Source organism: Micromys minutus, assembly GCF_963924665.1.
Source record: "Micromys minutus genome assembly, chromosome: 32".
NCBI lineage: Eukaryota > Metazoa > Chordata > Mammalia > Rodentia > Muridae > Micromys > Micromys minutus.
In genome coordinates this window covers 22,994,655-23,066,743 of record NC_137967.1, presented here as the reverse complement: position 1 = coordinate 23,066,743, position 72,089 = coordinate 22,994,655, and the positions used below count along the sequence as shown (strand labels likewise).

The 72,089-nt window shown below is 38.9% G+C and overlaps 1 protein-coding gene and 2 pseudogenes across 4 annotated transcripts; 1 reads left to right on the top strand and 2 right to left on the bottom strand.

Moving 5' to 3' along the window:
* Window positions 1-146: 146 nt before the first annotated feature.
* BSPH1 (binder of sperm protein homolog 1) lies at window positions 147-20,173 on the top strand (the record flags this gene model as incomplete). Of its 2 annotated transcripts, XM_080908528.1 has the most annotated exons (5): window positions 147-219; window positions 6,294-6,314; window positions 16,893-16,922; window positions 19,180-19,311; window positions 20,031-20,173. In XM_080908528.1, the coding sequence occupies 5 exons, from the start codon at window positions 147-149 to the stop codon at window positions 20,171-20,173; spliced, it is 399 nt and encodes a 132-aa protein (XP_080764654.1). The 2 variants fall into 2 exon arrangements, with proteins under 2 accessions (XP_080764654.1, XP_080764655.1); XM_080908529.1 differs by lacking the exon at window positions 16,893-16,922.
* Window positions 20,174-46,848: 26,675 nt separating this feature from the next.
* LOC308413937 (protein-L-histidine N-pros-methyltransferase-like) lies at window positions 46,849-47,805 on the bottom strand (annotated as a pseudogene). Its single transcript has one exon. The product of its transcript is annotated as a protein-L-histidine N-pros-methyltransferase-like (transcript).
* Window positions 47,806-50,850: 3,045 nt separating this feature from the next.
* LOC308413668 (acidic leucine-rich nuclear phosphoprotein 32 family member E-like) lies at window positions 50,851-51,605 on the bottom strand (annotated as a pseudogene). The gene has a single exon. The product of its transcript is annotated as an acidic leucine-rich nuclear phosphoprotein 32 family member E-like (transcript).
* Between the last annotated feature and the right edge of the window lie 20,484 nt (window positions 51,606-72,089).

Sequence of the window (72,089 nt, the reverse complement as noted above, 5' to 3'; positions counted from 1 at the left end):
TTTGCTAGCTGTGGAGAAAAAATGAGTGGGAAGAGGAAGGAGGAGGAGAGATGTGACGTGACAAGGAGGAGACAGGGGCTGTGACTAGATCCCAGGCCTACAAGAGCTTCAGAGTGAGCTATGCTTACCAACCTGACAGGAGGAACATGGCCCAGCCTGTGGGCTTTCTAATGGTTTCTATCTGCCTGTTTCACAGCATTTTCAGTTTTCAGGAGGAAGGTAAGGAATGAAATGAATATGGCTGCGGTGAATTTTTGGAGAAACAGCCTAGTGCATCATGTGAAATGTTCTGTGGGGTAAAGGCCATCCTGATTACATGTGTTCTAATAAATGAAAAGGCAAGTTTTTTAGAAAACATGATTCCCCAAAGGCTCAAACTTGGCAAGAAGAAACTAACAGCAGAGAAAGAATGAGAATGCAAACTGTGATTTTCTGGTGCCAGAAGTGACATCACAGAACAATTTCTCTATTTAGGTACGTTTGAAATACCTACATAAGGAGAAAAGGAGACTCAGTTTTGGAGGGCCCATTTTATTTCCTTATCAAAGTTGTGTTGTCCTGAGTGACTCTGAAATGGCTCTTTAAGGAAGGATTGCTTCCTGGTTCCTTAGTGTTGTGAGGATTGTGTGGAGCTGTGCAAACTACTTTTTAATGGAGTGGCTAGGAGTATATACTAATTTAAGTACTCTCATCATGTCTTTGCATCTAAAAATAATTAAAAGCCAGAGTCTATAAGGATTTAAAAGTGAAAGAGCCAAAAGAGGAAGAGAAGATTCTCTTTGTATAACCACTTTTCTATCAATTGGAATTCCACTTTATGATTATTGAAAGGCAACACTTTTTGCCATAGATATGTGTTTTTATGTGAAAAATTTAAATAATGCTTATTTGTTTTTGTGCATGTACACTTAGATATCATGGTGTGCATGTTGAGATCAAATTAAAACTGTTCTCTACTTCCACTGTAGAGATTCTGGGGACCAAACTCATGTCATCAGGCTTTGTCAGAAAACACTTTTATTCCCTGATCCATCTTTCTGGCCCAGTTTTCTCTTTTACCTTGTTCAACACAGTACATAATCTAAGAAGCTAGTTAAGATGCTCCTAAGATTTTTCTACTTCCAACATCTGTCTTTATAGGGATTGGTGTCTCATTCCTCTAAGTATTATTACCATCACCATCTCTGCTATATAAAGTGAGATCCCGGAAATCCTGAGCATATTATCCTATACATCGAATGAGTCCCTGATCTTTTGCCTTTGATCATCCAATTATTTCTTCTCTATGATTCTCCTTTAAATGTGGACATTTGATTTCTGGAGTTCCAAAGCTACCATTAGTGTCCTCCCACAACTTACTTTGTGTGTATAAGTATTTTGCCTTCATGCATATACAAATACCATGTGCATGCCTGGTGACCATGAAGGGTGAAAGATGTCCCCTGGAATAGGAATGACAGTTGGTTTTGAGTTGCCATATGAGTACTGAAAACTGAACCTAAGTCCCCTGCAAGAGCAGCGAGCCCTCTTAAACACAGAGTCATCTCCAGTTGTCACATCATTTTTTGTTTTATGTTGATTTTTGTGGGTGGTGGTGGTGGTGGAGGCTCATCACTTGTGAGAGACCAGTTTATTCTTTCCACAATGTGGGTGCTAGGGATCTTACTTGGTTCCTCAGACTGGCTTGGTGGCAAGTACCTTTACCTTCCAGGTCCCTATAAGCCTTTTGTTTGAGCCACTGAAGTGTGTACTGAAGGCTTGCGCTAACTCTAGTCGATGTGGGCTGCAATGATCAAATTCCTTCATTAGTCAGTCTGAAGATGAGAGCATATGATCAAAACTTAGAGGCTTTCTACTTTCAGAGAAATCCAATAATGAAACTTATTTACCTAGCATTTTGGCAGTGATATTGTGGTAGGCTTTGGGGTAAAGTATTAAATATCATAGATATCTCAGTCAATGATTTAACAGACCAGTGGGAAGACAGAAGGAACAGGCCTTGAGTGGTACATACTGAAACCATTATGCTTATGACCTGCAGAAGAAGTGATAGTTGGAAACACTTTACAGATGGTTGGTTTAACTGATCTCTTTCCAAGATTAAAATTATTATTTTAGGTATAAAATATATAACCAATAACTGGGAAATAGTAACCTCTCCTTTTTGCTGTTACTTCTACATTTGTTTAATTTTTTATTCCTAAGAATTTCATATGTACACACATATAATAAAAATAATTATATATACACTTGTTTCCTCTTTCAATTTACCCCAATATGTACTATTCATTACATTTTTAGCATAATAATTTTACTGATTTCTTGGGGAGGAATTTTATGTAATGTACCCCATCACAGTAAATTTCTAGTCCTCCCATATCTATCCTTTTCCTTGTGACCTCCTTGAAAACCAAGTCCAATTTATGCCATCCTTATACTCACTGAAGCATGGCTAACCTGCAGTAGCCTGCTTCTTAAATATAACTGAATAATTTCCCTTCTGTGCCCAAATCAGAAGCCCTTAATTGTGGAGAGATAACTTCCTCATTCTTAATACACTTTAAGAGTTTTCTTCAATAGCTTAATGTTAGGCTACATCTTTGAGGGGTGATGGCAGCTGGGGATGGTGTAAGGATTCTACAGAAGCCTTCTATGTCTGTCTTTCTCAACTAGTCAACAGTCATCAATATGACTGCAGAAACAGTCTGTTGGTCTTTACAGTCAGTAGGAACATGGATCATGGGCTTCCACATGGCTTCTGGTGACAGCAAAAACCATGAACATGGCCCTAGCCTGCAGTAGACCCACAGTTACAGAAAAGACCCTTAGAGGCAGCCTGCACTGCAAAAAATTACCATAGCCTCAGGCAGACATGCATCAACATGGCCCCCAGTGGCAATGAGGCCCTTGAACATAAACATAGATTTAGGTTGAAATTCAGACCAATGACGTCTTCATGCCCTTTGGTGGTAACACTGGTCACAAACATCACTCCAGACCTTGGCTGCAGTAGGACTCCTGACCCAGACATGGCCCTGGGTGGTAGCATGGATCAAACATCACCAAGGCATCAGGTGGTATTCCAGGCAACCCACAGAAGTATGGACCCCTGTCACAGTGTGGTGCACATGTATCAACATGGGCCCACATTACAGCACAGACCACAGGCATCCACATGGCTTTTGGTGCTAACATAGGTCATGGATATCAACACAGACCCTGGCTTTGGTAGGACCATGGGTCTAGGAATAGTGCTCAGTGTTAGTGTGGATCTGAAAATCACCATGGCCTCAGGTGGCAGCATAGGCAATTCCCAGAGGAAGCATAGCCCCCCCCAAACATCAACTGTACTTTAGGTGGCAGCGCAGACCATGGACATCCACAAGAACTTTGGTATTATTACCGACTATAAATATCATCACAGATCCCCACATTAGTAAAACCATGGATCCAGACATGGCCCCTGACTGCAGCACTGGCCCAGACATTATCATGGCCACAGGTGCTAGTTCAGACCATTTAGATCTATATGGCCCCAACATTAGTATGGCCCATGGAGATTATCATGGCTTCAGGGAGCAGTGTAGACCATACTTATTCATATGGCCTTTGAGGTGATATGGGATACAGACATCAACAGAGAGAGACCCTGGCTGCAGTAGGACCACAGATCCAGACATGTCATTTGAAGGTAGCACACAGACACATATCACCATGGTGTTCAGTGGCAGTGCAGTTCACTCACATCAGTATGGTCCCCAGTGTTGCTGCATCTCATCATGTCTCCAGATCTGCCTCTTTCCACAGTACATGTACTGCTCCATTTTATCTATCTTTCCAATCTCTCCATCACTATTTTCTCTTTACAGTGGTGCCTTCTGCCTGTCCCATGAAGGCACAGTGACCTGAGTGTCTGTTGCTGTCTGCAACCCCAAATGGCTGTTGTTTTTATCCATTATCTAGTTAATGGCACCCATGTGAGCATCAAACATGGAGCCATGGAATACTATCAGTAGCTGAGCCCTCAAAGAAGAATGATGCTCTCTCCCAGAAGCCTTTGGCTGCCAATAGCTCCCCAGTAAGGCATGTGCCTGCAGAGATCACCTCCCACACCTCCCATGTCTATGCTGGAACTTAGGTTTTATTGATCGTTTGCAAAACAACTACAGCTGCTATGAGTATAATAGCCAAGTCATTCCAAGTCCAGAGAACATAATTTCACACTTCTCACATTTATTCTCATATTTTTCTGCTTCCTTTTCTGCATTGTTTGCCAAACCCCAATGAGAGGGTCTTGGTATAAATGTCCCATTTGAGGCTGAACACGTAATACCCCATGTTTTCTTGTTTCAAAGATCTCCTTACTCATATTTTGATATTAGTCGTAGAGAGCAACCCCAAAATCACTCTTCTTCTTCTTTTTTTTTTTTTTTGTTGCTTAATAATGTTGTTTTATTTACAGTTTTCTATGAAGAAATATCATGACCAAGACAACTCTATAAAAAGAAAAAAATTAATTGTGGCTGACTTACAGTTTCAAAGGTTTAGTCCATTAGCGCCATGGGGGATGGGCAGGGAAGCATGGCAGCATGCAGGTAGATATGGAGTTGGAGAATATGAGTGTTAGATATTTTGATCCAAACACAGCACAAAGAGATTGTATGTCACACTGAACATAGCTGGAGCAAAACTGAGACCTTACATAAACATCCACAGTGACACTTTTTCCAAAAAAGCCACACCTACTCCAATGTTATAGCTCCCAATGTCACTACCTATGGGGCAAGCATTGAAATACATGAGTTTATGGGTGCCATAACTATTCAAACTGCAAGAGTGATATGTTCTTGTGCTGATAAGGGGACAGTTGTACTGTCTAATTTTGTGTCAACTTGACTCAGGTTAGAGTCAACAGAGAGAAAGGAACCACACCTCGGGAAATATCTCTGAGATTCAGATGTAAGACATTTTCTTAATCAATGATCAATGGGGAAGCACCCAACACATGGTGGGTGCAAAATCCCTCTTCTTGCAAAACACTTCTATTTTTAATTTCTGTAACTTTGGATTACTGTGTATAGTGGAATTGGTTGGTAGGTAATCACAAGTGGAGGTTGGGTTACATTTTTTTCTTTCAGTTGCATTGATTGTTTTATATAATTGTTGGAGAGTGTTTTGACTTCCTGTTCTTCTGACCCTATTGAGATGTGCTGTTTTCTGTGACTCTTTTTAGAGGAATATCTGCATTCCATTTAGCTAGGGGTTTTATGAAATACAGTGTGGATTATCAAATGGATTACTGACATAATCCTGTATTGGCTATGTGCCAACAGGATCAAGAGTAAGGCTGGATACTCAGAACCAAGGTGACTAGATGGAGTCAAACCCCCAAGTTACACCCTGGGTTCTGGGAATCTTCTAGAGACAAAAAATCCATTTCATATTCACTAAAGTCTACTAACCAAGAGCTGTGGTTAGAACCACAGGCTCGGAATAAATTCTGGAACCACCATTGTATGAGGTCAAGGTTCTGCAGCAGCAACTTTAACAATGGGAAGACAACTCTCACAATGACTAGAGAGACCAAAACTGAACTTTTAAAAAATATTTTCTCTCATATAATACATTCCAAATGCAGTTTCTTTTCCCTCCACTCCAGTAGTTTCTACAGCACCCTCCCGCTCCCACAGTACTTCAACTCCTACATTTCCCTTTAGACAAAAGCAGGTCTCTAGGGATATCAATTGAACACAACACAACAAGATAAATCAATACAGGCACAAATCTTCATATCAAGGCTGAGTGAATGTAAGAGTTCAAGAGGAGGTAAAAGGATGCCTGAACAAGTTACTTCTATTAGAAGTCCCACAAAACACCAAGCCTACATCCATAACATATGCAAAAGACCTAGATCAGAATCATGGAATTTTCATGATTGTCACTTCAGTCTCTGTGCAAAGCTCTACTATTTAATGGGACCTTGGGCACCAGGGCTAATGCTTAGCCCTGCAGTGACCTATGAGGCCGCAGGACTAGCGTCACAGTCACTTAGGGTACTCTCTTGTCTTGTAGAAGCTATGATACTTCAATACATAAATTTAAAGATAATTAATAAGTTTGTATGGCCTGAGCTTACACAGGTCTTCTGCATGCTGTCACAGTTGCTGTGAGTTCAAATGTACAACTATAAAAATGCAATTTTTTATAATTGAATTTTGTGAGATTTTTTTTCTCTTTAATTCTAAATGTTAAACTTAATGAAATAAAAATCTGTTTCTAATTGTATTTTTCAGATTATTATGCACCAACTATAGGTAAGTTTGTTTTTAAAAACCTCCTATTAGACATTGCAAAATATGTGGTAAGTGGTGACGCAGAGTATCTCATATTAATATTTCATAGTTTCATAAAATGTTATTTTGTGTATATATACAGAAAAAAGTAAATTCCTCTATAATAGTTAAAGGTTTTATAGGACTTGGATTTGCATGGATCTGGAACATGCTGTCACAGCAGCAGTGAGTTCAAATGTGCAACATTCCTGCTGTGAATGGAAAACAGTCTTTATATCTGTCCACTGCATCTGGCTTTGACATTTCTTTTATTTAAATTTATTAATACTTTTACTTGTTTACATTTAAAATTTTATCTCCCTTCCCAGTCTTCCCTCCTCAACCTTCTTCCCATTAACTCCTCCCACCCACTTCTGCCTCACTCCTATAGCATCTCCCTTTATTAGGACATCAAACTTCTACAAGACCAAGTGTCCCAATTTGATGCCAGATAAGACAGTTCTCTTCTACATATGTAGTGGGAGCCATGTACTGGGACATATATACTCTTTTGTTGGTGGTATAGTCCCTGGGAGCTTTGACACTGTTGTTCTTGCTATGAGGTTTCAAACCCCTGCTGTTCCTTTGGTTCTCCTCCTAACTCCTAAATTGGGGTCCCCATGCTCAGTCCAATGGTTGGTAGCTGCACCTGTCTTAGTCAGGTGCTGAAACAGTCTCACAGAAGACAGCCATGCAGGGCTCCTGTCTACAAACACATCTTGGCATCAGAAATAATGTGTGTTGGGATTTGGTGTCTGAAGACAGAAGGGATCAAACAGTTGGATGGTCACTGGATAACCTATTCAGCCTTTGCTTTATTTATGTCCCTGAATTTCCTTTAGACAGGAACAATTCTGGGTTAAAAAGTTTGAGATGGGCGGGTGGCCCCATCTCGTCACTGGGGACCATGACTACTTCTGGAGGTGATCTTTTCAAGTTCTATCTCCCCATTGGATTATTGGATATTTTAGCTAATGTCATCACTATTGAATCCTAAAAGCCTCTCCTGTCCCTGAAATCTGGGACTTTCTAGTGGTTTCCCACCCACTAATGTTACTTATTTTTATTCATTTTCCTGGCCCTCTAGACTTTTGTCTCTTCCCATACCTGATACTGTCCACATTTTGCCTTCATCTCCCATTTCCCACCCATTTTCCTCCCCTCTTCGTCTCCCATAATTATTTTGTTTTCTCTTATAAGTGGTTTTGAAGCACCCAGATTTTGGCCTTACTTCTTGTTAACCTTCATATGGTCTGTGAGTTGTATAGTAAGTATTCTGAGATTGTGGGGTGATATTCATTCATAAGTGAATACATACCATGTTTTTTTGGGGGGTGGGTTATCTTATTCAGGATAATATTTTCTAGTTCCATCCATTTGTCTACAAATTTCATGAAGTCCTTTTTAATATCCTAGTTGTATTCCACTGTGTAAGTGTACCACATTTTTGTACCCGTACCCATTATTCCATTAAAGGGCATCTAGTTTTTTTTGCAGCTTTTGGCTATTATAAATAAGGGTGCTTTAAACATAGTGGAACATGTGACAATGTTATTTGTTGGGTATCTTTTGTGTAAATTCCAAGTAGTGGAATAGCTGGTACTTCCGGTAGAACTATTTCTGTGTTTTTGAGGAACTACCAGATTGATTTCCAAAGTAGTTTTAGCAGATTGCAATTCTACCAGCAAAGTTCATCTTTATCCACATCCTTGACAGTAGCTGCTGTCACAAAAGTTTTTTTTTTTTTTTTTTTTTTTTTTTTTTTTTTTTTTTTTTTTTTTTTTATCTCAGCCATTCTAATTTGTATAAGGCAGAACATCAGGGCCAGTTTGATTTTCATGTCCTGAAAAATTAAGGATGTTAAATATTTTTTCAGTACTTCTCAGCCATCCAAATTTCTTGAGTTGAAACATTATTTAGCTTTGTGCCCTGTTTTTTATTTCTTTTTCTTTATCAAATATTCTCTGCATTTATATTTTAGATGTTATGTTATCCCTTTCTCCCAATCCCATCCTCCATCCCCCTCCCATTGCCTTCATGAATGGTGTTCTGTCTCCCATCAAACCTCTCTCACCTCAGCATTTTGGCATTTCCATTCTGCTACACCAGGAAAGTGAGCTTTCACTGGAACAAAGGCTTTTCCTACCATTGATGTCAGAAAATGTTATCCTCTGCTGCATATGCACCTGGAGCAATGGGTATCTCCATGCCAACTCATTGGTTGGTGATTTAGTCCCTGAGAGCTGCATTGGGTTTGGTTAGTTGGTAATTTTGTTCTCCCCATGGGGTTGCAGACCCTTTCAGATCCCCCAGTCTTTTCTTTAGCTCCTTCATTGGAGTCCTCGTGTTCAGTCTCATGGTTAGCTGCAAGCATCCTCTTCTGTATCAGTATGGCTTTGGAAAAGCTTCTGTGGAGGCATCAATATCATGTTCTTGCCCATAAGCACAACTTGGCATGAACAAAACTGCTTGGGTTTAGTGGCTGCATATGGGGTATATCCCTAGGTAAGGAAGTCTCTGGTTGATATTTTCTCCAATCCCTGTTCCTCTATTTGTCCCATTATTCCCTCCCATGAATGTTTTGTTCTTTCTTCTAAGAAGAACTGAGGCATCCATGTTTTGGCCTTCTTTCTTTTTGAGCTTCATAAGTTCTGTGGATGTTTTCTTGGGTATTCGAAAACTTTTGGGCTAGTATCCCCTAATCAGTGAGTACATACCATGAGTGTTTTTTTGTGACTGGGTTACCTCACTCAGAATGATTGTTGTATCACATGTAGGACTGGTAAAAATCTTTTCACAATCTGTAGGTTGTCATTTTGTCCTATTGACAGTGTCCTTTGTCTGACAGAGCTTTTAGTTTCATGAGATGTCATTTGTCAATGTTTGATTTTAGAGCTTGAGTCATTGGTGTTCTGTTCAGGAAAAATTTTCTCCCGTGGCAATGTGTTCAAGGCTATTTCCCACATTCTCTCCCATTACATTCAGATTTAAAAATCACATCTCATGATCATGATTGAGAACTTTAAGAATGACATAAATAGCTCTCTTAATGAAATTCAGGAGAACAAAGGCAAACAAGCAGAAGACTTTAAAGAGGGAACACAAAAATCCCTTAAAAAATTAAAGTAAAACCCAAGCAAATTTGTGCAGAAACTGAAAAAAAATTCAGGATCTAAAATTGGAAAAAGAAAAGAAATAAGTCACATAGGAAGACAACCCTGGAGAGAGAAAATCTAGGAAAGAGATAAGGACTCACAGATACAAGCATCATAAACAGAATACAAGATATAGAAGAGAGAATCTCAGGGGAAGAAAATACCATATAAAACATTAACACAACAGTCAAAGAAAAAAGCAAAATTAAAAAAGCTCCTATCCCAGAAAATCCAATTTATAATAAGTCCAGGATATAGTAAGAAGACCAAACCTAAGGATAATAGGTATAGAAAAGAGAAAAGATTCCCAATTAAAGGGTCAATAAATATTTTAACAATATTATAGAAGAAAACTTTTATAGTGTAAAGAAAGGGATGCCTATAAACAAACAAAAAGCCTACTAAAACTCCAAATAGATTGAATTTGAAAAGAATTTTATCCTGTCACATAATAGCCCAAACACCAAACATTATAAACAAAAAAATAATATTAAAAGCACTAAGGGAAAAAGATCAAGTAACATATGAAGGCAGACCTATCTGAATTATACCAGATATCTCAACAGAGACTATGAAAGCAAGAAAGTTCTGGGGAGATGTCATATAGAAACTAAGAGAACACAAAAGCCAGTCCAGGTTACTATACTCAGAAAAGCTATTAATTAACATAGATGAAAAAACCCAAGATATTCCATGAAAAAAATGAATTTATACAATATCTTTCCACAAATCCAGCCCTACAAAGGATAATAGGTGGAAAACTCCAAATCAAGTTAAGAAACTACATCCTACAAAAAGCAAAAATGTAACCTTCTTCAACTAGACCCCAAAAATAACAGAAAGCAACTATTCCTAAATATCCAACTTCAATGGATTCAATTCTCCATTAAAAAGACCTAGACTAACAGAATGAATACATAACCAGAACCCAGCATTTGATGCATACAGTAAACCCACGTCAGTGACAATGACAGACACTGCCTCTCAGTAAAAGGCTGGAAAAAAATTTCCAAGTAAATGACCACAAGAAACAAGCTGGAATATCTAGACTAATAACAAATAAAATCAACTTTCTGCCAAAAGTTATCAAAAAAGGCAAAGAAGGACAGTTCTATTTCATCAAAGGAAAAATCTACCAATATGAATTCTCAAATTTCAACAGGTCTGCTCTAAATGCAAGGGCACCCACATTTATAAAATAAACTTTACTAAAGCTCAAATCACACATTTCTCCTCACACAATAATATTGGAAGACTTCAACATTGTACTTTCCTCAATAAAGAAAGACATCAAAACAGAAGCTAAAGAGAGTCACAGTGAAACTAATAGAAGTTATGAACCAAATGGATTTAATAGATATCTATAGAACATTTTATCCTAAAACAAAACAGAAAAATATACCCTTTTCTCAGGACCTCAGTGGAACTTTTCCAAAACTGACTATATGATTCTTCATTAAACAAGACACAGCACAAGGAAGAAGGCTAACATAATTTTATAAGATCACCATGGACTAAGGCTGTACTTCAACAACAACAAAAAAGAGACATGCACATGGAAGCTAAACAATGCTCTACTCAATGATAACTTGGTCAAGGTAGAAATAAGGAAAGAAATTAATGACGTTTTAGAATGTAATGGAAATAAAGGCACAACATATCAAAGCTTATAGGACAAATGGGACCCCATAAAATCACAACATTTCTGTAAGGCAAAAGACACTGTTATTAGGTCAAACAATCAACAAACAGATTGGGAAAAATTCTTTACAAATCCTATATCTGATAGAGGTTTAAAATCCAACATATACAAAAAACTCAAGGTAGATTCCAGAGAATCAAAATATCTTATTAAAATGGAGTACAGAACTAAACAGAGAATTCACAACTGAGAAATATCAAATGGACAAGAAGCACCTAAATAAATGTTCAACATACTTAGACATTAGAGAAAGCAAATCAAAAATCCACTCAGATTTGACCTCACACCAGTCAGAATTGCTAAGATCAAAAACTCAGATGACAGCAGGTGCTCAAAAGAATGTGGAGAAAGTGGAACACTCCTTCATTTTTGGTGGGATTGCAAGATGGCACAACCTCTCTGGAAATTAGTTTGGTGGTTCCATGGGAAACTGGACATAGTGCTATCTGAGGAACCAACTATGCCATTCCAGGGCATATACCAAAAGATGCTCCAACATGTAATAAGGACACATAGTCCACTATGTTTATAGCAGCCTTATTTATAATAGGCAGAACATAAAAAACCCACATGTTCTTTCACAGAGGAATGAATACAGATAGTGTGGTAAATTTACATAATGGAGTACTACTCAGTGATTAAAAGCAATGACTTCATGAAATTCTTAGGCAATTGGATGAGTCTAGAAAGTATCATCCTGTGTGAGGTAACTCAGTCACAAATGAAAACACATGGTATGTACTCACTGATAAGTAGATATTAGTCCATGGGCTTGAAACACCCATGATACAACATACATACCACATGAATCTCCAAAGGAAAAAAAAAAGCAAAGAGTGAATGCTTCAGTCCTCCTTGAAGGGGGAACAGTATAATCAAGGGAAATAGAAAGTGGGAGGCTCTTGGGAGGGAGAAAGGAAGGGAAGAGGAAAGAACCAGTTATAGGAAAAAATGGAGAAGATGTACAGAGAGTCAGGAATTTAAACAGAGGTGTGTAGCAATATGGAATGGGGAACTGGTGGTAGCCACCAGAAAGTCCCAGATGCCAGAAAAGCAAGAGCCTCTCAGGATCTCTTGGAGATGAAATTAACTGAAATACCCAACAAAGGAGAGGGAGAATCTGTTGATTCCATATTCAGAGGTTAGGTATGGCCTCCTTTTAAGGGATGTGGCCACCCATCCATCTCCAAAATATGAGCCCAGAATTTTTCCTGTATAAAGGTAATATGAGAACAAAGAGAGGAGCAGAGACAGAAGGAAAGTCCATCCAGACTCAGCCTCACCTGGGGATCTACCCCACATACAGACACCAAGGCCAGATAAAATTGCTGATGCCAAAATATGCTTGCTGACATGAGCCTGATACAGCTGTCTCCTGAGAGGCTCTGCCAGATTCTGACCAATACAGATATGGATGCTCAAAGCCATTCATTGGTTTGAACACAGGGACCCCATTGGAGGAGTTAGGGGATGTATTGAAGGAGCTGAAGGGTCCTTAGTTGGCATCAGTGGGAAAGGAGTCCCTTGGTCCTGTGAAAGCTTGATGCCCCAGTGGAGAGGAATGCTCAGGTGGTTACATAGTAGTGGATGGTGGGTGGATTGGGGAGGACACTCTTAAAAGCTGGGTAAGGGGAGGTAGGATAGGGCAGTTGCAGAAGAAAAACCAGGAAAAGGAATAACTTTTGAAATATACATAAATAAAATATCCAATTAAAATGTGTCAATTGACATTCTTCTACATGCTGACTTACAGTTACACCAGAACCATTTATTGAAAATAATGGTCTTTTATCTAAAGTATGTTTTTATATTTTTTGTCAAAGATTAGGTGACATTAAGTGGGTGTGGGTTTATTTCTGTGTGTTTAATTCTATTCCTTTGGTCTTCTTGTCTTTCTTTCTACCAATACCATGTGTTTTTTTTATTTTTGTTTTTGTTTTTATCACGATTCCTCTTTAGCACAGCTTGAGGTCAGGGATGTTGATTCCCAAAGAAGTTCCTTTTTATTTTTTTCTTGTTTTAATGTATCTATTTTCTTCTTTAATCTTTTTGTACAGTCTAGACTTTATCCCTTCATAATCATTCTCCATCCCTCTCTCTTTCTTCCCCTATCTCCAAGAGGATGTCCCCATGCCCCCACCCCACCTCATCAGGCCTCAACACTCCTAGGGATCTCAAGTCTCTTCAGGGTTAGGTTCATCTTCTCTCACTGAGACCAGACTAGGCAGTCCTCTGTTGTATATGTGTCAGTGGCCTCATATCATCTGATGTATTCTGCCTGGTTTATGGCTTACTGTCTGAGAATTCGCTGGGATCTATTTCAGTTGAGATTGCTACTCTTCCCTGTGAGCTACCCTCATCCTCCTCAGCTTCTTACAGATTTCCCCCAATTCAACACAAGGTCCCTGACTTTCTTTCATTAGTTTGATACTAGTATCTGCATCTGACTCTTTCAGCTGTTTGGCCTCCAAGAGGGCAGCCATGTTAGCTTCTTGTCTGCAAGCATACCACAGCATCAATAACAGTGTCAGGACCCTGGGCCCCTTGAACTAGATCCAAATTGAGGATTGTCCTTGGACCTTCTTTCTCTCATGCTCTTCTACATATGTGTCCTAGCAGTTCCTTTGAAACCCCAAGGGCCATCAGATAAAATGGAAACAGGCAACTTGAGGAGGTACGAAGTAGAGGGGACGCTCCAGGGCGTAGCAGAAAGCTGGGAAGTGAGAGACTCTCAGAACTCAAAGGGTGTGAGGTTGGAGGAAGTGCTCTACAGTAATGATGGGGGACTTGTAGTGCTCACAGTGGAGAGACGGAAAATCAGGTAGATGTATGGGATTGCCATCCCACAGTCTAATTCTCTGCCACAAGTAGTACTTTTATTGTTGAGAATTGTTTTTTGTTATTTTTTGTTATTCCATATGAAGTTGAGAATTTTGAAAGGGGTTGCAGAGAATCTGTAGGTTGATTTTAGTAATTGATGTTAATCCTATCAATCCATGAACATGGGAGATCTTTCTATCTTCTGAGGTTTTCTTTGGTTTCTTTCTTCAGAGGCTTGAGTTTCTTATAATATAAAACTTTCACTTGCTTGGTTAGTTAGGATTACATCAAGATAGTTTATATCTTTTTTGTGAAGGCTGTTGTTTCTCTAACTTCTTTCTTAGCCCATTTATTCTTTGTGTAGAGGAAGGATACTGATTTGTTTGCATTAATTTTATATCCAGTCAACTTGATGAAGTTGTTGATGTGGTATAGGAGTTCTGTAGTAGAATATTTGGGTGGCTTACATATCTTATCTTCTGCATCCTGTATCTCCTACGAGCCTGGTCATTATAGGTCTCCTTGAGTCAGGCTGTCTCTGTTAGTGTAGTTATGATGGACATCCTAGGAATTGAGCTGTATCTCTGAGCCTGGTTAAGATGGACCTCCTGGGAGTCAAGTTGTCCCTGGATGTGGGCGGGGGTCTGTTGTGCCAGCTCTGCCTGATGCAGAGTTGTGGGCCATAAGTTAAATGTGTTTCCAGTAGGGCAAGATGAATAGTGCTTGCCTCAGCTGAGCCCCATGGAGTTCTCAGTTGGGCCAGGTATTGGGACAGGGGTTTTCTTACCTGTGTGCCTATTTATGATGGACCTCCTGGAAGTCAAGCTGTCTTTGTATGGCAGTAGGGGTCTGAAGCACCAGCTCTGCCTCAAGCTATCTGACAATATTTATACTCCTTTATTCACAATAATCCCTGATCCTGAGGAGGATGGTGTGTGCTATAGATGTGTCATTTAAGGCTGAGCATCCTACAGTATCTTGTTCTCCACATATTGAACAGTTCTGGGTGTCTATTAATTGTCATCTACTTCAAAACAAGCTTTTGTGATGAGAGTTGAGTACTGTAGTCATCTATGGGTATAACTATTAGCTCACAGGAATGATGAGGTGAGTAAGAAGTGCTACCCCTAGCTGAGTAGCTATTGATAATTGATAGCTACTAAAAGAGAAAGTTCTCTTAAAGAATATGGACTCATCAAACTACTGTCTAGTGGACTGCCACTTATACAATAATATATAGGGCTTAGATTTAGCTGAGTATGTAATGGGTTGTGGTTCTAGGAGAAATTATTTGAGGGAGTGAGAATTACAAAACAAATAAAGTATGAAGTTCTCAAAGAATTAATAAAAATACCAAAATAATTAAAAACTAGTAATTTTTATTATTACTTAAGTGATTAAATGTGTCATTATGGATATATCAAACTGTTATTTTCTTTTTTTAAAGATTGAATACTTCAAAAAATAACAAATCAGACTTTCCTGTGTTGTTCATATGGTCATTTTTGGTAATAGCTTAATATACTATAAAAGATGTGTTTCTTTAAAATTTTCTTATCGATATTTTATCTCTAACTTTCTATTTTTAATCAAGTTACTTTATTTTTAATTGTGTGTGTGTGTATGTGTGTGTGTATGTGGCTATGTGTATATAAGTATTGTTGCCCAAAGAGTCCAGGAGAGAGCATTAGATTTCATGGTCCATCCTTACCTCTTCTTGGGGTGTTACAATCATTCTCTCCCTAATCCATGATGTTATTTCAGTTTCAGGAAGAGGGTCTAGGATATTGAGTGTTCATGTGTGGCTGAACACTCCATAGACACCTATTCTTTGTACTTTGTCCAGTTGTGATTTGTAATGGAATTGGAATTTTAGTTAGAATGCTATTCCAACTAAACCCATAAACACAGGACTATTGTAAGCTAGTTGACTTGAGATAGAACCTTTAATATACATGATATTATGGAAGAGAAATAACTCATAATACCCTTTTAATAACCATGTAAAATAATAGGTTACTAGTAAAGCTGGCAAAATTATTAGAATCTGGCTTTGTGGTTGATATAAATGTATTATAAATTATCCATAAATTATCTTTATGAATAATTAATGTTAAAAGCCATTCAAACATCGATGAGAGAGGAATTACTACTCTGTTTTATAAGGATGATGAAGTACTTTGGAATTAAACCATTAAGAAATGTAATGTATAGGATACATAGAAAGCCTGCCAAAATTTTCTCAGAGGAGGTCTGGAAGCATAGATAAGTGCGTGCCCAGAATTCACAAAACCTGGGTTTAATCCCCAGCAATGAAAAAAGATTACGATTTCTATAAAGTAAATCAATTTAGGAGAACAAAACTAGATGTGGAAATAGAACTTATATTTTATATATTGTGGTTTGAATAGGTATGCCTCCCATGGACTCACATTGAATGTTTGGTCCATAGTGGGTAGCAGCGTTAGGAGGTGTGACATTTCTGGACTAAATGTGGCCTTGCTGAAGGAAGTGTGTCACTGTAGAGGTGGGCTTTGAAGTCTCTTATGGTGAATCTACTCCCAGTGTGTGATAGACAGTATTCTGCTGCCTATGGATCAAGATGTAGAATTTTAGCTCCTTCTACAGCACTGTGTCTATGTGCTTCCATGCTTCCCATCATGATAATAATGGACTAAACCTCTGAAACTGTAAGCCAGTCCTAATTAAAATTTTTTCTTTGAAGGAAATGCTGTGGTGTGGTCATAGTGTCTCTTCCTTGACATCATCTCATGCCAGTATTGCTTTTCTACAGACTAGTGTAACTATTAATCTCATTTGCTAGAAGGGTCTGTTTTAAAGTCTATGATTGAAGTGAACTATACCTAAATTCTTATTTTTCAGAGTCTGTAATTAGAAATCCAGAGACAGAAGGTAAGTTGATCAGACATTTTTGTTATTAATATATGTTCTTTCTCTTTAAACTTTTCTTTAATTGTATGTGTATGGGTGTTTTGCCTGTCTGTATGTCTTTTCACCACATGAGTCCCTACTGTCAGTAGCAGACCAAAGAAAGCATCAAATTTCCTGGTTCTGAAGTTACAAATGGTTGTGAACAGACATATAGGTGCTGACAATTGAAATCAAGTCCTTTGGAAGAGCATCTAGTGCTCTTAACCACAAGTAATTTCTTCAGTCCCTCTGTGTTGTCTTCTGATTTCATAAAAATGAGAACTTAGTGATTTTGTTTTTAGTATTTTTTCTCTTTTTTTCCCTAAAACATTGTGTATGTCCTTTGTGAACAGATAAAAGAGTAAAATGAACCCCCATGAATTCTTACCAGGACTAAAAATGTATATTTTTAAAATTCTGCCATTCTAATAGGGAATAACAGATTTTAAAATTCATATACAAAATCAGCCAATAATAATTTGGAGTATTGTGAACAAAATGGTACTGAAGTAGAAAACCAGTTTTTTATATAATCAGTTGCCTAACTATATTAAAAATATTTCAATATAATACAAATGATATTGACCTAGGTGCGGTTAAATTAGTAATAATTTTTGATGCTTGTGGGATCCAGTTTGTGGTGGTTTAAATAAAATTGAACCAAATAGGCTCAGAGGGAGTGAGTGGTATTATTCGTAGCTGCAGCCTTGTTGGAATATTAGGGAGTATTAGTCCTTTTGTTGGAAGAGGTCACTAGAGGGTAGGCTTTGAGGTCTCAGAAGCTCAAGCCAGTTCACTTCTGGTTGTTTGTTGATCCAGATGTAGAGCTCATAGCTTCTTATTTAGTACCATGTCTACCTGTATGCTGCCATGTTGGCTCCATGATAATAGTGGTCTAACCTTTTAAATATGTTAGTCCAATGAAATGTTTTCCTTTATAAGAGATGCCAGGGTCATAATGCCCCTAAGACCCAGGTCTTGCATTTTTTTTTTTTTTTACAATGGTGATTACATTTCTAATAGTGGCCTTGATCTCTAAAGTAAGAGATTCTGAGGAAGAACTCACCATTTTAAGAGTCACATTTAGTTTTTAGTTATGTATGTGCTTGTGTCAGCATTTAGGTGTGCTCTTTTTAGTCCATGTGCAAATGCCTATGAAGGCCACATGTATATAGGGTCCTTCTTGGAGCCTAAGTTACAGAGAATTGTGAGCTGTTACACTGGGGTACTTAGAAATGAACATGGATCATCTGCAATAACATTATGTCCTTTTATTATTGGTTATTTTATTTATTTACATTTCAAATGTTACCCCTTTCACGATTTGCCCTCTGAAATGCCCCCATCCTCTCTTCCTCCACCTGCTTCTATGAGGATGACCTCCACCCACTCCCACCTCACCAAATTAGAATGACCCTATGCTGAGGCCTCAAGCCTTCACAGGACAAAGGGTCTCTAACCCACTGATGCCTGATAAGGCCATCCTCTCCTACATATGCAGCTGGAGTGTTGGGTCCCTCAATGTATGATCTTTGCTTTGTGGTTTAGTTCTTGGGAGCTCTTTGCGATCTAGTTGGATGTGGAGGCAGAGGCAAAAGGATTACAATTTTGAGGCCAGTCTGGGCTACACAATATGTGTTCTTAGCCACTAAGCCATCTCTTTAGCCTGGAAAGAACTCACTTAAAAATTTAAAATAGAATAGTTAAAAAAAATATCTAATACATTTAAGGAAAGGGTATGTGTGACACAATTCCATTTTAATTAAAAATATATTGTGTTAAATGCTTTAAAATTTACAATAATTTCATATACATAAACAATGTATTTTGTTCATTTTCTTTTATAACACCCTATATCACTCCTCACATTTTTTATTTTCCTTTCCTCCTTTCATGCCTTCTTCATTTTTTTATTATTCTGGCAACTAACTGAGTTAAGTTAGTGATACCCACTGGACTGTTGACTGATCTTGTTAGCTTGGTGCTAGGCAGTTCACTACACCTGAAGTGAGTTGAGAGAAATGGCCATGCCGTGTCTAAGAGATGGCATGCCAAAGCTCTTCTTTCCATCTATAGACATTACATTCTTTTCACACACTGTAGGAGACATTCCATTTGCCTTATGTGTATATGTGTGGGTATTGACATAGATTTCTCATTTAGTGCAAGCATTTATTCTTAAAAAAGGAACACTACTTGCATACTCAGAGACAGAAAAAGAATTTTTGTTTCCTTTTAGATGGTGCATGTGTCTTTCCATTCTGGTATAAAAGTGAAATATTTTATGACTGTATCAATTTCAATTTGAAACACAAGTGGTGTTCTTTGAACAAGACCTTTCAAGGTTACTGGAAGTACTGTGCTCTTTCAGGTAAGAGCTTGAATCACAGATGGAAGGGTCAACTTTGTCTTGGGGATCATTTGGCATGATAGACAAGAACTTGGGAGCAAATTCCATTATGGAAATAAATGGCACACAAAGTCTTTGTTGTTGGTGAGTGAGTGCATATGGTATAAGTGCAGATGAGTAACTGTGCGTGTGTGGCAGCCAGAGGTCAATGTAACATATCTCCTTTTATTACTCTTTACCTATTTATTATTTTTTTGATACAGGGTCTCTTTCTAAACTTGGAGATTGGTGATTTGATGAAGCCACCTCCTGTTAAACAAGCCCAGGGGATTCTCTTCTCTCTGTCTTTCCCTAGAGTTGAGATTGGAGGCATGTATACCTAGAGTTTTATTTGGGTCCTAGTCATCTGAAGCTGGGTCCTCATTTTTCAGTGAGGACTATAGATACTGAAATGTCTCTCAAGTTCCCAACATGCATACTTTCTGAAAATATCAAAATCACATAGATTTAATGATGTACTAAAAGTGTCTTTTTATTTCATTATCTTGATTTAAAAAAGAAAAAACCTCCTAGTAAATCATCAAAGGATAAATGGATTGCAATCTTCGGAAGCTACATGGACTAGAGAAAAACAGATTGTGTAGAAGTGTGTGTGTGTGTGTGTGTGTGTGTGTGTGTGTGTGTGTGTGTGTACTTAGAATAATAAATTATGCCTCTTCCACTGACTCCTTCTTTTACAGACTATGCTCCATGTATTTTTCCTTTCTGGTACAGACGTATGATCTACTGGGACTGCACAGAAGATGGGGAGTTGTTCGGAAAAAAGTGGTGTTCACTCACCCCAAATTATAACAAAGACCTTGTTTGGAAATATTGTATATAACAGTGAGATTTATTGGATGATGATGATGATTGTTTTGGGAGAGAAGGAAGAAAAATACTAATTCTTCTTGGAAAGGACTTTTTCTCCTTTCTTTTGGTCCAGGGGGAAGAGGTTAAATCTTCATTACAAGTTTCTTTTTAGCTTAAAGATTGTTTTTCTGGGATGCAAGTTAAAGATATTCTGACTATAGATGACTTAGTGTCTACATGATAGATTGTGGAATTTTTAAGACGAAGAGTTATTGTTCAGCCTTCACTTTATATTTGCAATGTGCATGAAATAAAACCATTAAAATCATATCAGTGTCAAAGAAATCTGTCAATCTAGTTTTATTTTTAGTTGTTATAGTCACACTACTCAGTTGGGGACATTGATAATAGGCGATGTAATGTATGTGTGGGAAATAATGGAGTATGGGAAATCTCTAAAAATTATTTTTGATTTTGATTTAAAGATTAATGTGATTCAGTTAAATCACTTAGAAGTTTGTTGCTGAAAAAAGGCTAAAATTTGAGAACATAATTCTTTCCCTGATCCCTGTCTACTTTTCTTTATATCTGAACCAAGTTGAATCATGCTTCACAATTTCCTTTTCTTGCACCATTTGTATCTGACAGTGAAGAATACACAGAACATGTTCATACATTCACCCAAAAGGGCATAGCTGACCTCTAAATCCTTACTAATAAAAAATAGGGTTTTCTATGGAAATACCATAGAAATACAAAGCAGCTTTGAAATACTCTACTGGGAAGCAGAAGCTTCCTACATTGTCCAAAATGTAAAGTCAACTGAGAACAATTCAAAGATGGATTTCAAAAACAATATACTCAGGAATTTTCAACACTAGACAGTAAGAGCTGTATTTGATACTATGTGAATTGGTGGGCATTACACCTATCTCCTACTTTATTTAGAACATAAAGGAGCCTATGAAAACCACAACCACCATGGGATTGGTGCTATATGTAACAAGATAATTGGAATAGATGCAATGAGTTTGTCAGCATCATCATATGACATATGATTGGGTAGATGCAGGGTCCCATGTTCAGTGGTCCTCATTTTAGAACTCAGGTAGCAATTTCAATCTTAGCTAATGTTCATATTCAATTTTAGTCTTCTTCATGTGTATTCATGTGTGAGTCTGTGCCTCTGCTACTGGCACTGACTATGGGGTCCCTTGGAAGCTAGGTAAGAGTTCTACCACTGGGTTATATTCTCAATGCTTCATATCAGTCCTATAGAAGGGGAATACTTGCTGAATGTGGATGCCTGGCTTTACCAAGTCCCATTCAGTAACAGAAACTAAGAGATGACACCTTTTATCAAATACAAAGGAAATTACTACATGCTCCTACTGCCTTTTAATGTCTTTTGTCATGTGACTGGGCCTGCCCCTACTATTCCTAGTGAGTCTCATGTGTATTTTATTTCTTGTACATATGGTCATCTTCAAAAGAGGAAATTTAGAGTTTTCAAAGAAGGGCAATTGTCTTATTTAACATCCCCACCAGAACCAGTGAACCAAATGTACTGAGTTACACACTGTCATAGAAGCAAGGGGAAGGGGGCTGGGATATGAGGACCTCAGAAAGGAAACTGGGAAAGAGAATAACATTTGAAATGTATGTAAAATATATAAAAGATTTGCCTTTTTAGAGCCATCCCACTGCCATCAGGACTCACGGCCTGCCTGCAGTGAGCTGAGCAACCAGGATCCCCAGAAGTGCTCTCCATCCCGAGACCATGGATGAGTCACCACTTTATCTCCACTGAATATTCCAGGAGAGACAGCCAGGAACTCTCAGGGCACAGGTATTGCAGTGCTGCCTGGGGTCTGACCCTTCTGGACTCCTTCTGGAGCTAGAGTTGGCCCACCATCATCAGAACTCACAGCCTGCCCACAAAGAGCTGAATACAAAAAAAATCTCCCTTCTGAACCCATAGAAACACAGGCACCCAGGAGAAACAAGCTCCAGTCAGAGACAAGATCAAGTAGCATCACAGCTAAGAAGATGGCAATTGGCAAGCACAAGAACCTAAGTAACAGACAACCTGACAACATCAGAAGGAATTTCTTCCACCATAGTAAGGGGTAAATATCTCAAAAAAACAAGATTTGTACTTAAAATCATAGCTCACGATGATACTGGAGGGCCTCAAGAAGCACATGAATAACTCCCTTAAAGAAATACAGAAGAACACAGGTAAACAAGTAGCAACCCTTGAAGAGGAAACAAAAAATAACTAGAAGAGCTACAGAAAAACACAAACAATCAGGTCAAGGAATTGAACAAAAGTATTTAGAATCTAGAAATGTAAATAGAAATAATAAATAAAACACAAAAGGAGACAACCTTTGATGTACAAAATCTCAGAAAGTGATCAAGAATCATAGATACAATAGAAAACATTGACAAAAGAATCAGAGAAAGTTCATAAACCAAAAAGCTCCTAACCCAGAATATCCAGGAAATCCAGGACACAATGAGAAGACAAATCTAAAATAATAGGTGTAGAAGAGAGCAAAGACTCTCAACTAAAAGGCCCAGTAGATATCTTCAAAAAATTATAGAAAAAACTCCTCTACCTTAAAAAAGAGATGACTGTAGACATATAAGAAGCCCACAGAACTCCAAATAGATTGGATCAGAAAAGAAATTCAACCCAACACATAATAGTCAGAACATCAAATATTCAAAACAAAGAAAGAATACTAAAAAGAAAATAGGTCAAGTAACATAAAGGGCAGACTTATTAGTAGCACACAAGACTTCTCAATATAAGAATATGAAAGCTAGAAGTTCATGGACAGATGTCATACAGACCCTATGAGAGCACAAATGCCAGGCCAGGTGACTATATCCAGTAAAAAAAATCTCAATTACTATAGATGGAGAAACAAGATCATCTAACATCACAGATAACAATATGGCAAAAGGCAAGAGCAAAACCTAAGCAATGGAAACCAAGACAACCTGGCAACATTAAAACACTATTCTCCCACCACAGCAAGTACTGGATTTCCGAACACATCAGAAATAAAATATGGACTTAATTTCAGGAGAACTATGTGAACACATATAAACAAGTAGAAGTCCTTAAAGAAGAAACACAAAAATCACCCAAAGAGCTACAGGAAAATACAACCAAATAGGCAAAGGAGTTAAAACAGGAAATAAAAACAATAAAGAAATCACAAAAGGAGACAATCATGGAGATAGAAAACCTAGGAAAAAAATCAGGAATCAAAGATTCATCACCAACAAAATACAAGAGATGGAAGAGAATATCTCAGGGGCAGAAGATAACATAGAAAATATTGATACAACAGTCAGAGAACATGTAAAAACCAAAAAGCTCCTAACCCAAAACATCCAGGGTATCCAGGACATAATGAGAAGACCAAATCTAAGAATAATAGACATAGAAGAGAGCAAAGACTCCCAACTACAAGACGCCCACAGAACTCCAAATATAATGAACCATAAAAGAAACTCCTCCTGACACACCTGAGCTCTGAGTGGTCCAGTTATTTGCTATTGTTTTTACTGTTGGGTTGTAATCCCCTTCAGCTCTGTCTATCTTTCCCATAGCTCTTCCATTGAGGTCCCCAGGCTCAGTCCAATGTTTGGCTGTATCTGCATCTGTGTTGGTCAGGTGCTGGTAGAACCTCTCAGGGAAAAGCGATACCAGGCCCCTGTCAGCAAGTGCTTCTTGGTATCAGAAGTATTGTGGGGGTTTGGTGTCCTCAAATGGGATAGATCCCTAGGTCCTGAAGACCAGCCAGAATGCTCTGGTCTCACAGGGGTTGTGGTGGGGGAACTCTAAAGTCCCAAGAAAAGTAAACAGACTTCAAAGTCAGCTTTCTTTACAGAATTAGAACTTGCTCTTTATTCTGAATACCTCTATATTAATGTATAGTAAACATGCTTTTAAAATGTTTTTTAATCCTGAAAATTGCATACATTTATGCAACAAAATAGATTTATATACTTATACAATAAAAATCTACTTGTGATCATCTTAGTATGCTTGGCCCAGAAATTGGAATTGTTAGGAGGTATGACCTTGTTGGTCTTCTTGAAGGAAGTGTGTCTTTTTGGAGGTGTCACTGTGGGGTTGATCCAAGAGAGTTTCCTCATACCTTCCTGAGAATGCCAGCCTTCCCCTGGGTACCTTAAGATCAAGATATAGAACATTTGAATTCTCTATCCTCATGTCTTCCTGGATGCTGCCCTTCTTTCAACCATGATGACAACAGACTCTACTTGTGAGAGTATAAGCAGCCCCAATTAAATGTTTTTCATTATAAGAGATGCCTCTGTCACGGTATCTTTTCATAGCAATAAAACCTGAACGAAGATACTACCTCTTTTTTTTTTATTCCAATTTACCCATTTTGTTCCTCTTTTGTAATAATGTTAACCAGGGAAAGGGAGATAAGCAACATCTCCCACTTCCCAGATATTGAAGGGGTAAAAAGTTTACTTCATTTATATTGTAATGTGTTTGCCTAAATGTGTCTGTGCTTCTTATAAATTCGGTGACAAAAGAGGCCAGAGGAGGGTATCAGATACACAGGGACTAGATTCACAGATATTTTTCAACTGCCATGTGGGTGCCAGGAATTAATCTTTAGTTTTCTAGAAGATCAGCCAGTACTCTTAACTGCTGCACTCTTTCTCCATTACCAGCAAACCAAGTTTGATTCCTACAAAATTTCTATGGACCTTATTGGGTGTACATATGAAGGCTGGGTTAGGTGCTGCCACCAGAACACTGCATCAACCAAATGCATGCTCACAGGGGCGATTTCATCCTAAGTGGATAATGGCCTCCCATGGCTACTCAGATGGTAAACAATTTCCCTAATCTTTCTCAAATGATTCTCTAGCCCCTCTTTGGGACTACATAGATATATTCAATTTGGGCATAATTGTATACAAATGGCTGAGAGAAATGACTGGCTATTTAGACGAGGTCCTCACCCTTTCCTTGAATGAGGGATTCTCACCAGTTAACAAGTTCACCTGGGATGTTCCTTTTGCTAACAAGCACAGTTGAACTGGTTCAGGTAGTGGATGTTGGCAGGCACATGCTGTATAATACCAGGACCTCTCCCAATTTTACATCTATTTTTTATAACCCAGTAAGTTCAGTGAGTGCTGCTCATATATACTTGAAAACAGGGCCATTTACTGTATTACAGAAATCCTAACAGTGGTCACATCCTCCAAAAGAATATAATTATCCTTCTTCAAGAAGTAATAGTTCTTCATTATGGAATGGTACCTAGAGAGCATCTGCTTCATCGGTGTCAGACATTTTCAGGCTTGACCTTGTATGGGTCACCACATCTGCTATGAGTTCATGTTTGTCATATTACAGTGAACAATTTGAGATACACTATGAACACTTTTAGAAATTAATTGTTCAGCAAATGGATTATTTGTACATGGCATGTAATGTCTGTTCCTTAACCTCTTTCTTATTAAGATCCAATAACATAAGAGTTTTGAGACAAGGTCTCACTATGTATCCATGGCTGGGCTGAAAATGTATAAGAAGCTCTGGCTAGCCTTGGACTAACAGAGATCCTTCTGCTTCAGCTTTCTGAATGCTTCTGTTAAAGGAATGTGCCACCAGACACGGCTATTCCTGAATTTCACTACGTGTTGAAGGAGTCATGGGAAATAGTATGTGCACATGAGTGAAGAAGCACAAAGATGGCAGAAGACCTCATATTCTCTGGAAAAGTTGATAACAGATGCTATGAGCTGTTCAACTGAGTGCTAGTTCTTGTATTTGGGGACCTAGGAAGAACAATAAACACTACTAATCTCTAAGCCATCTGTTCAATCTTAGTATATATTATTCCTTAAACAATTTCATCCAGTGAAATAGCAGAGCATAAGTACTGTTGGAATTATGTTTAAAATACTCATATTTTTAAATTTTAAGAGAATCCCAGAAATAGTGATGTGTTGTCTCAAAAGAGGAATTTATAAATATAGAGAAACTTTTTCCTACATTGAAAATATTCTAAAATGTGTCATTATTTGATGAGTAAATATACTTCATTAAAATTAAAGTTAATAAAATTGGCACAGTATGAGTAATCTGAAGGCAAAAGTTGTGAAAACAGGGGTGGGTTCTAATGAAGGGGGTAGTTTGGTGTGGATATATATATATATATATATATATATATATGAAGAAAAATTAATATCTCTAATATTTTATGTAATCACTAGGCAAACTCTCAACATAAATATAAAATGATAATGTTCTATCTTGGTCAGAAATGCATGAAAATTCCTTTTTTTAATTGATGGTCAAAGTTTTTCAAGAGACTTCTAAAACTTACATGATACAGCTGTTTGGCACCTCATGGTAAGTAGTATTTTCAGGTGGGAATGAAAGCCTCATTTCTAAAGACATCATGCAGTTTAGACATAGACCAAGAAGATCCAAGCTAACTGAAGAGCATCTTCCCTAAGTAGAAGCTTCCATTATATCAGAAAAAGCCATATAAGCTTCCGAATGAGAGAAATACCCAACACTCCTACCCAGCTTTGACACTTAAAAACTAAAACAATGATATCATGGCATTATAACTTCATGGGTGCAGTGGCATGTTTAGCTCAGTATTAATCAGCAGCCCTCTAATTGGGTTGAAGTGCTCAAGGGAGAAACCTTGTTTAATACTGTAAATCTACCTACTTACCCAAGGGTCATGAAATTATAGACCTTGGAGGACAAACTACATTTTTGTGCTTTCTAAATTAATCTAATCTTTAGCTACACTATAAATATATTTTTATACATTCCAATAATGTATCACATAATTGATGCATCACCTCCTAATCAAGGAAACTTCTCCTTGCCACAAGAATGATACCATTAGAGAAAGTCACAACCAATCAAAATGTAAAGTCGCCAGTATCAGTCCCAACTTCTGCAACTAAAGCTCAAAGCTCATTAGGGAAAAAGGGGAGAAAGGGGTGCAAAGTTTAGAGGGTCAAGAAATTTGCTGTGAGAATTTATCTCCTAGAAATGTGAGAGATGTTACACCCATGAAGATGTCTCACTAACATAACTAAACAAAAGTAATACCAATATGCATGCTAACATGAAAAGAAAAATCCTCATGAGACCTCAACCTTAGAACTACAGAAAACTAAGGAATTATGGAAATGGGAAAAATAGATCTCCCCAGGAGAACAGCACAACTGTTGGCTATCTAACTCCAAATTGTCAGTATTGAAAAAATATAAATACAAGTAACATGATACAGACTCAGCAAGATATAAACTTAGTAATAATATAAATGTATCAATGATCAAAGAAAAAGAAGCCATACATTTGAAAGAGCTTAAGACAGGACACATGGGAGGGTTCATAGGAAGTGAAGGAGGAGAAGAAAGTGATATGGTTATGTTCTCAAAAGCTACAAATAAAAATAAAATTAAACAAATTATAGGTGGAAAACCAAATACAACAAAGAGAACTACATCCTAATAAAAACAAGAAAAGTCTTAAGCAAGAAAACCAAGAGAAGAAAGACATACAGGCACAATTCAACCTCCAAAGCAAAAATAGCAGGAAACAGCAACTGATATTCCTTGATATCTGTTAACAAAAATGGACTAAATTCCCCAATAAAAAGATATAGGCTATCAGACTGGATACATAAACAAAACCCAGCATTTTGCTGCATACGGGAAACTCATCTCAGAGACGAAGACAGACACTATCTCAGAATAAAAGGTTGGGAAAAAACCTTCAAAGCAAATGGCCCAAGGAAGCAATCTGGAGTGGCCATTCTAATATTGAATAAAGTAGATTTTCAACCAAAAGGTATCAAAAAAGGAAAGGAAGGACACTTTTTACTCATTACAGGAGAAATTTGTCAGGAGGAACTCGCAATCCTTAACATATATGCTCCAAATACAAAAGCACCTATATTCATAAAAAAAACCTACTAAAGCTCAAAAAATACATTGCGCCCCACACAATAATACTGGGAGACCTTAATACCCCACTCTCACCAATGGACAGATCATGGAAACAAAAACTGAATGAGGATATTGTAAATCTAGCAGAGGTTATGAACCAACTGGAAATAATAGATATCTACAGAACATATCATCCTAAAACAAAAGAATTCACCTTCTTCTCAGCACCTCATGGCACCTTCTCAAAAATTAAACACATAATCGCTTACAAAATGAGCCTCAATAGATATAAGTAGATTGCAATACTTCCATGCATCCTTTCAGATCACCATGGTCCAAGGCATGTTTTTAATAACAACAAAGACAACAAAAAGCCCATATACACATGGAAACTAAACAATGCTCTATTAAATGATAGCAAGGTCAAAGAAGAAAGAAAGAAATTAAGGATTTTCTAGAATTCAATAAAAATGAAAACACAACATAGGAAAACCTATGGGATTCAATGAAAGCAGTACTGAGAGGAAAATTCATAGCACTGAGTGCTTCCAAAAAGAAACTGTAGAGAGCACACACAAGCAACTTGACAGCACAATTGAAAGCTCTAGAACAAAAGGAAGCAGATACACCCAAGAGGAATAGAAGGCAAGAAATAATCAAACTTAGGGCAGAAATAGACTAAACCGAAACAAAAAGTACTATCCAAAGAATCAACAAAACCAAGAGCTGGTTCTTTGACAAAATTGAAAAGATTGATAAACCATTATTCAGACTAATGAGAGGGTAAAGAGCGAGTATACAAATTAATAAAATCAGAAAGAAAAGTGGAGAAATAACAACTAAAACTGAGAAAATTTTAGAAATCATCAGATCCTAGTAAAAAAACCTATACTCAACAAAGCTGGAAAATCTGGAGTAAAAAGATGAATTCCTAGAAAAATACAAGATATGAAAGGAATACAAATTGAAAAGGAAGAAGTAAAAACATCACTATTTGCAGATGACATGATAGAGTACTTACGCAACCCCACACATTCCACCAGAAAAATCCTACAGCTGATAAACAACTTCAGCAAAGTGGCTGGATAGAAAATTAACTCAAACAAATCAGTAGCCTTCCTCTACTCAAAGGAAAAACATGTGGAGAAAGAAATTAGGGAAAAGATACCCTTCACAATGGTCACAAAAAACATGAAATGCCTTGGTGTGACTCTAACTAAGCAAGTGAAGGACCTGTATGACAATAACTTCAAACCTCTATAGAAGAAAATCAAGGAAGAGCTCAGAAAATGGAAAGATCTCCCATGCTCATGGATTGGAAAGATCAACATTGTAAAAATGGCCATCCTACCAAAAGCAATTTACAGATTCAATGCAATCCCCATGAAAATACCAACCCAATTCTTCACTGAGTTGGAAAGAGAAATGTGTAATTTCATCTGGAATAAAAAAGACCTAGCATAGCAAACTCCATCCTCAACAACAAGAAAACATCTGTGGGCATCACCATCCCTGACCTCAAGCTATATTACAAGAGAATTGTGCTAAAAACTGCATGGTACTGGTACAGAAACAGGCTCATGTAACAATGGAATAGAATAGAAGATCCAGAAATAAGCGGTCACATATATGGTCACCTGAGTTTTGACAAAGGAGGTGTAACATTCAATGGAAAAAGGACAACCTATTCAATAAATGGTTCTGGTCCAACTGGCACTCAGCATGGAGAAGAATGGAAATAGACCATTTCTTATCTTCTTGTACAATGCTCAAGTGCAAGTTTCAAACATCTCCACATTAAACCAGATACACTGAAACTATTAGATGAAAAGGAGGGAAAACCTTAGAACACATAGTCACAGGAGAAAATTTCCTGAACAGGACACCAACGGCTTGTGCTCTAAGGTCAAATATAGAGAGATGGGACTTAAAGAGATTTCAAAGTTTCTGTAGGGCTAAGGACACTCTCAAGAAAACAAAAAGGCAGCCAACAGAGTGGGAGAAGATCTTTACCAACTGCACATCAGATAGAGGCCTAATATCCAAGGTGTACAAAGAACTCAAGAAGCTAGACACCAAAGAATCAAAAAATCCTATTAAAATGGGGTACAGAGCTAAAGAAAAATTTCTCAACTAAGGTATATTGAGTGGCTGAGAAGCATTTAAGGGTGTGCATGACTTTATTATCTATCAGGGAAATGCAAATCAAAACAACTCTGAGATTCCACCTCACACCAGTCAGATTGGACAAGATAAAAAATTCAGATGACAGCAGATGATGGGTAGGATGTGGAGAAAGAGGAACACTTCTCCACTTTTGGTGGGGTTGTAACTGGCACAACCACTCTGGAAATCAGTCTCACAGTTCCTCAGAAAATTGGACATAGTACTTCCTGAAGAACTTGTTATTCCACTTCTGGGCATTTACCCCAGAGACGGTCCGACATACAACAAAGACACATGCACCACAATGTTCATAGCAGCTCTATTAATAATAGTCAGAAGCTGTAAAGAACCCTGATGTCCTTCAGTAGATGACTGGAGACAAAAATTATGGTACATTTACACAATGGAGTACTACTCAGCTATCAGAAACAATGACCTTATGAAATTCTTAACTTTTGCATTTAGAGAATATCATCCTGAGCAAGATAACCCAGTCACAAAAGTACAGACATAATATGCAGTCACTGATAATTGGATACTAACCCCAGAAAGCTCTGAACATGCCAGAAACAACTTAGAGACTGTGTGAAGAACAAGGAAAGAAAAGAAAAGAAAAGAAAAAAAAAAAAACATTATGTTTACTCCTTACACACCAAGAAAACTTTGAATAATTCCAGGTTACATCCTGTTTTACATGCACTTTATGCTCATTGTAACTAGTAAGATCTCAATTCACACTATCAAACCCTATAAAAAAACCCAAGCAATGACAAAAATGTATTCGTATACTTTTGTGCAAATATGCTTAAAATTTGTACATTTATGTTTGTTTATTTAAATAAGGTTCTTCAATAAATAAATAAAAAATAAATATAATTAAAACTTATCTATAATTAAAAAAATAATGAATATAAATGAGCAAATATTTATATGTTAAGACATAGTAAAAGCAAAGGTACAGGGTTTAAAACACCTGACTAGAATATACTAATGGGGTCTTGAGGAGTGTGGATAAGCAGTAGAAAAATTGCCAGATTTCCCTCAGGAGAAATGGGGACATATCTTATATGTAGATAGAACACCTGTCTAAAATTCACCAGGGAGACTGGTGGCATGACTGAGAAAAAGACACTTTGCTGCCATAGCATTTATGCATCCTGGGTACAATATCTAGGATTAGAACAAAACAAAAACAAACAGACAAACAGAAACCAAAGAAAACATCTCTTAAAAGTTTTACTCATGCTGCCAATATTTATGCCAAAGTGTTTGCTATTTAAATACCTACAAACTTTTGTCAGTCATATTTTGAGTTTTAGCTAAAATTACGAACTTTCTGCTGCTTCCCCATGTCTCCTTCCCACATAAAACTTGGGTATATCTCCCTTTTTCACATCTGAGGCCTCCTAGCAAACTTAGATGGTAACTAGAAAACACAGGACCAAGCACCCATGATGGAATTTGTCCCTGGGTCTAGAAGGCTGGTGTGTTGCTACCCTCTAGTGTCAATTTAGCAAAACAAGTACCATGTGGTCTGGAGCCTCTTTTCTGTACTGGTAGATGAACAACAGGCTTGCTCTTTCTTGTGACCCTACTGGACTATGAAGTAACAAGGAAAACCAGTCTTTGGGAAACACAAAGGACCCAAGTTAAGTTTCCACTATCCATTTCAGGTGATTCATCTGAGTCCATTCAAATCAAGATCCTCCTCACCTTTGTGGACATACTTACCCACCACACACATAACAAAAAATGAAGGAACAAACAAAAAAAAAGTAATTAAATTAAGCTTGAGTTACATAAAACACTGGCTCAAATGAACAAATAGTTAACAAATAATGTGGGCATAGAACAAGATAGCACATGCCTTCAATCTCAGGAAGCAGAGGCAAGCATTTGCCATCACTCTGAGACAAGCCTGGTCAAGAGTCTACCCAGGACTATATAATGAGACTCTACCTCAAAATAATTTTATTTATTTTGTTTTGTTTTTTTTTCTTTTTTTAAATTGAAGAACTTTATTTAAAAAAAAAACAAAAATAAACGTAGAAATTTTAAGCATTTTTGCATAAAAGTATATGAATACATTTTTGTCATTGCTTGGCTTTTTTTTAAATAAGGTTTGATAGTGTGCATTAAGATCTTACTAGTTACCATGAGCATAAAGTATATGTAAAACAGGATGTAACATGGTATTAGTCAAGATTTTCTTGGTGTGAAAGGAGTAAACATAATTGTCTTTTCTTTTCTTTTCTTTTTCAAAACAATTTTATTAATGAGGGGCTGGAGTGGCATATTAGCAGTTGATAGTACTGGCTGTTCTTCCAGATGACACAAATTTGATTCTCAGTACCTACTGGGTAGCACACAACCATGTGCAACTCCAGTCCCAGGAGACCTGATGTTTTTTTCTGGCCTCCAATGTTATCATGCACACAAAGGCTCTTTCTTGGGGCTGAACACTGGACTGGTGCCACTTCCTGGAGGAAGTCTTAAGGCTTAATACTGAGTACAGCACTAAATAGACTACCTATTATTTTCCTTTTTAAAGATGCATTATTTATTTATTTTATTTCTATTGAAAGAGTGGGACCCTAAAGACACAGAAATGGCTGAAGTCAGACTCAGAGACTTTCAAGTCATCCTAAGGCTATGAGATCCTGCCTGTGCCTAACAAATAAAAACAATGACCCAGAGTAATTCTCAGAAAACCCACAGAATATACTGACTGATGGCCACCTGGCTCTCTAGAAAGCCCTAGATAGGGTCCTGACACATGTCATAATTAGCTCATGCTCTAATCACCTAATTCTGAGAAACAAAATAATAACAAAACCCCACAGAATTTTGGGTTTAGCTGACAGCCACAAAGTCTCATGGAAAAGACTTAAATATTCATCATCATCAGCCTAAACCCCCTCATCTAATGTATCCAAAGATCACTGTAACCCACCAATATGACATCACCACCCCATGCTGTTGCCGAAGTCTTCCTGCTTTAAAGTATAAAAGATGTGTGCTTTTTGAGTTCGGGGTTGACTCTCCCTATGAGGATGAGCAACCCCATGTACATGGAATCAAACCTCTTGCCATTGCAGCAGTCTGTTGTCTAATTGTGTTCTGTGGGTCATGTTCCTGAACTAAGACTTCTCGGGGTCTTACAACATTTGGTGTGTTACCTGGGAATTTGTATTTTCCCAGATCCACAATTGGTGAGATCGGAGGTATGATCGAGAAAAGTCTGTGTAGTTTGTGTATTTGTGTGTTTTCTGTTTTCTGTTGTCTTTGTTGTCTGTGTCTGCCACCTGTTTGTGAGGCCAGTCATGGTGGTCTCAGGTGTGCTAGGCCAGCTGTGGTGGTCTCAGGTTTGGGGTCTCAGAGAGACCCCCTGGGTGTTTGCTTAAAGCTCCGTGAGGGGCTTGCAGCTGTGACGGGTAGACGTGCCAGGTCATTACAGGCCACAAGGCCCTGGAGGATGTTTCAGGAGGACAGAATCTGGAGGATGCTCCAGAATCCTGTTGGGAGGTGGGGTCATCTGGAAGCAGCTGAGGTTCAGCTGCAGTCTGAGCTGGGTATTGAAAGTATCAGGCATCTGTGAAAATTGCTTGTAGAATGCCTTGTTTTGGTCTTGTTTGTCTTGTTTTTGGTGGTCTTATTATAGCACTCTACTTGGACTTAGGTGTTTGTGGTAGGAGCACCTAAGATTTTTGTTTTGGTTTCTCTTGTGTTTGTGTAGAGTTGCAAGTTTGTGAGGAAGATTTTTTTCTTTCTGTTTTCATTTTTTTGTATCTGGACTTGGACTGGCGTTATTTTTGGACATGGGACAGATTGAATCTACCCTGTTAAACATCTTAGGCTGATATTCCCTTGTGGTATAGATTCCCTCCCTCCTCCCTCACTGCTGCTATGGTTGCAGCCTTATCCCCTTCTGGTTCACTGCATGAGGGTGTGTCTGACCTTGCCCATTGTGTCCCAAGGGAGCTCTTGATTTCCTTTGTATGGGTATTGGGCCAAGTCTGCCTTCTTAGCTCAAATTCTGATAAGGAGAACAGCTTTGGTTTTTACATTTTGGTACAAGCTTTAATTTTTATAAAAAGAAAAAAACAAAAACAAAATCCCTGGCCTCTGCTGCTTTTGGTTGTGGACCAGTACAGCTGCTCCAGGCAGAGCTGTGCAGGGCAGAGATAGGAAGTTAACTAGTGCCAGTTTGTGGGCATCTGGGAGGTGGCAGTGGCAGCAGAAGGGACAGAGCAGCACCGGTCCAAAGCTAAAATCACAGCTATTTTATTCAGATTACATTTTCACATAGTTGTTTATCACCAAAGAAAGGGGTCCTCACTGCCACAGATGCTGACCTCCTTCTTCTTGGCTCACCTCTCCCTTATCTGCTCTCTATTCCTTCCCAGGCAGACCCAAGAGCAGGACAACAAGGGGGGACCTCTGCTCCTCTGGTCCAACAAGGGCAAGAGGTGCCTGTCCTAGAGGGGCCAGCTAAGGAGACTCACTCGCAGTTGTCATGGCACAACTCCTGAGCAGTCACATATCTTGCCCCTCAGAGCTTATGGCCCAGGGGCTTACAACCCCTACAATATTGTCCATTTTCCTTGGCTGATCTATATAACTGGAAAACTTATAACTTTTCTTTTTCTGAGAACCTGCAGGCCTTGACTAATTTACTTGAGTCACTCCTTCTCTGCCACCAACCAATCTGAGACAACTGCCAGCAGCTGTTCCAGTTCATCTCTAGCACAGAAGAGAAACAGTGTATCATCTTTGAGGCTTGAAAAAATGTTCCAGGGGGCTGATGGGTGCCCTTGCCTTGTGCCTGTAGACATAGATGCAGGATTATTTTTGTGACTAGGACTGGCTGGAACTTCAATTCAGCAAAATGTAAGGAACACTATCTTGACACCAGGCTCCATTTTGCAGATTGTAAGGGGATTGAAAGATGACCCACCAATTTGACAAAGGTATGTGAAGTTAAGTATGGACTAGACAAATCACCCTAAGCCTTTCTGGAGCAGCTCATGGAGGCATCCTCTCTATGACCCTAGCAGCAAAGAGGACAAAGCTATTGTGACCATACCTTTTATAGGCCAGTAGAGGTGTCAAAAGAAGCTTCAGAGGCGATAGAGACTATGAGATAAGTCATTGTGAGATTTAGTGCAAGTTGTTCAGAAAGTAAGAGTATGTAAAAGAAAGAGTATGGTAGAGAGTAGAGGCAAGTAAAAAAAAATTTAAAAAGAGGAAGAGAGAAAAAATTAAAGAGAAAGCAAAAGGAGCAGAGAGAGAGAGAGAGTTCAAGAGAGACAAGAGACAAGGATAAGAATTTGCTGAAGATCCTGGCCACAGTAGTGAAGAACAAGCAATTAAGAACCAAGTCTTGTGCTAAGAAGGAACCTCTAATAGAGCTGCAATGAACATTGTGGTTCATGTATCTTTGTTTTATGTTGGAGCATCTCTGGGGTAAATTCCCAGAAGTGGAATAGCTGGATCTTCAGGTAGTACTATGTCCATTTTTCTGAGGAACCGCTGGACTGATTTCCAGAGTGGTTGTATCAGTTTACAACCCCACCAGCAGTGGAGAAGTTTTCCTCTTTCTCTACATCCTCACCAGCATCTATTGTCATCTGAGTTTTGGATCTTGGCCAATCTGACTGGTGTGAGGTGGAATCTCAAGGTTGTTTTGATTTGCATTACCCTGATGACTAAGGATGATGAGCACTTCCTTAGTTGTTTCTCAGTGATTCCTTATTCCTCGATTGAGAACTTTTTGTTTAAGTCTGTACCCCATTTTTTAATAGGGTTGTTTGATTCTCTGGTATCTTGCTTTTTGAGTTCTTTGTATACCTTGGATATTAGGCCTCTATCTGATGCGGGGTTGGTAAATATCTTTTCCCACTCTGTTGGCTGCAGGTCTATTTATAATAGCCAGAAGCTGGAAAGAAGGCAAATGTCCTTCAGTAGATGAATGGATACAAAAATTGTGGTACATTTACACAATGGAGTACTACTCAGCTATCAGAAACAATGACCTAACAAATTCTTAAGAAAATGGATGCATCTAGACAATATCATCCTGAGTGAGATAATCCAGTCACAAAAAAACAGACATAATATGCAGTCACTGATAATGGGATACTAACTGCAGAAAGGCCTGAACACCCCAGAAACAACCCACAGACTGTGTGAAGTTTAAGAAAAAAGAAAAAAAAAAGAATATATTTTAATTAAAATAGAACATCCCCCTTTCCTTCCTACAGCCCCTACCAGTTTCTCTCCTATCTCCTCAAATTAATAACCCTTTTTCCTATATTATTGTTACATATATACATATGTGTATGTATATGTACCCACAAATACTTAATTACAACCTTATAAAAATGTTTTCCTATACTTTTATGCATAAATTCTTAAAAATCTGTACATTTATCTTTGTTTTTAAAATAAAGTTTAAAAAAAAAAAGAAGAAACCTCTAAACAAAGATCAGTGTGCCTATTATAAAGACAAAGGACACTGGGCAAGAGATTGCCCCCAGAAGAAGAAAATGGTGGCCAGTGATCCTAAGAAAAAAGCTCTGGTTCCTAAGATATTGGCTATGTAGAAAGACAAACATAAGGAGAGATGTGGAGAGAGGGTGTGACAGCAGTCCCAAGATGATGCTTGGGACTCAGGCCTGGTCTTGTGACTAGCACCTGACTTCCTCCTGCTCCCGAAATTAGCCACTCCCAACGTGGGAGCTGCACAGGTGCACCCATGAGGCGAGATCAGGACAATAGGACTGCGCTTGGAGGCGGGGAAAATGAAAAAGAGAAACTGAAACAGGAACAAAAGGAGAAAGAGAAAGAGAGACAGAAATAGACAGAAAGATTTTCATGGGCATGCTGTAAGGTTCCTGAATAAACCTCTTTGAGAAGAACGCTGTGTAGTCATTCCTTTTCTGCTTATCAGAGACAGTATTAACAAGTGGTGGCCCGTATGATGAAACTCCCCTTTGGCGTTCAGAACTCATCGTGTTCAGGGTGACTAGTCAGTAAACTTCCAGGTAAGTGGGACAATCAAGGTTCTTGGTTTGAGACTATAAAGCTCCCTGGTAAAGGGGATGAGGAAGGTTCTCGGTTTGAGACTATAAAGTTCCACAGTAAGAGGGATGAGGAAGGCTCTCAGTTTGAGACGATAAAGTTCGAGGTACAGGGACAAGTTGCACCCGGCACTATGGAAAACACAACATCAGTTCAGTTTACCAAGCTCTGAAGAATTTGTGAAGGCGAACAGAATCAGGCTAAGAAAGGAGACTGTAGAGAATTTTTTAAAAGCAGTGGACAAGGTAGCTCCTTGGTTCCCAGTATCTGGACATCTCACAATGTCTAGTTGGAAAAAATTAGGAAAGGATTTGCGGTTTGCTGAAGAGTAAGGGGTACTAGCTAAAGGTGGACTGCTGGTATGGAAATTGGTGAAAAACTGTATAGGAGATGAGGAACAGTGTAGTGCGGAGCTGGAGATGGGAAATGAGGCTCTGAATCAGGTTAGGGAAGAGTGCTTCCAGAATTAAGAGGTGGGAGAAGTGTCTAGTGAGGGAGAAATGTCAGAATACAGTCTAGAGAGCATAGCCAACAATTTGGAGAAATAAAAGTATGGATTGAACCATCGGCTCCGGGGCCGCCAACTCTGCCTCCATATGCGCCAGGTGGAGCAGAAGTTTGCATCTTAATATCCTAGGCACTAGAGCCTGGAAATCAGTCCCAAATAGAGGGGCAGTAAGTGGAAATCTGACTAAGATTCTTCAAGGAACCACAGAGCCATTTGCAGACTTTGTGGCAAGGATGATGGAAGCAGGGCGATGTGTTTTTGGAGATCCCAATATTGCCATGCCTCTACTAAAACAGCTTATATTTGAACATTGTACTAAGGAGTGTAGGCAAGTGATCACCTCATTTAAGAGCAAAGGGTTAGAAGCCTGGATGAAGTTGTGCAGGGACCTGGGAGGGCCACTAACTAATGCAGGACTAGCAGCTTCAGTTATGCAGATGTCACAAGGAAGAAATGCTCAAAAGAATTTTCCCACTTCAGTGGCACAATTGGATTTGCTAGTCATTCAACTATGTATATAGTATTTTGGCATCCCACCTAAGGATTTAATAGTTCCCTATAGTGTAAAATAGTTGGAAGTTTTATCAACCCCAATAGATGGTTGGGCAATTTTGAGGTGTAGTTTTCAGGGCAACTTTGATAATCATTTCCCTAAGGATCCTATCCTACAGTTGATTACCACTCATCCTGTAGTTTTCCCTCGAATTACTTCAAAAGATGTTTTGCCAGATGCCCCACTCATTTTTACAGATGGTTCCAAGACAGGACAATTAGCATATGTGGTGGCAGGGTCCTCTCCAGTTACCATACAATTTCCCCCTGTGTCACCCCAAGATATTGAATTGCAAATTGTGATTAAGGTATTTGAGTTGTTTCCAGGTCCTTTTCACTTGATTTCTGATAGCCAGTATGCTGTTAAAATGATACTCTGCTTGGAAGTAGTGGGTAAAATAAATTCAAAATCTACTATTGGACATCTCGTTGTCACCTTGCGTGACTTCATTTTAAAAAGAACATCACCCTTTTTTTGTACAGCATATCCATGCCCATACTAACTTACCTGGTCCCCTAGCAGAGGGAAATGATATTGCAGATAGAGCCACTAGGGCTTCCTTGATTTTTTTTTTGATACATCGCCTATTTCATTGGCCCAAGAATATTATTCATAGTTCCATGTTAATTCCAAGATTCTGTCCTCATGCTTTAAGATTATGCATGATGAGGCACAAAATATTATAAAAGGGTGTCAAAAGTAAACCCCTATGCTATCCCAGATTAGGTTTGGGGTTAAACTACATGGGTTGCACCCTCTTCACCTCTGGCAAATGAATGTCACTCATTTTCTTAAATTTAGAAAATTAACCAATCTCCATGTTTCTATTGATATAGCCCCTGGGATCATTTTTGCATCTCTACATACAGGGGAAAAGGTATGTCATGTAATTGCACATTGCTTTGAAGCATGGAACACCTGGGGGCAGCCCAACAAATTAAAAACAGATAATGGGCCTCACTATACTTCTGCTTCTTTTGTGTCCTTCTGCAAAATGATGGGCGTTCAAGTAACTTGCGGGTTGCCCTATAATCCTCAAGGACAAGGAATCCTCGATCATGCTCACCACACCCTCAAAGAGTGTCTAGATAAACAAAAGGGGGGAATTGCCTCTGCAGGTTCTTCCCCTAGGTAGAGACTGGCTATTGCTGTTTTTACCTTAAATATTTTAAATGAAGACAAGCATGGGCGGGTCGGTGCTGAGTGTCACACCAATCCTGATGTTTCTCCTAAAGGCCTGGTTATGTGGAAAGATGTCCTGACTGGCAAATGACAGGGTCTTGATCCAGTGTTGGTTTGGGCAAGAGGGTCTGTTTTTGTGTTTCCTCAGGAACATTGATAGCCACTGTGAGTCCTAAAGAGGTTGACCAGAGTGGTCCAGGATGAGCGGAGCAAAGACCTGTGTATGAACCTGATGCTGCTGATGCTCCCAGTGGTGAAGACTGAAGATCTGTGATCTCTTATCAGTGTTTCCAAGATTGTTATGTTTTCTGATTGTTACCATTTTCAGAATAGAATTGGACATACCAAAGTCCTGCTCAGGCAATTGCCAGCTATCCCTTTAATGTATGGTTGCTGTGTATTGTTAATGGTAGATGCACAGATTTATCTGCTTTAAGTATGCTATTTGAGAGGGGGTAGGGGTAATGCAAGCTTTCATTGGAATGGGTCTGTGGGATTTGTGACCTCTGTTTCTCAGTTTGTTCCCTGCTCATACTCCAACAAGTGTATTTTGGCAGCAAAGACCTATTTTATGGGTACATTTACAAGCCACACCTTCAAAATTTGTTGTTTCTTACACCAAGTTGTTATTAATTTAATTTAAAAACACAAAAATAGCAGTGTAGACCTTTGGAAAAGAGCCGGAGTTTATCATTACACCTTATACTAAAGACCAAGTATGCCTTTTAGCCCAAATCTCTACAGATTGGGCTATGTTTTTATGCAGTATTATTAGTGAACTTGAGAACCATTTTCTTGCTAATAAATTGTCTCAATTTTTAAAAGAGTATCCAACTGTGTTTTCTAAGGTGGTGTATTCTATTCCTCTTCCCCATGCTAGGTTAATTTTTACAGATGGCTCTTCTAATGGCTTTGCTTCTATAGTGCCTGAAAAGATTTCTGAGATCTATTAAGTAGCAGTTAAATCTGCTCAAATGACTGAAGTTATGGCTGTGCAATTTGCTTTGCAGAGGTTTCCTGAAGAAGCCCTAAGTATTTATACTGATAGAATCTATGTTGTTCAGATTTTGTCACCTTTAGAAACTGCTGCTTATGTTGCCCCCGTGTCAGCAGTTCTCGGTCAGTTATTAAAATTAAAGACTTTGATTTGGCAAAGAATATTTACTATATTTGCAGGGCACATTAGAGCTCATAGTGCCCTTCCAAGACCTCTTTCAAAGGGAAATCAACTTGCAGATGTATATACTCACCCTCTTGATTGGTATATAGAAGAAACTATTATGAATAAGGCTATTAAGATGCATACAAAATTTCATTTGATTGCAGGATCTTTAAGATTTCATTGCATAATTGCAAAGCTCTAAAGATAGTCACCCAATGCCCCATGTGTGCAGAATTCGTTTCTGCTCCTAATTTGTGAGTTAATCCTAGGGGGCTGACTCCCATCGATATCTGGCAAATGGTTATTATGCATTTCCCCTCTTTTGGGAAATTACAATTTGTGCATGTTTCAATTGAGATGTAATTAGAAATAATATGTGCATCTGCACATAGTGGTGAGAAATTAAAAGATATCAAAAATCACTGCTTGTAAGCCTTTGCATATATGAGAGTTCCCTAGAAAATTAAAACAGATAATGGTACTGCCTATTCCATTAAAGGGTTTGAACAATTTTGTTCAGAATATGCTATAATCCCTAAGACTGGAATTTCCTATAATCCTCAAGGACAAGTCATCATTGAACATACTCATTGCACCATAAAAATTTATTTGTCTAAAACAAATAAATTTGCTGTTTTGACTAGGGTTCAAGGCTCTGTTTATATTTTTCTTCAGGATATGACATCACTTGTCTGGGTTCAAGAGAACTGTGTTCATCCTGTCAAATCCATGGTGTAGTACTATTGATATTAATGAAGGGGATAGTCTCAATTTTTCTCAACAGGAATGTTATCTGAGAATCTGCTGAGGTAGTAAAGACCTTGAAGTAGTGACAAGGATATGAGAATCCATAGCTGTGCCTGTGGAGCAGACTAGAGAGAATCAACTAATTCTTACCTGCACCAGGAGAATTTTGACTGCAGCCATTATTAGTGCTGTTTCAGCAGCTGCTTTTGTAGCTGTGGTTTTTGGTACTGCCCTTCACCACTTTACCACCAGACCTGCTTGGTAGAATTTTCTGGAAAAGCAGCTGAAGCCCTTTCCATGTAAATTAACTCGAAATGATCCATTTAATTGAATATGCATTCAATTGAAAGTATTAAATTTGAATTAACAGAGAGCACTATTACAGGAACAACTTGCTGTGTTTCGAAAGGCTCATAAGACTGGGCTAGTACCACAGCTGTGGGCATATTAGTGCTTAAAGCTGCCTTGGTGTGTATCTTCCCTTATGGAACTTAGGCAAAAGACAAGCCTGGAGCCAAGCTCTCAGTTGGCAGACTAGAAGGAACCAAGCCAGCAGATCAAGCCCAAATTAGGCACTCAGAGACTGGAAGGCTCTGGAGGTGGTGACCTTGCTGACCTAAAACTCAGGAACCATGGGGACCTTCTTGGGCTCCTCAAAGACAGGTAAGACAAGTGATGACATCTGTGGGCACTGTTGTCAGGCGCTAATTTATAAAATAATTTTGGGGAAGATGTTGGGAGGTAGGCCCATCCCCAGTCAAGGGTTAGCTGAACTGCCTACTTGTATGTCAAGAATTTGGGAAACAACAACTTTCTTTTGTAATACAGATTTGCCCAGTCAGAAGAAGCTGAGGTTCCACACCTGTGTACTGTTGTTTACTGCCACAGGTTAAAGACTCACCCCAGGGGGTAGAGCTTCCATTGAGCAGCTAGGGAATTTGCATTCTGCCTTTCTAGCTGTAAGTCTTGAAACCAGCATTCAGAGAGTAAAGCAGCAGCATATTCTGGTAACCTGAATAATTGAGTTGTGTCTTTCCCTTTCAAACGTTCAGACCTCTACCCAATTCAGAACGGATTGTTAGGTTAGCTGCTGTGGGTTTGAAGGGTCAAAGTTGTAAATGCAAGAAATGGATGTCAGTCAAAGCCCCAAAGACAGTTAAATGTCAACTGGTAGGTGCTTTCTGAACTCCTAATTGCAAATCCACTTTGCCTGGATGCCCTGCAATGGGGCAGATGTGCAAGGCTCTAGGCAAGCCCCAAACCCCACCTCAACAGGAGAGAGTGACACAGACTCTAGCCAGATCAGCCTCTCCCTAAGTTCCTCCCCTGCACACAGACATAGCATTGGGAAAACAACTATGGTCAATCTTAGAGGCAAATGAATGGGAACCCAGTGGTTGAATCCTGGGCTTTTCAAAAAGAACAGAATAAAGCAGAGAGGCATGTGAAAATATAGACACATGTTGAAACCTTCTCCTCAGCCCTGGCTACTTTGTGGTCCTGACTTCTTCATCCTCCATGAATGCTCTATTCCAGAACCTTATAGCAGGCTCTGCACTTTTCTAACAGTCAGGCAGGGGTTTATGGCTCTGGTCAGGCAGGGTTTTATCCAAGCACTTCACTAAGAATTGACCTTACAGAAATCACAGGTCTTGCAGCACCCCATTGGGCTTTGTTCCCAGGCCTCCTAGCCTGAACTCTACCTGGCCAGGCAGGGATCCCCAGAAGCTGCCTTATCTGGGACCCGTAGTGTGAAGTCGCCTTCCCTTGGAGGAGCATAGTGGAGCCCTAAGCACAGTATAACAAGCTGCCAGGGGTTTTGTTTTAATTTTATTTTTTTAGAGAGAAAGTAGTTTTATTTTAATTTTATGGCCTCCTTTCCCCTTCCATCCTCAGGGGATCAAGTTGCAATAGTTAAATGCAGCTAATCTGTTTTTGAAAATTTGCTCTCTAGCCATGTCTATCTTCAGATACTCTAGAGGACAGGCTTGATTGTCTGATCCAAAATGGGAATATGAAACAAACATCACAGCTCTCATTAATAAAACTGTCACTTTGTTGTCATGTGTAGATTCCCCACCCCTATCACCCAAAGAAGAAAATTTTCGTTACCATTTGGTATGGCTTGTCTGGAAACTTCTGTAAATTTTACATTTTTCTAATATAGATTTAGTATTCTAAAGAAAAGATATACTTGTCTTGCAGTGACTTAATATTCCATGATAGGTTGATACCAGGGTGAGGGGGCTCTTCCTTCTCGTAAGGGAGGGGTTTTTTGTGTGGGACTGGGAGGAGAACAGGTGTTGGGAGGGTTGTCATTAGGATGTAAAGTAAGTACATATATTAATGGAGCAAAATCAAACAGACTCTCACTATTAATTCTCACTGAGTATATCTATGTAGACCAGACTGACATTGAACTTAGAGACCCATATTTTATTTCTGAATATTGGGATAAATCATCTGAGACCATATGTTGCCTGAAAGTCTCTGTGAGAACTGGCTCTCATAGTTTTCCACAGTGTTGGAACACACCTTTTATTTCAGCTTGGGAAAGGCAGATGTAGCAGTTCAAGGCCACTTGGTCTAGAGGGCTACACAGAGAAACCATTTCTCAAAAACCTTTAAAAATTACTATGCAAGGTGCCAAGGGAGAAATACATTTACTAGTCCTCCCTAACTTTGAAGCCCATTGAACCCACAAATGTTCAGCTCTTATGTAGCTCTACTTCTCTCTATTTTGGAGACTAGCTCAGGACAAAGATGCTAAAGAGAAGGCAACACAATATATTTTCACAATGGCATTAATAAGGGAAGCAACAGAAATGGTGGCCCAAACCTTTAGTCCCAGCACACAAGACATAATTCTGTGAGTTTGAGGCAAGCCTGTTTTGCATTTTCTATTCTAGATCATCCAAAGTCACATAGTGATACCTTCATCCATATTCCCCTCAAAGAAAGAACAAAAAAAAAAAAAAAAAGAATAATAGTAAGTAGATGACACATGATGACGGAGTTTAAGCTCCAAACCTGTAAAGAAAGTTGCTTGAGTTCAGGACATAAATATCTCAATAGTTCCCCAAATCACTGAAACTGACCAGATTCACTAGGTCTACCAAACACCAAAATTGTATAAATAAAGACTGCTCAGATATTTCAAGGTCAGCCAAGCTACTTGAAATAGGCTCAAATCACGGGAGCCACAAGAAAGGCATTCTTTGGCCTGTCAAGGACTGCCTGTAAAGACCAGGTTTCCTGCTTTAATTAACAGTCATTCTTTTTCCACAGGCTTTGGTGGCACAGAGGATTTTTGAGCTTTGAGAGATTCTTCCTCTTGTAAGTAACTTCTCACAAATATCCTTATGAGTATCATCAATAGAACTCATTCTTTAGCAAGTACATTGGTAATACTTGAACGTAGATCATCTATCCCTACCTGGGGTAAGAAGACATTTGTTCGCATCTACCCAGGAATAGTGTCATAAAATGAAGTCACAGCAAAATAATCTGAGGATGATATAGTGACTCATAAATCTGAGGAATAATAAATAGCCATTTTGATCTTATTGCATTTATTGTCTGGGAAAAGCAGGGAATCGATGCCTGATATTGTAAGTCTACCTTGTTACTCCTTGTAGGTAAGGTCATTTATCTTAGGAGAACCTATTACTGCCATATTCTTAAACTTGCATAACTTCCAAGTGAATTCTAATTCCTTCTCCCCACCAAGTGTACCTCTCACTCCTCAAATATTTTTCATCAAAGGGGGACCACTGGAGAAAACTACAATTATTCCAAATGGAGAGGACAAGTGATCATATGGCATCCAGGCAAAAGTGATCTATGTACAACACAATTCCTTTACCTAAAGCTCAATAAATACTGCAGATAAAACCACAGCCTGGAAATATCAAGTTGTGAAATTAAACAGAGAGAAAATGTAACTTTTCTCAAGCCACGAAAAAGACACGGCTACCCCCTCTCTATTTATTCAATTTAGTATTTGAGGTTTTAATTAGAGCAATAAGAAAAGCAGAGTAGATAAAGATGTAAAGGAAGAAGTCAAAGTATTCATGTAGCAGATGGTATTATAATATACAGTAGTGTCTGTTTTCATTTTCTTAGGGTTTATGTCTGCTTACATTGTTTATATGATCTTTGTTTCACTTTTTATGTTTTGTCTATTGAGAAATCTATCCATTTCTTTTAGAATTTCTAATTTGGTGGATTAAAGTGTTTTTTTTTGAAGTTATAATTTCATTCATTTTATCTTGTGTGCTTATTTTAGATATTAATCTGTGTGTATTACTTTATCGAATCAGCTTTTTCCTGCACAAGAAAACTGTTTAATCAAGTGGTGCTTACCAGTTTCCCCCATTATTATTCTAAGATATTCTACAGTGATTAATTTTATTAAAACATATTTAATGAATGATTATTTTTCCTTTCTGTGTGTGTATGTGTGTGTGTATTGTTAGATATATGTATGTGCATGTATATGTACCTATACAAGCCTAGAGGTACAAAATAACACTTTCTGTCATATTCTGCCATTCTCCAGCTCATTCCATTGAGAAAGGATCTCCAACTTAGTCTGAATTTAGGCTGTTCTCCAGCAAGTCTTCCCAATCCTTTTGTCTCCACTCCTGTCTCTTATATCTGGAGATATATATTGATACAGCCAAGAACAGCTTTCTAGTTAGGTGCTGGGAATTTCTTGATATCTGAAACATCAACCACCTCCTCAGCCCCATATTTTGCTCTTTGTTTTTGGTCAGGGTAATGGAAATAACTGGCTGAAATGTATTTTTTTCATCTCCAGAAACGTTTATTAGCATGATTAAAAACATTTTTTGAATAGTAAGAGAAGGAGTTTCTAAACATGAAAGTTATCAATGGTCCTACTTTATAACCAATATTTGGAATTGAATGGACAGCTTCATTGCCAGTCTTCATTTATTAAAAACAATCCATTTATCGGTTCCATGACATCATGACTATTGCTTTGTCTGGGAATGAGTCCCTACAGCAATTAAGTATAAAAAATATCTTCCATCATAACTGGAGAGCAACCAGCATTGGAGTGTGATTCTGAGGAAAGAGTTGATTAAAAATACATAAAGAGCTGGGTTTTGTTTTTAAAAACACTCCCTTACACACTACAAAGAAAGAATTAGTATTTTGGCTTTTTAAATTCCTACATGATCCTGAGAATGACAGTCCCCAGAGGTCCCCCCCCACATCATAGGATGCATCTCCTCTTCTGGAGGGCAGATTCCAGGGGTGACTCTGAAGACTTGGGCCTCCATGTCTTTATACTGGTCTGAGAACAAAGACAGCATCGTCCAGAACATAGTAGTCATTGTACATGTCGCCTTCACACAGGTATGGCAGTCTAGTGAAAGCTTCAATGACAAAGCCGGCTTTCCTGAACACCTCAGGCAGGCTATTCACTTGCTCTTCCCAGTTCTGTCCCTTGATTTCCAGAATTTCTGATGATTTTTCCCACTTGCCACCTACATTTTCCACATAGGGATGAAATGGCAAAACCAAGGCCAGGATGACCCTGCCTTGGGTGGGCTCCAAGACACTTCTGATATCTTTTAACAATGTCAGGGGCTGATCACATCAATCCAGCAGATTCAAGCAGCTGATGACATCATACTGAAACCCTGTATTCTGCCATTCATTTATACCAAGCGCTCTGTATTTCTTCTTCTGGAGCTGCCAGGTCATTGTTTCAGAAAGCTCAGTGGCATAAATTTCTTCAAAACGAGGGCTCATGATTTTTGTGACTTCTCCATCTCCAGCACCTAAATCAAGAATTCTATGGGTTTTCCAGTCCGGATTAATTTTAAGCAGTCTCTGAAACTGATCTGGTGAGAACACAAGCATGGAGCCTCTTCCTAGCAATCCGTTAATAGATGTTCTAGATATAAACAGGCTAAAAAAATGATGCAAAAGAATGATAGAGTTGGATAAATAGCCAGCCAGATTTCTCAGTGCTGTTGTTTAAGAAGATCTGTGTTCCTTGGTCAAGATAACTCTGAACAAAGACACACTAAAGTGATTCGCATAATTTCTCTCTGTTGCACACATACCACTGGTGCGTGTCCTCCCCGCCGCCCGCGGCCGCCGCTGGCCCGCCAGGGCCGCTCGTCATGTTCACGTACAGGGTACAGGGAGCGGGAGAGCGGGCAGCGTCCACATCCTCTGCGCCAGCCACTCGGACGCTGGGCTCAGGCACAGCCAGCCCGCCAACAGTCTCATCGCGGGCCGCGGCCGCCAGCTGGGATCACCGTGGGCCCAAGCCCAGGAGGAGGAGGAGCCGCCGCCTCCAGCCACCGGCTCGAGCCATCGCCGCAAAGTCGCCCGTGCAGCCCCCTTCGGGGCCGAGGCAGGGGGTGGGAGGAGCGGCAGGCGCGCCTGAAATGTATTTTTTATTGGATATTATCTGCACTTACATTTCAGATGTGATCCTCTTCCTCCAATCTCATCCTTCCCACACCAACAATTGCCTCCATAATCACCCTATCCCTCTAAGAACATTGGCATTCCCCTACACCAGGAAAACAAGCCTTCACTGGACCAAAAGCCTCTCCTTTCATTAGCCAGAGAATGTTATCTTCTGCTGTATATGTGCCTGGATCCATATGTCTTTTTGTACAAACTCATTGGTTGGTGTTTTAGTCCCTGAGAACTGTGATGGGTTTGGTTAGTTGATAATCTTTTTCTTCCCATGGGGTAGCAGATCCTGCCAGCTTCTTCAGTCCTTTATCTAGCTCCTTCATTGTGGTCCTCATCTTCAGTCTGAAGGTTAGCTGCAAGCATCCTCCTTGTATCAGTATGGTTCTTATCTATTTCCCTTCTCTTTGTCCCCTTTTCTCTGTTTCCAGTCCTTTCAACTATGGTTCATGGATGCTTTCTCCCTTGAGTAATCATACATTTGGGTTTATATCAGTATCTTTCATTTCTCTCTCCTGATTTGCTCCCTATCCTGATGGATATTTATTCTTCTCACATGTTTTTTTATCCGTTTTTAGAACAGGCGTGTTTTCATGCACACATACACCCAAACCTAAGTTATCTCTAAGAGAATAAGACATGGTTTTCATTTTCTGAGTCTAGCTTATTAGCTTAATGAACTCCAGCCTCATTATAGTAAAATTTTTGTTTCCTTTATGAATGAATAAAATTTTACTCTATGTGTACTCATTTTCGTCATTAATAATGCTTCAATTTATTCAAAACAATGCAGTTTCAAAAACTTAAGTTATGGCAGTCAGAAAAAAATGGTCAGAAACACATGATCAGTACTGCCTGTCCTTGTGTTTAACACTGTGGTGGCTTTATTTAAAATACAGTTGCACAAAAGTATTAACTTCAAAGTCTCTAAGCACTTAACATATTGTGTACACACTCACAGTACAGAGAGGGTTAGAGCAGAACTCAGAACTTCTACTGAATAGAAACCCCACCCTTGCTTATTTGCATGAAAATACCACCCACAAAGGTAAACAATCTTAATAGTTATCTGGAGGCCCTATGTGTCCTTTTTAAACTCAAAAACTCTAATTTTGATTGCACAACAGATGATTGATAAAAAGCCAATATATAGATTTAAAATAAGCATTTATTTTGAACCTGGCATAATTTGCAAAGAGAAGTCCTAGGCACTGAAAGCCCACGTTCTGATCACCGAACTAAGGAAATGAAGTTAGCCCTCTGGAGATCCCTGCACTTGCACTGAACTCATCACACACTTATTTCAGTCAGGCATGCATCTTTGTTATCCTCTACAAACAAGCTCATACTTCTTATTTTATAACACCAGGTCAGACATCTTAAGGTCAAAGAGCAGCAGCCCCCCCAATTTTGAGCAATTTCTTCTATGTTTCCCAGAAGACAGGCAAAACAATTTTGCTGATACTAAGTTTTTTTTTTTTAAAAAAAAGACAAAACAAAACAAAAAACTACCTTATACACAGAAAAGAAAAAGGAAAACAAAAGTTAGGAACCAGGATTTAAAAAGCAACTTCATTAAATATGGAGCTTCCTAGACAAGGGGAGAGAGACCTTGTCTTCTCATTTTGATTTAGTAGACATATGAGAAAGAAAACTCATACCCACACCCCAAAAGTTTTTCTGTTTTTTGGATAGCCACTTGAAATAAATACCAAATTCAAGATTGATTTGCAAAGTCTCCTATTGCCACTATATTCCAAACAAATGCTACATCTGATCATGCTTTCAAACTACAGGAAGAACAATTAAAGTTCCACTCAGAAACATAATAAATACTTCACAGCGTTGGTATCCAAATCACCTAGTCAAACTTAGACCTGGACGTGTTATTAGCTATTGGTTGTCAATCAGTCTGACCTCTGAGAAAGAGGATGCTGCTGCTTTATCCTAACACAGCCTCATGTTGTCAACAAAGCCTGTCTGGGAACATGACACACCCATCACTGCAGCTCAACAGATACTCCGTCTTTTCCATTTCACTTGTTAGAAACCGAGACAGATGGCTGAGATACAGATGAAGTCTCTGGGGTTTCTACAGCTTTGCCAGCTTTCTTTTGAATGTGGACATGAGTGAAGCAATGAAGGCAACAGAAGAGGAACAGCTGGGAGGGAAGGCACCCCTGACCCACTCAGTCACCCACAGGGAAGCTCCACTGAAAGTCTGGACTTAGAAAAAGGCTCCTTAGTGCCTTGAACTGTATCAGTCAACAGAACAAAGCCCTGACCTGCCTTCTGAAGAGAACCCTCTTATTATGCTTCTACTTTCCAAACTGTGACAACAAAGCCCTCAGATACCCTCACCCCACCCCAAAAATCTACCTTCAAGCTAATAATCTCTGAATCACCACTAATAAAAAACAACAATGAAAAACAGTGTTATCGTTGAAGACTATTGCCATTTCATATTACAACTGAGTGTAATTTGTTAACTTATAAATAACTTAAACATTATGAATGAAATTCACCAAACTACACCTGTGTCAAAGCAACCATGTTTTAATCATGGGCCAAAAATGTCTAATACATTAAGCATGAATTATAAGATCTAAATAAAATGCTAGGGAATTTCACTATAGGAAGATGAATGAGAATTCTAAGTACATTATGATTAACAGACTAGCAAATCTTAACCGAATTGGTAAGCCCAAAATAGTAAAACCACACGTTTCCTATAAAAAGTTACACATCATCTTTTATTGGGACCACTATCTTACATAAAGAAACAAAGACATTGTGATCACTCTACTGCATGCCCAGGAGTGCCAGGCAGCCTCTCTCTCTCAGAAGTGTCTAATTGTCGTCTTCCTCCTCATCATCTTCAGCATCTCGATTTCTTTTCTCTCGCTGGAGACCCTCTTCTTCCTCTTCTTCCTCTTCCTCCCCTTCGTCAACATAATCATAATCATCTTCTTCATTCTGAACTTTTTCTTTCATTAAGTATTAGAGGCCCACCTCCTCTGCTCCCTCTCCTACTTCTGAACCAGCTTTATCCTCATCCTCATCTTCCTCATCTTCATATCCTTCAATTGGACCAGCTTCATCTTCTTCTTCGTCTTCCTCATCTTCATCTCCATCCTCCTCCTCCTAGTCCGGTGTTTCATTGTCCTCCTGATTGAATCCATCCAAGTACCTGATTTGTTGCAGCAGCTCAAAAATATTTTCTCCATAATCTTCCAGGTTGGTGATCTCACAATTAAATAAATCAAGACTTTTCATTATTTTTAAAGATTTTGCAGTGCTTCGACTGTACTGAGATCTTTAATTTTGTTTCCACTCAGATTGAGGTAGGTAAGGTTTGGATATTTCTCTGCCAGGACTTCCAAGCCTCCAGAAATTATATTGTCACTAAGTTCCAACTTCCAAAGCTTATTTAAGCTGGGAAGCCGGGCCAAGGAACTTAGTTCCACGTTAGCCATACTAAGAAACACCTGTTCTTTAAAGGTGTCATTCAGGCCTTCGATTTCCACATTGACACACAAACATTTATCAAGGACTAACTCTGTCACCTCCTCCAGGGCTCTGTTCTTCAACTCCATGGTAATCTTCTTCTTCCTCTCATGTTCTTCTCCTTTCCCCTTGCCTGAGCTCCCAACTATCCCCAACCAGAAAGAAACCTCTAAAGGTCTGGAGATGAATGAAAAGAGATGCAAAGACAAATGCCCACTACCACTCGGGTGTGGGAGAGAAAGAAAAGAAGAGCAAATGGAGTCTGAGGACTTGGGACTAACTCGGCTGCCCCCACCTCTTAGTCCACACACCCACATGTGCACACTTGGGCATGCACACACTTTCACACACAGAGAGAGACATGCACGCGCCTGCAGTTCCTTCCCTTTCAATGGATGCTGGGAGGCTCCTATGTTTACTTTAAAAAAATTCATTCGTCTTTAGACATCTGTGATGGTTCAACTTCTTAGCTACTCTGAATTCAATCAATAAACATAGATGTTCATATATCCCCATAGCAAAATGTAGACACCTTTATCCATATAATTGGTGGTTGTGGTAAAAGTGTGTCACAGGTCAGTGAAACATTTCATTCGATGAAAATATTTTTATCATAATATCATAAGGTTTTCTACCCAATACCCAAATGACCACGTATAATCCTCTGTACCTCCAATTCCAAGATATTTGTTGCCCTCTCCTGGACTCTAAGTGTCCACTCTCTCTCTCTCTCTCTCTCTCTCTCTCTCTCTCTCTCTCTGTGTGTGTGTGTGTGTGTGTGTGTGTGTCTGTGTGTGTCTGTGTGTGTATGTGTGTGTATGTGTGTGTGTGTGTAATGGTAGGGACTCTACATTCCCAAGAAGCACAATAATGCCCGATTTATTCTTCTCTCAGATATGGGGGTGTGGTAGGTGTCCTGACTTTCCTCACCTATAATAATGAGTGTCTATCTGGTGCATTCTGTGATTGTGATGATGTCTCCTATCATGACGGACTTATTTTCTTTTTCATGTAATATGGATTGAATTTAGGGCTTCCAATATTTTACAGAAATATTTAGACTATGTCACTAAATTTTGTCCTCAACCCTTAATTGAGATTCTAGGCAGGTGATCTACAACTGAGATTCACTCCCATTACCTCATTAAGAGATACTAGGCAGGTGATCTTCTACTGACTTAAACTGCTAGCCCCCTTGAAAACTTATTTAATGCAAGATCTTATTAAGTTTTCTAGGCAGGTCTTAAAGTTGAATGAGATCTTCTTCTCAGCTCCCACGTGCTGGAATTTCCAGTCGATCTACCTGAACCATTCCTATGTTTCTTTTCAATTCATTTACAGAACATTTGGAGATAGGCATTTTCAAAACAGAAAAAAACCCTGGTGCACAGTATGGGCAGAAAGGGCAGAACAAACATTAATTCTTTACACCTAACCAAGTTTGCCCTTTAAACAAATCACACAGAAACAGAAAAAAAATCCTACCTAGACTTACTATCCAAGAGTTTTAATAAGTTTTATTCCTAATAGATAGGGAGGGCAAAGTAGTGAGTGTTAAAATAAAGAATGGGGAAACTAATATCAAATTAACAGGAATCTTGCCTTATTTAATGGCCATTTGCTTTGTCAGATTTGTGACTTGAAAACTACCTATTGGTGGGCAAAGGGAGGGTATTGAGATAGGTCACATACAGCCAAGGCCTCAAACTTGCATTGGACCATACATTATACTCTACAATGACATTATTGTGTTAATTCACCTGCCTCAGATTTCCTCAGGTTGAGATCAGGAATATGGGACACCACTTGTGTTCTAGGAATTAGAATATCGGACATAATCTCTAGACCTCTGAATGACCTCTACCAGGGAGGCCCATGACTAGGTCTTTAAGCCTCTTGATGATATTTATTCCCTATAGTCACCTGGAGAGCCCCAGCACTGGTACTTTGACTGACCCTGGGAACTTGGGATTGGGGACAAGTAGGGTCACTATAACATACTCTTAATATTTCAAGTCCACCTCTGCATTCTCACCAATCTTTTTCTTTTTGGTTTTCTTCAAGACACAGTATCCCAGCTCAGTTTTTTTTTAATTTAAAAGAAAATCACCAAAATTTTTTTTTAAAAAATTAAAGAGAGATAAACATCAGCACACCAGAGAGCTCAAAAGAGGTATAATCCAAATACCCATGAAGATCATGGAGTGTGTTAAACTTTGATAAGCCAAAAGAATATTAGGAACTAATACCATATCCCTACACTCATTCCATTGTGTGTTTATTCAAATTTATACTGCCAATGATCTTGTACTATAAGTGAAGATAGAGTTGGAAATTGAACTCAAAAGTTTACAAAACTAAAGTTGAAAAATTAAGAATAAGTTATACTTTTATAATCTTGAATTACTTGTGGAAATATTCTAAATATGGTTTGCCTGTATTTGAGGCTTATGCTATAACTAGCCTCTGTACCACATTCCATTTTGTAGAATTTAAGATTCCTACCTTACTCTTAGTATGTTTCTCTTCCTGGGAGGCCAGATAATCTCTTGGCCATATCTTTGAATTTCTACCTTGATTTCTACTTTTCTTAAATATAGTAATAGCTTTTTGCTTGAATATTCTCACCACAACTCTCAATGAAGGTAAATTTGTTTCCACCTTTCCTACATGGACAGTTTTTTTACAGAGGCATAATAAGGCTCTAATGAGACACCACTGGGAGAGAGATGGTTTCATGGGAGCACAAACTCATCTGAGAGGAAACCAACAACCCTGCTCAAATTCTTGTCCCGAGAGGAGCCCAGCTCAGTTTTGTGTGATATATCTACAAATATTCACATAGACACACAAAATGTATGCATGTGTAAATCAAATAGAAAATATCCTCAACCTATACTGTCTAGTTGTTTGTGTCAACTTGGCACAAGCTAAAGTCATAAAAGAGGAAGTGGCCTCAGTTCAAGAAATATGTGCATGAGTTCTATCTGTAATGTGTTTTCTCATTTAGTGATAAATAGGGGAGGGACCATCACAATGTACATGATTCTATCTCATTGCTAATGGCCCTGGGGTCTATAAGAAAGCAGGCTGAGCAAGCCAGTAAGCACCAGTAAGCAGCAACTATCCATGGACTCTCCATCAGCTCTTACAGTTTTCTGCCCTGTTTTATTTCCTGTCAACCTCATTTGTTGATGAACAGCAATGAAAAAGTATAGGTGGAAAAACAATTTCCTCCTTATCTTGCTTTTGAAAATACTGTTTTGTTGCAGCAATAAAAACCCTTACTCAGACACCTACCATGTGAACCTGATATTCTTTAACATTAACTGAACACATTTTCCAAATGAATTCAGAGGTCTCACTCTAGAGCCTAGGCTGCCTCCAGTTCCAATTAACCCTCCTGCTAGAGCTTCTTTCATTCTGGAATTACAAACCACACTTTGTTTAAGGGATCATGAGTTTAAACCCAAATTTTCTCAAAGTCACTTGCAAGACAGATTTCCTTCCTATCAGGATCAATTGTTCATCACCTTTACTGAAAAATATGGAAAAGCATCAAATACATATATTATTTTGATACATTTTGAAAGTTGCTGCTGGGTCTTTTTGGGAGAAAGAGACCCATTCATAGTTTGGCATAGGCTGTAAAGGGGCTGAATTTTCTAATGTACCTGAGGGGTGGACTGCACCTAAGGCAGAATTGTTCACAGATTTTGGCCATAGAGATACTTCCTGTTGCTTGCTGGGAGCTACTCTTCTGGAATCCAAGTTGTAGGAGGAATTGAGAGTGTGTGATTTTGTTGGAAGGGAACGCCTTTTCTATAAGATCTGAAACTTCCAACCACTGTTATCTCTGTAGTTCCATGGAACAGTTCAGTGAATTTTCAGGTGCCTGGGAGGGGTCATTGAACTCTAAGCTGCTCTATAGTTTGTAGGTGTTGTACTTCAGGCCTGACAAAGAGGTCTAGATTGGGCCAGAAATGGTTTTATAGAATGAGGTGCCTGAGAGGGGAGTAGGTGCCAAATCTCTCAACTGGGGCACCATGGGAGAAGAATAGTGATCAGCTCACTGGAATGGGAACACATAAATGCATAGGTTGAGGGAAAGAGCAGAAAACACAGGCAAGGCCATACCAAGGGCATAGCTCATGGAATAAGAGACTGAAGTAAGAGGACTCAGGGGCCAGTAGTCCAGCTTACTCGGCCTTGGGAAAAAGAGACTCTGATACCTGATTCCAATGAAAATAGTGGCTAGTGCTATGAAAGGTGGGTCTGAGTGAATAGATATTAGCTGTAGAAACCCAAGTTTCCTAAAACACTCATCCGGAAAGGTCATGTGAATGTGTCTGATACATTCTTCATAGGACAAACTTTTGTCTCTCCTCCCAGGGACTGCTATTTCTGCTATTTTTACTGCTTCCTGTATTTCACCCTGTGATTCTAGAACCAGACATAAAATGAGAGAGGGATAACAGGGTAAGTAAAATGTTAAGAGACCTCATTGTTCTCAGGTAGCAGTAAGAGCCACATAATGTGACTCATTATCCAATGATGGAACAGCTGTGTTTGTTCTGTGTACCCAACCAATTATGCATGTAAACATGTACACAGCAACCTATATGTACTAGTAACATGTATACATAAATGCATATAATTATACATGCATGCATATAGAAAGACATGCACCATCTAACCACTTGTCCACACATTCATGCATATAAGAATGCATTATCCTCAGAAATATACATGGAGTCACACATATAGACATACATACTTTTATACATGCAGCCACCCACCTGATCCCATGAACATTTGTGCAATCATGCATTAACCTAATACAATGTACAACCTTGCATATATTATTACAGTATATTTACATAATATATTCTACTTACATTTCATACAGAGCTATGCAATATACAAATAGTATGTTAACATATTTCTTCACATGAATTTGTACATTCAAATATGCATACATCATACTAATATATAATACATGCAATCATAATCCATGTATAGAGCATTATTCTGGGATGCGGAAGGCTCTGGGTTCAACTTCCCACACTGCAGAACACACACACACACACACACACACACACACACACACACACACACACACATACACACACACACACACACACACACATACACACACACACACTTTCTCTCTCAAACACACATATTTTTCTTACCCACTAATCCTCTCAGTCACCTAATAATCATGCATCATCAGCCTTTACTATTAACACATATCAGGAGTCATAATGGAACAGCAAATAAATAGCAGGTGATTGTCCTGAGATGGCCTGCCTGGTATAATTATAATATCTATGTCAGGTTGACCCTTATTAAGCAACGCTGTAAGAGAAGTCATTTTAGGAAAGATTCCTGCTATAATATGCTTTTCCTGTAATCATGAAACATATATAACAATTACTAAGTAATGGCACACCACTTGGAGCAGATCTCTGCAGATCTATAAAAATGTACTGTCTTGTAGTGAGGCTACATAGACATACAAATGACTTCTTAAGTCTTAACGATGATCCTATAAGAATTCCTAAAATTATGTCAGTAATTATTTGGCTCTTTTATAATGGGTCTGCTTTAGTTTTTTTTTTTTTTTTTTTTTTCTGGTAGTCAAAACTGCAGTGAGAACACTGCCGGTCTCACAAGTGTCACCAGTTAATTGTTCTTAGATAGTAACCAGACATTCTCCTACTCAGGGCATATTTTGAGAAGTTGTAAAACCAAAGGTCATAAAAAGAGAACTAATGATTTATTTTGAATACTGGAACAGAGGATAAAATATTGGCTGGGTTCATCTATACAAAACTTAATAGCTTAGTTATGGTTTTAAAATTTCAATGAACCTGTGGAGCTCAAAGAGGTGATGGATGTTTAGAAGGATAATTACTACTAATGAATATGAATGTATTTTTTTGTTGAAAATTTCTATTTCAGTTTTTGATTTGATTTTTGTGTGAACTTGTGATGAGCTTTGAAACATGTCATCATGTGTTCTGAAAGATACATAAGTACTGAGGACGAAGAGATGAGAGGTGGATTGGAAGAACTATTTTTCCCTTAGCAAAAATTTTTCACTTTTTCCAGTTAGAAGAATTTTTCTCTGTTCCTGCATAGGATATTTTTTTCCTTAGATAGCTCTCATAGAAAACTTTTTATAACTTAGAAAAAAATATTATAATCACTTTTTAACTGTCCATTTTTCCTTCTGTGTCCTCTGACCAGTAGGGTGAAAGTTAGAGCACAGCAGTCATGGGAGAGAACAAAGACCACATTGCTTAAGCCCCAGCTGTTGGGCTACAGGTGTCAATCACCTACACCAGCAGCATTTTACCCTCAGAAACAGCAAGAAACTTTTTTGGAATTTTTAGAAGTCATCATCACATTTCAGTACAGCTAGAAATCTAGAAAGTTCTGAGTCCCACAGACTTTAAAGCCATTACCAGATTTCTAGTATGTGTAATTCACGACTACCCTGTCCAGGCTGGGAAACTCCCAGTAAAAGGGGGCATCAGAGGAGTTAGTATTCTATTGAAGTGAGTAATGTTAGTCTTCATATAAGTGGGTAAGCCATATAGGTGGGGTGGAGGCTTGATATATAGTCTAAACTGGCCTCAAGCTCAAGACAAAACTTCTGCCTTAGCCTCCAAAATGCTGTGGATACAGGTGTGAGCCATTATGTTTAGTGTGTTATTCTAGAAGGGGTTGTTTCTGGAAGATTCTTTCAAGTAAATGCACAGGCACATCAGTTTGGAATTTTAAGCACTATGAACCTTGTGGGTCTCCTTGGTTTATAAGATGATTTGATTGCTTACTGGTTACTAAGTAACCATGATGATGAAGCTAGTTCTCTGAAACTAGGTTTCATAGCAAAGACCTGTCATAATGCTGCTCTTCAGGAGGAAAGAAGGTCTGCCTGGGTTGCAAAGTGTTTTCAAGACCAGCCTGAGAAATTTGGGAGACTGTCTCACAATGTCAATGCTCAAATAGATAGTCCAACCCCGTGGACATATGGGCAGTGTAAATATGACCTAATGGGTTTTAAAGAGGAGTAGGAGAAGGGGAGAAAAATTAATGGCATGAATGAAATTGAGATAGAAATGGAGGGCATCACAGAAAAATAAAAAGTATAGAAGAGGTAGGTATAACTTCAATATATCATATGAATATATGAAATTAACAAACTATAATTTGATTTGCTTAGTTTTTTGAAAGCATAGTACAATTACATTGTTTTACATTGTATACTGACAATTTTCTTTACTTCTTCCAAAGTAAAGACTTTTTACAAGATTAAGAAAATGAACTATGCTAGAGAGATGGTTTAACATTTATGAGTACACTTTGCTCTTGTAGAGGATCTGTGTTCAGGTCCCAGTACTTGCATTTCATGGCTCTCAAATATCTATAGCTCCAGATCCAGGGGATTGAATGCCATCATCTATCCTTTTCCGACACTGCACTTCTATGTGTGCATGCACACATATAAACACAATCAAAAATGGATCTCTAGCCTTATATAGTGACTTTATTAACAACATCTGGGAGTCAGAGGCAGGGGAGACTCTGGTGAGTCCAAAGCCAGGATAGTTTACATATTATAACTTTGTCTCAAAAATAAATTGTTTTCAGCCACAGACAGATCAGACATGCTGACATCAGGACTGACAGCTGGCTTGCAGAGAACTGAGCACCCAGGGAAGATGGAGGAGGTCTTTCCTTATGGAGCCCACCTTCCTCAATGTGTACCTGGAGCTAGAGCAGGTCTATTGCGTTTGTAACTCACAGCCTGCCCATAGAGAGCTGAACACTGATTAGAGTGACCACAGTTTGTTGGGCACTCTGAAGAGAAGCAGGAGGGTTCTCATTCCTGGAGGAGAAGTGAGTTGACATTCCCACCCCACAGTCTACCCAGGGAGAAGTTGCCTGGAACTCTCAGGGAGCAGGGGTTGGTGCTACCTGGAAACAGACACTTCCAGGCAAGAATAGAAGCAGCTCAGATGCATCAGGACTAGACACTGCCTTTGGAACTCATAGGCTACCCAGAGAGCTGAACCTCTAGAAACAATCTACCTCTGGAGACCCACAGGAGAGACAAGCTCAAGTAAGAGACAGCAGGATTACCAATTATCACTGATAACAAGATGGCTACAGGCAAGCACAAGTGTCTAAGAAACTGAAACCAAGACAATCTGGAAACATCAGAACCCAGTTCTTCCAACATGGCAAATAGTGGATATCACAAATCACCAGAAAAACAATATTAAGACTTCAGATCATACCTCATGATAATGATGAAGATCCTTAAGAAGCACATAAATAACACACTTAAAGAAGTACAGGAAAGCCAGGAGAACAAATGCAAACAATTTGAGGCCCTTAAAGAAGAAACACAAAAATCAATGAAAGAGCTAAAGGAAAGCACAAACAAACAGATGAAGGACCTGAAAACAGAAATAGAAACAATAAAGACATCCCAAGAGGGGACAACCCTGAAGTTGGAAATCCTAGGAAAGACATTGAAAGTCATAGATGCAAGCATCATCAACAGAACAGAAGACATGAAAGAGCAGCAGCAGAAGATACCATAAAATCATTGACAAAGCAGTTAGAGAAAATGCAAAAATCACAAAGATTTTAACCCCAAACATCCAGAAAGCCCAGGACATGAGAAGTGCAAACCTATAGATAATAGATGTAGAAGAGACAGAATACTCCCAACCAAAAGGCCCAGTAAATATCTTCAGCAAAATTGCAGAAGAAAACTTTCCTAACCTAAAGAAAGAGATAGCCATGAACATTCAAGAAGCCTACAGAACCCCAAATAAGTTGCACCATAAAAGAAATTCTTGTGACACATAATAGTCAGAACAACAAATGTTCAAAACCAAGACAGAATACTAAAAGCAGTAAGGGAAAAGGGACAGGTAACATATAAAGGCAGATCGATCAGAATTACACCAGACTTTTCAACAGAAACTATGAAAGCTAGAGGGTCCTGGATTAATGTTATACAGACACTAAGAACACAAATGCCAGCCCAAGTTACATACAGCATAGTTCTCAATTATAGAGAAAGAAATCAAGATATTCCAGAACAAAATCAAATTTACACAATATCTGTCCACAAATCAAGCACTACACAAAATAATAGATAAAAAACTATATCACAAAGAGGGGGATTTCATCCTAGGAAAATCAAGGAACTAATCTTCTTGCAACAAACACCAAAGAAGAATAACACACAAACATAATTTTACCTCTAAGAACAAAAACGTCAGGAAACAGCAATCACTACTTCTTAATATCTTTTAAAATCAATGGACTCAATTTCCAGATAAAAAGGCATAGACTATCAGACTGAATATGTAAACAGGACTCAGCATTTTGTTGCATACAGGAAACTCATCTCAGTAACAAAAACAGGCAATACATCAGAGTAAAAGTTTGAGAAAATCTTTCTAAGCAAATGGTTCCAATCAACAAGTAGTTATTGTAATATCTAATAAAACAGATTTTCAACCAAAAGTCATCTCAAAAGACATGGAAGGACACTCTTTAATCATTAAGGGAAAAATCTATCAAGATAAACTCTCAATACTGAACATATATGATCCAAATACAAAGACATGCACGTGCATAAAGGAAACTATATGAAAGCCCATAGTATATATTGCACCACACACAATAATAGTGTGAGACTTCAACACACCACTCTCATAAATGGACAGATCTTTGAAGCTTAAATTGAACAGAGACACAGTGAAACTAACAGTAGTTATGAACCAAATGTATTTAACAGACATCTATAGAATATGTCATCCTAAAACAAAAGAATATACTTTCTTCTCAGCACCTCACAGTACCTTCTGCAAAATTGACTATATAGTCTGTCACAAAACAGGCCTCAACAGATCAAAGAACATCAAAATTATCCCATGCATCCTATCAGATCATCATGGACTAAGGCTGGTCTTCAATAAAAACAAAACAAAAAACAACAAATAGCCCACATACACATGGAAGCTAAACAATGCTCTACTCAGTGATAGCTTGGTCAAAGAAGAAAGAAAGAAAAATCAAAGACTTTAAGAATTTAACAAAAATGAAAGCAGAACATACCCAAATTTTTGAAATGCATTGAAAGTAGTGCTAAGAGGAAAACTCATAACTCTGAGCACTGCCAAAAAGAAACTAGAGAGAGCATTCACTAACACCTTGAAGACCCACCTGAAAGCTCTAGCACAAAAAGAATCAAATACACTCAAGAGAAATAGACTGCAGGAAATAAACTCGGAGATAAAATCAACCAAGTAGAAACAAAATCAAGAAACAAAATCTAACAAAGAATCAAGAAAACCAAGTGCTGGTTCTTTGAGAAAATTGATAAACCCTTAGCCAGTCTAATAAGAGGACACAGAAAGCATATTCAAATTAATAAAATCAGAAATGGAAGGGGAGACATAATAGAAACTGAAGAAATTCAAGTAATCATCAGATCATTCAATCTGGACCCTGGACTCATGCAAGTTGATGATGAAAACTACATTCTGCTGCATCCATATTGGGGAATTATGTCTTGGTGAACAGGGCCTTCTATTTCTCCATTTGGCTCTTGGTGAATGTGGTTAAAACCTGTCACTGTTTCATAGGGGTTCCAGTGGTCAGGCAAAAGTAAGAAGCCGCTGCTTAGCTAGATCTGCTGGCTGGAGGCAATTAGGTATAGAGTAGTGCCTGCCTAGGAATCCTTTTTGCACATCCATCTCCCTAAATAAGGAGCTGCATTTATTTCCTGACTGTCTCAGTACCCAGACAAATTAGAGTCACATGTATACATGAAAAACTGATTTCTGTATTGCAAGAACTTTCCTTTCATTTTGTTCTAATTACCTTCATTTTGTTTCTCTCTTACCTCCTACCCCTTCGTCATTCTCTTCTTGACTTCATTCTCTGTCTTTTATTTATTTGATTCCAATGTCCCTCTCTTTCACTACAATAGGGTTTTAATATGTAGCCCAGGAAATCCTGGTGGAGAATTGTAACTGATTTGACCATTGAAGAGCAATGGCTGAATTTTCATTTATTAAGTGCATTAAGGCCACCCCCTCTATTACTGTATTCTATATTTGGAGAGTGGGTAACATTGAAGATCACTATTTACCATCCAGAGAGAAGGTCCACTATAAAAAAAGATATGGTGCAGTGACAGTTCAGGAGACAATTTGAGGGATTACATTAGTGCACGGGAACAGATGTGGGGGCAGAAGGAGAATTTTAAGCTCTGTTCCAGGGTTTGATTAGAGAGGGTTTCTTGCACTTAGGGAAACAAACCACCTCCAAATGAAGATAAAAATGAGGAATGTGGGTTGTTAGGTAATGTAGATTGTGTTGAGGAGGAAAAGTCATCATTGATGGTGAGTAGAGACTGAGACAGTGCCCATCAAATTCACAGAACTTGACCAACATCTGAGGATACTGGGAGGTGTTGGCATTACAAAGTATACTAGTGTTGAGATCAATAAAAATGTCTGAAAAGCATTTCATATCTATAGAGACAGCTCAGTGCTTAAGAGAACTGGTTATTATTTCTGAGGATGAAGTTGGTTAATGTGGACACTCTTTGGATCAATAATGGACTGCTGTAGGTACAAAAAAACTCTTCCTTGTCCTATATGTCTCAGCAGACATGTGGCAGACCCACACAATCACACATCTAATGATAAATAAATTAAATGGGCCCAGAGTTGGTTCACCCAGTCGGAACTGTTCAATGATTTTGTTCTCAGAACTTACATGGCAGTTCATAACCTCTGTATCCTCAGTTTCCATGGATAGGATGCTACTTTTTAACTCTTGGAGTTACTGCATGCCATTGGTGAACAGAAATATTGTCAGACACCAACAATTGTATATATAAAATAAGATAAATAAAAATGATTTAAAAAGAGAATCTTTAAAATTAAAAAAACAAAGTTTTCAGAGTCAGATGTGGGTTGTATGTCTTAAACTCCAACACCTGGTCCATGAAATCTAAATTATAAAGAGTTCAAAGGCTTTTTTCTTCTATGTTCGATGAAAACCTTTCTTGTAAGTGAAAACTCAAACATTTGCTTTCAGAGAATACCCCAAAAGTATGATTACTCCAAATGAGATGAACACACTTACATACATATATACAAACACACATAAAGACACTCAGAGCAACAAAGACAGAGACACAAACAGATACATATAGCCACACAGATATACACACAAACACAGATACATGCACACATTCCTGCATGATCACGTATGCGTGCACACTCACATTAACACACACACACACACACACACACACACACACACACACACACACGAACACTACTTAAACAACCTTCAAGAAGAGTAACACCTGACATATGGTAAAACAGAATACAATTTATTTTCTGAGGTTGTTGTCCTTTGCAAGATAAGCTGATTTCCAAAGAAGAGATGGTGACTAATTTCACCAGCTTGAAATAAAGAGTATAATCAGAATCACAGGAATAAGAGAGAAATGTGTCTGTCTGGCAGGTAAAGAGGAAGAAAGGAAATGATCTACATTGAGTAGAAATTTTTTGATGATCCAGAAATATTCTTTAGATCAACTTAGTAATATTTGGGTTAGTTTTCATGAGACTAATCACAGCTGGACTCCTGTTTCACCCCTGTAACTGTGTACTGAGCTCAGCTGTGGCCAATGGGTTATTCCATACCAATTAATTTGTAATTGACATGATGGTAGAGTTAGAAAAACACAATTTTACCTCTAAGTACTTGTGTATGTGCTTATATGCATGTACATATATATCTAATTTTATGTACATTAGGTATAGTTTTGTACATGCACATGTGTTTATTCATGCATGATATATAGATGTGTGTATACTTGGACATGTGTGGGTATTTACATATGTGTACTTTATGCTGCATTCACTTGTGTATATGAATGTGTATGGGCAGGCATCTATGTGTGTTCACCTTGTAAATCTGTGATGATGTGTGCAGACATTGTCTCTCTTAAGTGGAGGATAGAAGTAGAAATGCAACAACTTTTCCAATCATACTTTCTTATATTTTTGAGATAATTGTTCTTTCATGCCCACCCCTGGGGATCACTATTGCTGCTAGAATGGTTGCATAGGAATGGCCTGTTATCCTCCTCTTTTTGTTTCTCTCATTCAGTGCTAGGGTTTCCCGATTTTAGAATTTACAGGATTTACTATGGGTGCTGGAATTTCTACTCAGCTTCACATTCTTGTCCTGAAAGTCCTCTGAGCCACCTCACCCTTTCAGTCTATGTCCAGCTTAATAAATTAATTATACTCAATTAAAGTATTGCTACACACTTTTAAAAATAGTTATTTTATTTACATTTCAAATACTATCATCCCCTTCCTGGTTTCCTCCTCTGAAAACCTCTATTGCTCTCCACTTGCCCGTTTCTGTGAGAGTACTACCCAACCCACCCATCTACTCCAGTATCACCAGTTTAGCATTTCACTAGGCTTAGGCATCCAACCTTCACTGCTGTTTTTCTGGGGGGAGATCTGTTCTTATTTAAAGCATCAGGGAAATGTCTGTTTCAGGTTTTTTCTCTCTTGGCCTGTACATGGCTGTGTCTTCTCCTTTTGTTCTCACTTCATCCTAACCATTTCTTTGTCAAAATTTCCTCTTCTCACAATGCTGCATCCATTTGTTTAGTCTTCTGGTCTTGTAATTTTAACTTTATTGCCTTTGAAATGGTGATATTATGTTTCTTAGGAATAGGGTTATAGCTCAGCAATGTAGTACTGTTCATGAACTTATTATCCAGTATTTCATTAAGGGAGGCATAATGTAGAACTTCTCTCTATAATTTTCCCATGTGGGTCATGGGGTATAAGATAATTTTAGCTTTTGAGCTGAGAATGCATAGGCTCATTGTATTAAATCTCAAAATATCTTAAATACTCACACTGAAACCTTAATTTGAAACTACTATTAAAACATATGAATCTTTGAGAAATATCCCATTAGAGAAACCATTTCACAAAAGCTCTGTAAAAAGGAGATAAGAATGTGGTTGAAGGTGACTCAAGAAACAAAGCACTAATATTTTATAGAGGAACTGAGTTTAATTTGTAGCCCTCAGGCTGGACAGTTTATTCACAAATTATTAAAATGACAACTTCAGGGAATCTAATATCTCTTATGGCTATTTTTAGGTTTGAAAGTTATTTAATTTAGTAGTTTAAAAAACAATAAGGCAAAAACTGTAAAAATATAGTATTATTTTGACTTTGTGTGACTTTATTCCATTTTCAGGACTTCTAATCTTCGATTAGCCTGGACCTGGGAATCAAACTAGAAATGCAGTGCAGATAGAGAGAAGGAGCTAAAGCAAGGAGGTTCCTTGGGGAATTTTCACTCTATCCAAAGCCTCCAGAGATGGTGCCTATGTTATTACCTTCACTGGAGTAACCCCTTGTGGGAGGGAAAGACTTTGTAGGTGGAGATTCCTTAGTGCTCAATCTTTGATCAGTTTTTATCTAGGAAATGAGAGATGGTGGGGAAGGACTAAGAATACTAATTCACCCAGTACAGAAATATCCAATTTACTTGGAAGTGTAGCTTCCTCTGCAATGGTACTTTCTCCAAGGACCCACACTGCCTGAGGCTCAATATTTAAGGAACAAAACCAGAAACACTAACAAAAAGTACACAAGGTAGTCACCTGAATTTATGACCCTCAGCCTAGAGGGGGTTCCACAAGAGTTACATTTATGAACAGGAAACTGGAATTATTAAAGTAGATGAAAGACACCAATACCAGCAGGAACAGCTCCCACAGGGCACAGGGCTCTTAGGTGACTGCTTAGAAGCAAACTCTTTAGGGACTTATCCTCATCTGACCAAAATATATGTTGCAGCACCTGCACTGTTGGTGTATGATTATTAGGTATAGGTCTGGAGGATTGAAAGGAAACATGCACAGGAGAAATTGTTTAAGAAGAATGCCCCTGAGCTTTATGGTTAAGGTTCTTAAGTACTGATCAATAAACAGTGGAAAAGTATCAGATGGGCCCTAGAGGTCACGAGGTGGAATGCCCCTAATTAGGAACCAAGAAGTAACAGCTGCATTTAGGAATATCGCAGCCCCAAGACAGTGGGCCCATAGCAGCTGCCAAGGGCACAAACAGGTTCTTGCTACAGCAGGTGAAAAGGCTAAGTGGGGGAGAAAGAATGGCCCAAAGTTATAGGATCTAAACATTTCCTTCTTTTAATTTTTTAAATAGTGCCAGTCTTAGGATCAATCTGAGGGTGCAATACTCTTACCTGTCTCTGGATATCCTGCCAGTCCACAGGGTTACTCTCTTTGGTGAGTTTGTTTCCAGAAGGTTGCCCATCTTTGGCTAACTATTTGGAATAGAGATTGAGCTAGATTTGGTTGAAGGCTTTCTCTCCAGCCAAAGAAAAAAACTTGATTTGGATCAGTTGGTGCTTGAGATGACACAGCAGAAAAAGCCCAAGGACTGCTGCTCCAAGAGCAAACAGTCCCAAAATAATGATTCCTGACCACTCCTTAATGAGGTGATCTACATACTTAAGATTTTCTAAGAGACTGTCTCCAGACAAGGGTGGTCTCACTGACCTTTAGAATGGCAACCACTATTGATTGGTGTAGTTAACAAAGGTATAGTTTCAAGGTCCAGCAAGAAAAGCATTCAAATTATTAATGGCTTTGCTACTATTGTAAACCTTAACAGGGGTAACACATACAGAATGTTAAGTTGTAGAACAAGAGATAACATGATTTCTCAGATAAAAATCTATCTGCTCCTGAAAAAGGACTGTTTTTGGTTGAGATTAAAAGGCCCAACTGAATTTAATAGCTAATATTATTCTGCACATTCAAATACAAATCAACCTCTTCAGACAATTTGTCCACAGTTCTAGCAATGGCTGCAAATTAAGAGATGAATACACCAGCCACTGTAGTGGCTGTGTTGGAGATGGCAATGGTTGCGATATCAGCAGCAGTGATGAAAAAGTTATTTTGTGTCGTCTGAGCACAATAAGGAAATGGCTATCATCCTCCAGGGGCATTGTGATCACACTAGGAACTTGAACAATCAGTGCAAAATCCTCCTGCTCCCAACAGTTGGTCAACAGACAATTCCTTGCAGAACAATAGAGAATCTTCTCCCAGACTGTGCCTCTGTCTCATTCCATACCAAGAAGGAAAAAAATGCCAACATGCATGGTGAAGACAGAATGGTAAACTTTCTACTCTCCTTAACTGAATAAAAGTGTACAGATTGCACAAATGACTCTGACTGATTCAAAGAAGCAGTACTATTACAGGCTATGCTACGCTTCAGCAGAAATTGAATGAAAGACCCTGAATTGGGGAAGCCTCTCATTCAAGTACTGTGTAAACTCTAACCCAAGAAGTCACAAAGAGCCTGTCTGGCTGCAATCAGGCAAGAGGTGTATTTAGGAAATCTGAGCTCTGAAGATGGCTAATATCTCATGCAGGAGATACAGGAGTTGACCCCAAACTCAATTAGGGAGACATATTTATAGCAAAAATTACATAGGTAGTTAGCAATAAGTGCATAGCAATTCTATTGGTTTAATCAAATTGGCATTCTCTGTCTGCTTTTGGATATGATTCAACTCCAGACCACCCTATTTATGGGGCACACTGTCTTTCATACTTGTTTTTCTCTGGACTGCAGAGTTAGACTTTGTCAACACCAGACGGTTTGTGGTGTCTGTAGTCAGGCCACTTCTTGAAACATGTTATGCTCTTCTTAGCCTTGAGGCATACTTGTCCCAATGTTAGGGTCAGTGGAGCTAGCTTAAAATTTTAACTCTTTCATTCTGTACTTCTAGTGGCTAGTTCTAATCTTAGAACTCGGTACCCTGTTCCTCAGTCCTCTTGAAGTCCTTCAATTCATGACATTGCTGGTGAAGCATTAAGACCTGTACTGCACCAACTCTTTCTCTAACAAAGTTTAATAACTTATTTATGATGCAGGGTCCAAATGTCAAGATTAGCAAAGCAATTATTATAGGCCACAGGAGCATAGAAATCAAGGTGGTGAGCCAAGATGAGTGAGAGAACTAACTTTCAAACCACCCTTGGTTAGCTTCCCTATCTCTCTGCCTGGTAGCTAGTCCTTCATGCAGCTTAATCATGGAGTCCTTAATGACACCAGAGCGATCAACATAAAAACAACACTCTTCTCTTAGCGCAGCACATAAACTCCCTTTAAGAAACAAAAAATCCAGTCCCTGCAATTTTGTAATACGACTTAGGATAGGGAAGTAAGTGACTCTTTTAGCTTTCTAAAAGATTGTTCTAAGGCCACTAAGTCCTTAGTCATTGCATTTCTCTGGTCTGAAAAGTAGTGGTGATAGGTGACCATTGCTGCAGTATCTGTCCCAATCATTGCCAGCCCAACACCCAGCAGTACTGCTAAAGTCAGAGTAACTGGATCTCTTCTAACTCCGGTCAGTCTCAGGTCATATGTATTGGTTACAATCCACTTTGGGTGATAATAAACTGGGGTACCAACTGAACTAAAACACAAAAATTTTAGGTGGGGTCAAATACTGAGGTGGAGACACAAGGGGGTAAGTCCAGTACTACAGACCCACCAGGTGTCAGTTTGAGGGACCAGATAGGCACTGACAGATAAATTGACAGTCAAAGTAGAGTTACAAATGGAAGTGTAGGGTCTAGGAATATTCCCTATACATACACCCATCCCAGATACACCTGTGAGGGCTAGCTTGTGGCTCAATCCTCATGAACAAAACTGGTGTGATTCATTATATGTGACAGTTCTACCAGTTGCTATCCCTTTGTAATATGGGGGCCAGGATCCCAGACAGAACCAACATGATTCAGTGACATTGGGGTCTGTCTGAATAAACTCCTGAAGAACTCCCTGTACGAAATTGCAAAGTCTCTGTTGGGTGTCTCTGGGGGGGGAAGTCCTGTGGTGGCAGCCATAACACTCAAAGTCATCATGGTGGTGGCACTCAGATTCCTAGATGGGATCTTAGGCTAGGGTGGTGCCAGGATAGTTTTAGGGTTTGTTTCTGGTAAAAGTTTATTGGGCTCCACTAGAAAACTGGTGGGGTTCTCTATTTTGAGTTTCAATTTCATTATTAAGCCTGGATATTTTCTGCAAACATAAAGTCCAAGTCCCAAACTCAAGCCCTTAACCTAATCTCTTGACTGTTTGCCCTTTCCAGTAAAGGTAATGTTTAAAGAATTGCAGAGGGGGGTTTTGTTGCAGAGGTAACTTTTAACCTGCTCTACTCTAGACTTTAGGGAGGCACAGGTAGGTCTATCAGTCGGTTTTTGTTCACTATGATGAAATCCTAGGAGGAGGTGGGATGCCACCAAGCTTCTCCTGTAGTTTCACATCCCCATGTTTTACAATAATAGGATTCTGGTCCTCCACACATATCTGTTTGAGGGCATGTCCTAACATCTCTGGGACATAAATGTTGCTGCCCTGATGGCACAGCAGGTGAGGGGGTTTGCACACCCTGGAGCCACTCCCATTTTTCTAAATATTGGGACATTTTCTGCACTATATTTGGGAATGTCCCAAGTATCTAACCCTGCCACCAGGTGGCATATGTCTGCTATAAGGGAAGACCACCAAGTCCAAGGAGAGGCCATTTTTCTTATTGACCACACAATGTCTCCAGTTTGTGATATCACGTGTCATATCATCTCCTGGGGTGCATGGGGATTAAGAGTGCTTACAACAGAGGCAAAATTTAAGAGGAACAGCAGTCTTTTCCAACTTCCATTCACTTTTAAGGACATCTGAAGCATTCTTTACATGGCAGGCGTGGACCCAAGCAGCAATCCCATCTACCCTGTCAGTGGTAGGGGTGGTCTGTAGTACTAGATAGGGCCCTTTCCAGAAAGGTTCTAAATTTTCAGTCTGTGGATGGCGAATCAGGACTGTATCTCCCACCTGGAAGTGGTGAGGTATTTCCAGGCTTCCTGTCTCATAGGCACCCTTCAGTTGGCTCCAGACTTCACTTTGGACTATTTCTAGTAACTTTAAATAAGCAAACAGGGTTTTAGGAAGAACCTCAAGATTGGGGGCCCCACCGAAGTTGAGGAGAGGCTGGAGACTCTCATACATAATCTCATAAGGGGTTAAGCCAAAACAGGCAGGGGTGTTCAGTACACAGAACAGGGTGAAGAGAAGGAGGACAGTCTAGTCTCCCCCACCAGTCTCTGAGGCCAATCTTGACAAGGTCTCTTTTAGAGTTCTATTTATCCTCCCTACCTGTCCTTAACTCTGGGGTCTAATGTGCAATAAAATTTCCAATTAATCCCCAGCTCTGTGGCCAGTACCTTACTTACTTAGGCAACAAATTAAGGTCCATTGCAAGACCCAATTACCTTGGGTATCCCAGATCTGGAAAAAATTTCGTCAAGAATCTAATTAGCTACCATAGTGGCAGTCTCCATTTTGGTGGGATAGGCTTCCACCCATCCTGAAAAGTTGTCTACAAAATCCAAGAGATAATTTGTTCCCATATCTGGCATGATTAACTTCAGTGAAATCCACTTCCCAATGAGCTCCTGGCTGGCTCCCTCTGAGACTTTTTCCAGAGGGGAGTTTTGAATGTTCTAAGTTAAACATGATACAGGGCACACAGTCTTTTACAACAATATCAACATTTTCTGAAAGATTGGGGTCATAATAATTTGAGGCTTTGATTAGAGGCTCAAGATGTTTAGCTCTTAAATGAGTCAAATGGTGTAGTTGGTCCACATCATCCTTCCTGTCTTTCTGGGATTTGGCTAGTTTGCCATCTGGGGTGTATCTTCTCTTGTCCTTTGATGGGGAGCGAATCCTAGTTTGTCCATATGTTGGTGATCTTCTTCAGTATATTAAATGTCTGGTTTCTGAGCTACAAAGTGGTCCAGGGAAATTCCTGACATAATCATAACTCCTTGGGTTGCTTCTTTGGCTACAGAATCTGCCATCCTGTTGCCTCTCGCAATTCTGTCCTGACCCTGTTTTTTAGCTGGGCAGTGGACAATAGCCAACTTCTTTGGCAGGTGGATAGCTTCTAGCAATCCTAGTATCTCCTCTTTATTTTTAATGTCCTTTCCTGCAGAGGTTAGTAGCCCCCTCTGCCTGTATATGGCCCCATGAACATGTGCAGTAGCAAATGCATATGTGCTATCTGTATAGATGTTTACAGCCTGGCCCTCAGCCATCCATAGAGTTTGGATGAGGGCTATCAGTTCAGCTGTTTGGACTGAAGTCCCTTCCGGCAGACGGCTGGCCCATATGATGTTAGTTCCATTCACTACTGCTGCCCCTGCCACATGACTACCTTTGACCACGAAGCTGCTACTGTCCATGTACCAGTTTGGACCTTCTGGCCATGGCTGGTCTTTCAGGTCCCTTCTTGAACCCATTTCTTCTGCCAGGATCTCTTCACATCAATGTGCCATGTCTAAATCTTCAGCCTCTGGTAGTAGGGTGCCAGGG